Source organism: Panthera tigris, chromosome B1, assembly GCF_018350195.1.
Source record: "Panthera tigris isolate Pti1 chromosome B1, P.tigris_Pti1_mat1.1, whole genome shotgun sequence".
NCBI lineage: Eukaryota > Metazoa > Chordata > Mammalia > Carnivora > Felidae > Panthera > Panthera tigris.
This window is the reverse complement of record NC_056663.1, coordinates 34,436,261-34,507,734: the sequence shown is the minus strand read 5'-3', so window position 1 is coordinate 34,507,734 and position 71,474 is coordinate 34,436,261. Positions and strand designations below refer to the sequence as shown.

The window sequence follows — 71,474 nt, the reverse complement described above, 5'->3', positions numbered from 1 at the left end:
GGCTGAAGGAGCGAGCAGGGACCAGAATGGTCGTGTGGAGAATCAGTGGCCACATCCTGTTCTTCTGCACCCAGGTCGTCCTGGTGCCATGGGGTGGCTTTGTGTTCTTCTAGGGTACTTCCATGTGGATTCTTGCATTAAATTTGTTCTTTGATGTGGCGTTAGGGTGCTTCAGTGAGTTTACCTCTATACGAGGAAAATAAAACACTTTTGAGAATGAGGCGTTCCTTCAGTTCTGTCTCTGACATCTTGTCCTTACTTGTAGGTGGGGTGTTTATAAGCCAATGACATAGACAAGGCTGCTGAGTCAGGGAGGCCCCGGGGAGGCCAGGGAATAGCAGTGAATTAAATTCTTCTCTGAAAACGGCCTGAACTTTGGAATATTCAGTCTTAGCCTTTGAATACTGAGAGAGCGCCAGGCTTTCATCCATCCAGATGCCCCTCCTGGCCACAACCTGGGCGGGCAAATGGTTCAAGCTCTTTTTGAGTGACAACAGGTTCGTATCGAACAAGCCCCTATTACCCTGTTCCCCTTGGAATCAGCGGCCAGGCTGATGGCCAGCGATGGGAAACAGGGAAGCTATGTGAGCTCCATGTGATTGGGCTTGTGACTGTCTATAAGCTGGCAGGCTGGACACAGATCCCTCAGGAGCATCGCGGTCTTAAGCAGTGAAGATTTAGGTGACTTTGACATAGTCAGGGTACTATTCCCTCTTCAAAGAGGTCGGACACATAAGGACTAGTATACATTTATGACTTAGCATGACAGGAGAAACAGAGCACATCAGAGACAGGAAGGTAGTTAGAGATCACCTGTGATCCCTACTGTCCACCCCCCAGGGAGAGGTCGTGTGGCCTCCTGGTTCAGAGCATGGCTTTGGAGCCAATCTGCCTGGCTTCCATTCCTGTGTGTACTCTGTGACCTTGGAGCAAGTTGCTTATCCCCTCTGTGCCTCAGTTTCCTTGTTTGTAAAATGGAGATAGTTGTTGGTATGACTTTTATTACTATAATTATCTTGTGAATAGAGGCTTGGGGGCTCAGAGAAGCCAGCTGACTTGTTGAAGGCCACCGTAGTCCTTAATATCAGGTGTAGGACTAGAACGCAGGACCCTGGGCCCCTGCTCGTCTTGCTAGGGTCACCAATCCCTTCTGTGAACTCCAAGCCCTGTTACCTGGAATCTTGGGAATTTTCCCACGTGTAGGGCAGAAATAATTTAATCCTTTGGGCTGGCCGCAAACTGGATGTTTTGAGTATTTCCTGGGTATATTGGGTCTGAGCCAGGCATGGATTCTCTCATCCCTGCCTCCATCTGCTGGAGAGTTTTCTAGAGAAGGGCAGGAGTGACCAGGGTCAGCTCCTAGGATGAAGGGATGTGGGAATGCGGTGCGCCGCTGCCAGTGGGTGTGAGGTGGCCTTGTGGTGGCCTTGCCTGTGGCCGTGGCTTTGGAGAGAGCGGAGAGAGGCCAGCCTGTGATGAGACCTGGTAGGGAGGGCTTCCGTTGCCTGGGTCTGATCCCTGCTCCGGCTGTGAGAGACCCCATCTGTACTGCTTACTGCGTGCCTCTCCGTAGCTGCCGTCACGTGCAATATGTAACCGTGGAAAACACTTGACTGTAAAGTAAATTCCAAGCTCCTGAGCAAGCCGTTCCCATCGTCCAGTCCCAACCTGCCTTTCTCTCAGCAAACGTTTATTGATTGTCTAGCGCCCAGCCACCCTCCTGAGTCCAGAGCGACCTCTCCACCTGCACCTTACCTCTGCATTTACCCTTGAACATAGCCTTGGGCCATACCTTCCCATTTCCCAGAGCCACCCGCACAGTCGCGTCCCCCGTGGGCAGAATTGTTCACTTCCTCTCCCTGCCCTGTTTGCCTTTTATTTTTCAATCAAAGTAGCACATGCACGAAGTCAAAAAGTCAAATCATAATACAAGGGATCGTAAAGACAGCTCCATTTTTTTTTTTTTTAGCAGTTGAGGTACCGTTCTTCTCTCTAGGTACAGGTCCCATGGCCCCTCTTGGGCCACCCTTTCTGAGTTGGATGTGCTCTGGGGTCTGACTCCTCACTGTGGCCTGTTCTCAGGAGAAGTGCTGTGGCTCCTTCCCTGGAAGGCCAAGGAACTTGGTTTTGGTGGTCTTGGTGGAATTTGTATTTTCTACTGAATACTGAGTCATTTTATCCCTAGAAACAGCAGTGACCCCGAAGCACACCCCTCATGGGCCCTGAAGGTTTCAGGATTTCGTCTGGCGAGTATGAATGAGAGATGTCTCAAACGCTCCGCAGGCCAGGCTCCACACTTTAGAGGCAGTAGGTAACCAGGAACGTTGGCATGTGGCTGTTCTGAAAACGGGCCTCCTGTGGGGCGTCAGCCAAAAGGAAGAGCGGCCGCCTCACTGGTTTGTTGTCTCGTGTGTGTGTGTGTGTGTGTGTGTGTGTGTGTGTGTGTGTGTGAGAGAGAGAGAGAGAGAGAGAGAGAGCGCCTGCTCCCTCCCCGCCTCCCCTGAGCATCGGGGTGTCCTGGAGCTGAGGGGAGTCTGGACCTTCCCATAGGGGCGGCAGGGAAATGGATGCAGACGCGTGTTCCTACCCACTCTCATCTCTCCGCCTCGTCTTGGTACTGCTCTTCTGACCGATGGCACAATGAACTAGCCCTTTTTCTTGCTCTAAAATGCTGGTTCTCACCAGGGGCTTTCGGAATGTATGTGCCTGGAACTCCCCATCACCACACCACCACATGCTTCTTTCTCCTTCCCCCCTTCCCCCCTTTTATCTGGGGGGAAGGGAGAGGGAGGCAAGGACTTCTTTGAAGGAGTCATTTTTCTCCTGCTGGTTCCTAAACTTGAAGAAGATCAAGGGGATGGACGCCTGGGTGGCTCAGTCGGTTGGGCATCCGGCTTCGGCTCAGGTCATGATTTCGTGGTCCGTGGGTTCGAGCCCCGCGTGGGGCTGTGTGCTGACGGCTCAGAACCTGGAACCTGGTTCAGATGCTGTGTCTCCCTCTCTCTGTCTGCCCCTCCCCTGCTCATGCCCTGTCTCTTTCTCTCTCTCAAAAATGAAAAACGTTAAAAAATTTTTTAAGAGGATCAAGCTTTCCTTTTGATTAACAAAAGAGAGAGACAAGGTATATTCTCTTCGTGTGGACACCTTTGCCAGTTTGGGAGATTTAAAAAGACATGATTTGGAATCTTGAACTGGAGAATAAACTTCGATGTGCCTCTGCTTGTCACAAACAGCGTGGTTCTCTGTAAAGCATTTCCCGCAGTGCTCTGTTCCTGGTTAGTGTGTGCGTGGGAATGGTACCGAGTGCGATCCTCATGTCTCATTTTTGTTACGATTTCGACTGTTTTTCAAAGGGCCGGGGCACAATCGTCCGTCTTCTGTGTCAAACATGGAAGGACGACATTCCGAGTTGGGACCCAGATTCTGAGTCGGAACGCCGGCAGTCTTGAACTCAAGAGTGCTGAAGGTTTTACTGTGTGTGCACGGTTCTCCTTGATGTGGTTTGGGTTTCTTCTCTGTTGTGCGTGCCTCCTAAGGATTCTGGCAGGTGAGGATAGGACTCTCTAGGCCCTTGATGAGGTCCGTGGCTTCATTCCGGAAGGCAGTTCTTTCCCGACAAAGCACTGTGCCAAAAAGGCCTCTCTCTCTCCCGGCTGCCCGCAGGGATCTGTGTGTCTGCATGGGAAGAGGCTCCTGGCCTGACACTCTCTGCCCTGTGTGGTTGTGGACGGGAAGCTGGAGTGGCATCAGCGGGCCCCAGTGCAGGGGGTACACAGTGCCATAGATGGGCAGGGGGTGCCAGTGGGAGAGATTTGGGCCTTGGGCCGGAGGGTGAGGCCGTGCACCTGTGGCAGGCTGGCTGTGCGGCTTGGAAGATAGGGAGGGGGCTGCAGTTGGGACCTGCAGTCTGGCCTAGGCATTTCCCTGTGCTTCTACTTAGTGACTGTCCATGCAACTTGGGAACAGTTGGCGCATGGGATAGAGTTAAATTTACGGGTTTGATTGCTGATTCTGCAACAGACACCGGGTGGCAGACGCTATTACTATTTGGCATTTTCCTGGCATTCAGTGGGTGCCTGAACTGAATTTCCTTTCTCTGGGAAAAGTCTGGAACAGAGACCCCTGCGTAGCCTTTTGGGGCGCAGCCCTGGTCTGGGCATTGTGCCCACCCATTGTGCTGTGATGTTCACACCATGAACTTGGGAGCCCCTCACATGCCCGTTGCTGCGGTGTCTCTGCACCTGCCTCAAAGCAGGAGCTTGGCAGACGCTTTTGAATGGATGATGGGTAGATTTCGCATTATCTTCTACTGATCCTGAAAGTGTATGTTTTTCGATGTGGGCGTTTTTTATATTATTACTTCTTTCTTCCTTTCTTCCTTTCTTTTCCTCCCTTCCTTCCTTCCTTCCTTCCTTCCTTTCTTTCTTTCTTTCTTTCTTTCTTTCTTTCTTTCTTTCTTTCTTTCTTGTTAAAGTAAGCTCTGTGCCCAGTGTGGGTCTTGAACCCAGGACCCTGAGATCAAGGGTCACATGCTCTACCGCCTGAGCCCCCCAGGGGCCCCCCACTTGTTCTTTATTGTTGAGAAATACCGAGAAAGGAGGACTTGGAATCCAGGGCAGGTGGGAAGGAGGACTCGGAATCTGGGGCAGGTGGGAAGGAGGACTTGGAATCCAGGGCAGGTGGGAGGACAGTGGCCGAGTGATGCTACAGGTCTTTGGGTTGGGCCGTCCTCTGCAGGAAACCCAGGGAGGGCAGAGGTCTCCCTGCCAGGCCCAGCTTGCCCCCTTCGCTTTTCTTGCTGGGTGCCAGCTTCTTGTCTGAAAAGGCAGGTGCTGAGCTCCGTGTGCCCTCTGCCCAGGGCCCCTGCAGCTCCTGTCATATGATCCTGTGAGTTCACCTAGGGCAGAGCACACATTTTCCGCTCTCTCTCCACCTGCCTCCTCTCAAGAAGAGAACAGGCCAACAAGGCAGGCTCGTCCTGATTTGTCTTATTAGGGGGGTAGTTGGGGCAAGGGGCTTGACTCGCTCCATTCTGGCCTTTCTGGAAGCGTATGGAGCCGGTTTAATGCAAATACAGACTTTGTGTCATTGGTATGGAGTCTGATCTAGAATTGCCCTTCTAGAGCTCCGGGACGCTTGCTCAGGTCACACAGTGAGTGGCAGAACCAGGCCAGAGACCCAGGTCTCCTGATTTCTGGCTGGGGTGCTGGAGTAACAGGCCCAGAGGCTCATCGGACTCTTTTTCCTTGCTGCTCCCCTCTCAGGCCTGTCTTCCACCGTACTCCTGCCAGCCACTCTGGGCCTGGGCCCCCGGGGGTCCTGCCGACCCCCGGATCAGATCTCTGCGCTTCCTGCTTCCAGGGCCCCCGCCAGCTACAGCTGTTTTCTCAACGTGTGTTCCCCAAGATGGAACTGGTTATTCTGCGAGATAAGGTTTCTGTTGCCCAAGACAAACGTTTAAGAAGTGCCTTGCGGAACAGAATCCACTGGCCGCTTTCCTGAAGGACTTCCCAGAGCCTTTAATCTGCTCATATGCATTCTGAACTTCCAAGGGTGTGGAGAATTAAAATGCGCAGGATGGGGATTTATTATAAAGAAAGGGAGAGCCTCGCAGCCAGGCCTGAGCAGGAACTGAAACCCGGGGCAGGAAAGGCAGTTGGTGAAATTCTCCGTCTCCGTCTTCTTGCTTTGTTTTGGTTGCGTTTTTTTAATCTCTGCCCTTTCTCTGTGGATCCTACAGCATTCATTTTCCTTCTCTCCACCCTCACACCCTGACTTAAGACAACATTGCGGTGAAACACATGTGACAGTGAAAGTACCATCCTGACCATTTCTAAGCGTATACAGTTCACTGGCATTAAAGTACATTCGCACAAGCGTGTACATCTTGCAAAAGTGAAACGTTGTGCCCGTTGAACAACCCCCTTCCCCTCCCCCCCCCCGCCCCTGGCAACCACCATTCTACTTTCTGTTTCTATGGTTTTGACAAGTCCAGGTACCTCCTGTTATGTGGAATCATACAGTATTTTGTGTGTGTGTGTGTGTGTGTGTGTGTGTGAGAGAGAGAGAGAGAGAGAGAGAGAGAGAGAGAGAGGCAGGCTTATTTCCCTCAGCATTAATGGAGCCAGTGTCAGGAATGTCCTTCCCTTTTAAGGCTGAGTCCTGTTCCGTTGTCTGTGTGGACCCCTTGTTTATCCATCCATCCATCGAGGGGCACTTGGGTTGTCTCCACTCACCCCCAACTTCTCCTCTGGTCCCCAGGAAGCTAAAACAGTACCTGGCTCTCAGTTGTACATTTTACAAGTAGAGTTACTGAAGAAGAAAGAGAGTCTACACTGGTGGTCGCCCCCACTCTGGCCACTGCCTGGCCACCTTGGCTTCCGTCAGTCTCCCTTGTGAGGGGGCTCCGGAGACCATACTGGTGCACGCTGGCCACTCCTCCCTCTTCCCTGAGCTCCCTTGTGGCACCCGGACGGTCAGTATGGGTCATTCTCCCCTCATCTCCCACGTTCCTAGTTATTTTTTTAAAATTTATTTTCGAGAGGGGTGGGGTGCACACGAGCGGGAGAAGGGGAGAGAGAGAGGGAGACACAGAATCCGAAGCAGGCTCCAGGCTCCGAGCTGTCAGCACAGAGCTCGACGCGGGGCTCAAACCTGCGAACCGTGAGATCGTGACCTGAGCCGAAGTCAGACGTTTAACCGACTGAGCCACCCCCAGGCGTCCCTTGCATTCTTTGTTATTGACTTCCCCATCAGCTTTTCCTCTCTGCATCCTGGTGCCCGTCGAGGGTGGGCTCTCCCTGTGGGCAGGTTGAAGAAATGAAGGTGCCGTAGGACTGAGGTGGCCCTGGCCCGGAACTTGGCCACAGTGAGCCCAGAGAGACCTTGACCGGGTCCTCCGCCATGCTCAGGGGCCACTTGTCTCTGTCCCAAGTATGTGTCATTAAACGTGGCCCTTTTGAGTAGACCCCTGGGCCCCGGGGACAGAGAAGTCTACTGCTTGAGCAGACATACCCAGTTGCCCTTTTCTTTTCCACAGGGGGTGGTGCATTTTGGTTCAGTACTGCTTCCTCAGCTGCCTCGCCCCCTTAAAAAGGGAGAGGGGAGAAATCAACCTCGAATTTCCCTTGTAAGTCTACGAGGGCTGGCCTCTGTGAGTGGCTTTGTAAGGGAGGAACCTTCCCGACATCATCGTGTATGGAAAGGGTGGATGGGAGAAGGGACGGTCACGGTTGCCTGCCAACCTGGGCTGGGTCTTTCCCACAGTTACCTCACCCCGTCTGCCAACAGCTCCCCGGAGGATTATTCCACGCCCCAACATTAAGGAACCCGCTTGAGGTCCCAGAGCTGGAGTTCAGACCAACAACGTCACATTGGCTGGCCCTGAAGCTTCCTGCCTCTGCTCCCCTCCGTACACACTGCCTCCCCAGCCACCCCCTCCTCACTTTTTTTTTTTTTAATTTTTTTTAACGTTTATTTGTTTTTGAGACAGAGAGAGACAGAGCATGAACGGGGGAGGGACAGAGAGAGAGGGAGACACAGAATCGGAAGCAGGCTCCAGGCTCTGAGCCATCAGCCCAAAGCCCGACGCGGGACTCGAACTCACGGACCGTGAGATCGTGACCTGAGCTGAAGTCGGAGGCTTAACCGACCGAGCCACCCAGGCGCCCCGCACCCCCTCCTCACTTAACCCAAGTGCCTGCCTTTCCACCGAGGCGGGACACAGAATGTTTCTAGAAAGTGCTGGGGTTGAGCGGGCCCTTTATTTAGTGGTTCTCCAAACTGAGTGATGATCAGAATCATCTGGGGAGTTAAAAAAAAAAAGTTTTGCATCAGTGTATTGGAGTGGTGCCCAGAAAGACATTTTAAAACATTTCCTGGTGATTCTGGTAATCAGTCACTATTCTGACCCTGTCCTGCATTTTCCAGTTGAGGACACTGAGGACCAGAAGATGAGATGCCATAGCCAAGGCCACTTGGCCCCATTGGAGCCCGTGTCAAACCCAGAATCCAGCCTCTCAGCTCCTCCCTCTGGGTCCTGTGTGTTTCTCACACTGCCACCCCCGCTTATAAGGGGCTACCCACTAGGACCCAAGGAGCTTCACCATAGGCTAGCCTTGCTGCCCAAGGCCAGAAATTAGGAGTGGTGGTGGGGGAAGGGGGAGAATGGACTTCTAGAGTCCATCCCCAAGGACCTCTCCTCTGGGTGTGGGAGTGACAGGAGCCACCCTTTATTGACAGGCCCCTGGGACTGGCTGCTTCTGGTCTGCCTGTGGCTCAACAGATCACACCTGGGCTTGAGAAATGCAGCAAAATGAGGGCTTGTTATCAATAGGGAAAGGATGGGAGCACCTGGGTGGCTCAGTCGGTTGAGTGTCTGACTCTTGATTTTGACTCAGTTCAGGATTTCAGGGTTCATGGGATCGAGCCATGTGTTGGGCTCCACGCTGAGTGTGGCGCTTGCTTGGGATTCATTCTGTCTTTCTCTTTCTCTCTGTCCTCCCTCTGCCCCTCTCCCCAACTTGTGCTGCCCCCCCCATCTAAAATTAAAAAAGGAAAAAAAAAACGGAATAGGGAACGGATGATAGCAGGAAAAGGTAACTCCAGGAAAGCTACTCATGTTTTAGGGGGAAGTGAAATAAGCGACATATCCCGTTGCCCCAGTTTGTACCCTTACTTGCACACATTTGTTTGTTCATCCATTTGTTCAACAAATATTTATTGGGCCCCCAGTGTGAGTTAGACACCAGAATAGGTGTTGTAGTTATCCTGTAAGACAGACGCAGCACCCCCCTCCATGGAGCTTAGACGTCTGCAGGTTATATACTAGAATCGTGTTACGTAGCCTCTTGGTGCCTCCTTTGTTATTAACAGTAATGATGGTCCTAGATCTCTAATTTTCTTAACCATTCTGTCAGAAGAGGAAACTAAAGCTTGGAGAGGTTAACCATCTTGCCCAGGGTCACACGGAAGTGATAGAATCTGAATTCCATCCCTGTTCTCTCTATACCACCTCCTGCATTGTACTCCAGCTTTTTATCAGGGGCAGTGATAAGAAAAAGCCAGGGAGAATGCAAAGCTTTCTTTGCTCTAGAACGTGAGCGATTTCAAGTGTCTTTTAGAATTTAAAAGATAACCTGTGTTGTCCTTGGAGAAGCAGTGCTGCCCCCTCCGGAGTAAACGCTTTGCATATTCCGAGCCAGGTGGAGTATTCACCCCTGCGAGTCAGGTGCCCTCTTGGTTGACAAGTGTGTGTTTCTTCCCCTGCTCTTGTTTGCTTATCATGTATCCTCCATCATTAAGCCTCTTCAGATACTTTTGGGAACATGTCAGAATAGGAAACAAACAGAAAGGCACAGGGACACTGACCCCGTCCATTCCCACCCGGCACTCCCCTGGAGTGTGGGCCCCAGTGTCCAGCAGCGGCTCTGGCTGGGCCAGGGGGTATTTTCACTGGGCTAAAGTGGTGCATTTTTGATAAAGCTAAATTTAATTTAAAGAACAGTTTTATGATTAGAGGTAGTCTTTGTTTTTGTTTCTGTTTTCTTTAAGCATTAAAGATGTCTTTTCTGGTGGAGAATAATCCTAATAGAGGGCAGTGGTGATTGCCACTCACATCATTACTGTTTGATGTCTTTTCTTGGCAAAATGAAAAGTTGCCCACGATGTGCCCATTTTCTTTGTGGTTTTTATTAAGCTGGTGAAATCTGAAAATTACTATGAATTTGAAAAATTTTTCTGTTTTTAAGTTTTAAAATAAAAATTTTATTGATTTATGTTTTAAAATCCAAGTGTAATTAACACACAGTGTTATGTTAGTTTCAGGTGTACCGTATAATGAGTCACCCCTTCCACACGTTACTCAATGCCCAGCACGATAAGTGCACCACTTAATCCCCATCACTTACTTCGCCCATCCCTCCGCCCACCTGCCCTCTGGTGAACACACCAGCTTGTTCTTTATAGTTAAGAGCCTGTTTTTTTGTTTCTCTGGTTTTCTTTTCTTTGTTCCTTCGTTTGTTTCTTAAATACTACATATGAGTGTTAATTTAGATCATTGGTTTTCACGCTGTTCCTCTGAGCCCTTGAGTTGCTGGGTGGGGAGGTAGGGGTGTCTCTGCCTCGGAGTTGAGACATGGGCCCAGGGCCCTTCACCCCATTCTCAGTTAGAGAAATTCTTCAGTTTTACGTGTTAGGTTTGGGTATGATTTTGCTTGGTGTGGTAGAAGGATATCCATGCTAATGACTGGAGACCCTTTCCTCTAGGCTGTGTGTGTGTTGAGGGGAGTGGAGGAAGGCGTGCTGTTTTGTTGCTTTTGCAGGACTCAGGCAGGGTGGGTCTTTCACCTGGGAGATACTGGGTTCTCCAGAGAGACCAAGCCATAAGAGCGATGGTGGGGAGAGTGTGTGTGTATGTGGAAAGAATTGGCTCATGTGATTATGGAGGCTTGGGGAATCGAAATCTGCAAGGCAGGCCAGCTGGAGATTCAGGGAAGAGCTCCAGTCCAGAGACTTTCTGGAGGCAGAATTCTTTCTTCCTTGGGGGACAACAGGTTGTTTTTTCTTCTTCGGGCTTTCAACTGATTAGATGAGGCCCACCATATTACAGAGGGTAATCTGTTTTGCTCAGTCTGATTTAATGGTTTCAATGTTAATCACACCTAAGAAATGCCTCCATAGCGTCGTCTAGAGTACTGTTTGCTATAGTTGGAGCCAGTGTGGGTACTGTGGTCTTGCTACATGGACGTGTAGATTAATTGTCACACCTACGCAAGTGCCCAGGAAATCTGAAGGGATAACAAAAATGGGGGAAAGCCGAGCTTCTGCCTCAAGGAGGCAAGGCTATACACAGGAAGAGATTATGAACAAGACCATTTATATTTAAGTGCTAACTTCAGAAGACAAAATGTGAAGTGCATTTAGAGGAGATGTGGGATGAAGCCCAGAGGGCCCCTGGGAGATTCCTGTTTGGGGCTGAACAGCAGGAGCATTCAGACCATGGAGGTCCCAGATAAGTGAGGACACAGGCTTTAGGACCAGAGTGGGAACCACAGGATAATAATACTTCCATTTGACTAGGTCTCTGAGTTAAGGGTTTCATATACATGATTTCATTTGACGTTAGCCAGAATCCTGTTTTTTGTTTTTTGGTTTTTTTTTTAATTGGGGGTCCCGAGGCCCAGAGAGGTTAAGGGATTCCTCAGGGGTCACACAGCTTGCCATCTGCCTCTTCCCAATCCTGCCACCCCAACCATTTCCCCCCTTTGCTGGGCATAACGAAATCCACGTGTGTATGTGAAGGTGGAAGGAGGGAATAAGTGTGTTCTTCGCCGAGAAATCCTGTGGAACTCTGAAAATGGGCCGTTTTCTCTCACTCTCCCCGCCCCGGGTCTTCTTTTTCCTCTTCACCGTCCTTGTTAACTTCCACCGTTTTGTTTTCTCGCCCTCCCCTAGACACGAATGCAGAGTTTGAATCCAGATCCCAAAGCACAGTACACCAGCGTCTACGGAGCCCTCAAGAAAATCATTCGGACTGAAGGCTTCTGGAGGCCCCTGCGAGGCCTCAACGTGATGGTGATGGGTGCGGGGCCGGCCCACGCCATGTATTTTGCCTGCTACGAAAACATGAAAAGGACTTTAAATGCCGCTTTCCACCACCAAGGAAACAGCCACCTAGCCAACGGTATTTTGAAAGCGTTTGTGTGGAAGTTAGAGAGCTCTCTCCTTCAACAGACCCTTCCCCAGGGCTCTCCTCCCTGTGACCCAGCAGCCTGACGCCTCATCTCCGCCATGCTTGCTTATGAATAAAGAACTCTAGAGTCGTGTGTGCGCACACACCCAAACACATGCACACACGCACACACACATGCACACGCTTTTTCTGTTCCCCTCCTTCGCTTTCTAAAGCCTGGGGGCAGTCGGTGACAGAGGTGTTTCAGTTTTCATTGTTGTGTGGGTTTTTCCATTTTGTTTTGGTTTTTTTTTTTTTTTTTTTTTTTGTTTTGTTTTGTTTTTTTTAAACACGCAAAAGCACTTAATGATCAGATCTAGGAAAAAAAAAACCCTGACTAGAAACAAAACTTTTCAATACTGGATTCCAAAAAAAAAAAAAAAAAGTTATCTGGACAGCTTCTTTGAGACTATTTAAAAAACTGGTTCAACAGGTCTCTACAACGTCAAGATCTAACTAAGCTTTAAAAGGTCAAGAAGTTTTATGGCTGACAAAGGATTTGCGGCAGCACAGGCGACCTTTCCCACCTTAAGCTTCTGGGGATTTGGGAATTTCACCCCCATTCTCTTCCGTTGGTCTCAGTGGCATCTCTGTGGAGGAGGAGTTTTCTTTTTGTTGTTTTGAGGGCAAGAGGCGGGCGGGGGCTCGAGTTGGCACGGGGCTCCTACACAGCCGTGTTTTCCCGGGCCCAGCTCAGCGGCTCTTTTCACCTCTCCTGTGGGTTTGGCTTTTGTCGGGTTTCGTTTGGGTGGGGAAGGGGACTGCGGAGAGCAGCCTAAGGTGTACTTTAACAGAATTCGTGTTTCGACAGTGGACAGGTAGAGTGACCAGCGGCCAACCTTTCCCCTTCTCGTTTTGTTCTACTGAGAGTGCCCCATCAGCAAACCCTGGTAATAACACCCCCCCCCCCCCCCGGCTGGTTTGCAGACATTCGTTTCGCTTTTTAAAAATGGGCCCCTGGTTGCATTTATTAAGACAGGCACTGAGGGCCACACTCTGATGCCGTCCCTGGGTCCGTGGCCTTGGGGTTCGACTTCTGCTGCAACTGCCTTGTGTAATGTTTAGTCCCTTGGTCACTGAGCCCCATGGCGGTGGTTTGATGCAACACAGTTCTGCCCAGCGCTGTTACGGCTTCGCTGCGACGTATGCCGTGGTTGCATTTTGACCTTTCTGGTGGTGATTGTAAGTGTGGGCGGAGGGGGAAGGGGGCTGTGTATGCATTTCTGAAGCGTTATCCCACTATTTCTCATTCCTCCCACCTTTGGGTGCTCGTCTTAATTGGCTGGGCAGTGGCACCTGCCTGGGGAGGAAACCCAGAGCCAAAAGCAAAGTTCCAGGCCCCAATCAGACTTGGGAAGTGCCTGGTTCTTGAAGCCAGGCCAGGTGAGAGCCTCGGATGGGGTCTGTCGTCCCTGAGGCAAGTCCTCGCTTTGCCAACTAACCCTGGAAATCTGCCGCATGCAGATCTTCCTGATGCCTGCTTCCCCTGCCTGTTTTCTTGAAAACACCTGGATTTGATTAAGAATTTTTTTTAAAAAATGTCTTTTCTGACTTCTTCTCCCTTCTTAGCTGTGTACATAATACCATTCCCTTTGATTGCTCCGGCTCAAGGGCAGAGGGAGTTAGTCTGTAGACAAAGGTGAGGGACAGGGGAGAATTAAAATCTGGACAGTTTTCCGCTGGAGAAAGCCACGAAGTGTGGTTTCCGGGTACCATCCAACATCAGCGGGTCTAGCCTTTCCGAGCATTGACTACAGATCTGCAAGATGAAAATGTGGGTACCTGTGCCTGTGTTACCTTCTCCCCATTTCCCCCAACAGTTCGATCGTTACTTTATGTCTTTAAGAGTCTGTGCTCACCTGGGTGGAGCTGGTTGTAGATTTTGCTTCTTAGAAAGCGGTGCAGGGTTCCATCTGATTGTAGGTTCCAGGAACTTCCTCAGAACACCCGGTCCCTGAGGGTAATTTTCTGGAGTTTGTTTTGCAGGGATAGCTGGGAGTATGGCCACCCTGCTCCACGATGCGGTAATGAATCCAGCAGAAGGTAATGCTTCATGGTCCCAGGGAATGGCAGAAGGGGATGTGCAAAGGGGCAGGAAAAAAAGGTGGTGGTGGGGACAGAAGGTCGGGCAAGGGGACTTCCAGCCTCCAGTCAGAATAAGTAGGAGAATTCTTTACCATGTTAGCAAAGGCCTTGAAAAGAGGCAAGCATTTGAGCCTATGGTGTTCCTCTTAAACAGAGCTACTGGGACTGTGATCCGTGGATCATGTTAGGAATGCCAATTCTAGTCCCATCCCAGACCTGCTAAATCGGAATCTCTGGGGGTATAGACAGAGTCTGTTTTTTTAATTTTTTAAGTTAAAAAATTTTGTTTGAGAGAGAGCGACAGAGCATGAGGTGGGGAGGAGGAGAGAGGGGGAGACACAGAATCTGAAGCAGGCTCCAGGCTGCTGCTCTGAGCTGTCAGCACGGAGCCCGACATGGGGCCCAAACCCACAAACCGTGAGATCATGACCTGAGCTGAAGTCAGGCCCTCAACTGACTGAGCCACCCAGGCGCCCCAGAGAATCTGTCTTAACAAGCTCCCTGGGCGATCCTTTTGCACTCCTCTAAAACCTATGTGTACGTGTATGTGTGCACGTGCGCACAGGTGCAAGCGGGCGCACACACACACACACACACACACACCCTCTGGCCCTTGTTAACCTTTATTAACCCTAGGCAAATTTAAGGGGAACCCATCAAAGGTCATCATGCGGGCTTTGGTTCAATTTACTTTTTTAAAAGAGATTTGGAATTATTATGGACACTTTGAAACGTAACACAAGTGTAGAGAGAAGAGTGTTAGGAACGACCACGTGCACATCACTCGTGAATTAACCTTTGGCCATCTTAGCCAACTCCTCCCACATTATCTTTTTTTTTATTTTGAATTTTTGGAGCACTATAAAACTATGAAACAGTTGTCAGCTGTGGAGACTTGAGCCCTTACCGACTCGGGTCCGCACAGCGAGGAGATTTGGGACCTGGTATTGGGCCACTTCTCAGCTGGGCTGTTCTCTGTGTGGCATGTATGAGTCTCTCCACCTTTCCCCCCATCTGAAAATGGTCCCTTGCCAGAAGGGAAAAATCAGAGGTAAAATGTCAGCCTTTCACGTCTTGTGTTCCGAGTTTGTCTGTTTTTGTCTCTTAAGGTTGAAATTTCTTATTTGCTCTCTGCTGCCTCCCATGCCCGGGGCAGACAGGGACTCCTTGTTCTGACCTTCAGGGACTTGATGGGTCAGACTGGGAGGTGGGCTTCTGTTTTTATGTGTTTAAGGCAGTGTGGACAGGGACCTGGTCAGTGACCGGTTAACTAGACCATGTCATCCCGGCAAGAGTTTTCTTTCTACTTTTAAAGGGGGAACAAGTGAGGTTCAGCACCCTCTCTCCTCTTTGACATAATGGTTTAAGGACTTCATTTCTTTCAAAGTAAAGCCAGCACACTGTATGTGTGCATTTGGTGGTGCGTGGGGGGCTATTCAGACCCTTAGGCCTGAGGGACCACAGCTGGCCCTCATTGGCCTCATCCTTTGAACCAGCAGCTGCCCGGGTCTTCACTGGACTTTGTCATTGAATTTGGGCTGACATAATTCCAGTGTGTCTTCCAAGAGCGCTGTGACACACAGAAGCTAGAAACGCTGAGTCCGGACCACATACAGAGAATAAAGGACAGGACGCGGGAGCAGCCGGGAGGGAGGAGGGCGGAGAGGCCGGGGGGCAGGGTTCGGTTTTGTGGTGGGTGTGATGCTGGAGGCCCGCGGGCTCTGGGGGGATCAGATCAGTGAATCTAGTCTGAAGTGGCTGCCTCGTTTGGGGACCACCCTGAACAGGATTCAGGCGGGAGAAACCAGGCGCTGGGGCCTGGGGCCACCTTTGGAAACGGGGAGTGCCCGGAGCTGGCTCTGGGTCCTCAGGCTGGGGGCCGCGTGTGTGCTAGCTCTCCGGGACCTGTTACCAGTGTGTCTAAACTTGCTTGTTTCTCTTTATGGCCTGGCTTCCCATTTCACTGCGACCTGGGGTGGGGCCGATCCCAACCCATTGCCTGCCCGCGGCCCCGACCACAGTCGTGAAGCAGCGCATGCAGATGTACAACTCGCCACACCGGTCGGCCCTCAGCTGCGTCTGGACGGTGTGGAGGACCGAGGGCGTGGGGGCCTTCTACCGGAGCTACACCACTCAGCTGACCATGAACATTCCCTTCCAGTCCATCCACTTCATCACCTACGAGTTCCTGCAGGAGCAGGTCAACCCTCACCGGGGCTACAACCCGCAGTCCCACATCATCTCAGGCGGGCTGGCCGGGGCCCTCGCCGCAGCTGCCACCACCCCCCTGGACGTCTGCAAGACCCTCCTCAACACGCAGGAGAACATGGCCCTCAACCTGGCCAACATCAGCGGCCGGCTGTCGGGCATGGCCAACGCCTTCCGGATGGTGTACCAGCTCAATGGCCTGCCCGGCTACTTCAAGGGCATGCAGGCCCGCGTCATCTACCAGATGCCCTCCACTGCCATTTCCTGGTCCGTCTATGAGTTCTTCAAGTACTTCCTCACCAAGCACAAGCTGGAGAATCGAACTCCATACTAAAGGAATGGGCTGTGGGCAGTGGTTCCAGAATCTTTTATTTTTAAAAGGCTTTCCCTGCCTGCCTCCATTCCCTTGTCCTCGCACCGAGCTGATTTTGGCGGGGTGTTTGCAGGATGGGCCCTCCGCTCCCCTGATGCCTTAGAGGGAGGGGACAGCCGCTTACCGGAAGGCCGTCCGCAGGGACATCCGAGGTGGTAGGTGGGGAAAGACTGGAAGGGAAGCGAGAAATGGCTTTTTGTCTCCCTTCCTCTGGCAAGAATGTAGCTTTTCTGCCTCACTGTAGCAGTCTCCTGCCCTAGGCTTGCAGTTCGCAGGAGAGGGGAGAAAATGTGCAGTGACTGAAAACATTAAAGAAAAAAAAGAGAGAGAGAGTTCTGTATATAAAAGTTCCAGCACACAGTATAAAATAGGTGGATAATGTTTATCCTTTATTTTTCTACGTAGACGTTTTTGGATTTGTGTGTGTGCCTGTGCGTGTGTACAGATAGGTGTTACAGCTGGGACTATGAAGCTGTTTTTAAAAAAAATAGAGGGCTGAAGGCTTCCATCGGGTTAAATTAAAAAGGCACCAAAGTGGTAAATTGCTGAATGCGGCCTAAAATTGTGCGGAGCCCCCCAGATGGAAGTTTCACTTGAATGTAAAATAATAAAGTTTATATTTTGAATTTCTCTTTTCATGGGGGAAAAAGGTACGTGGAAAATGAAATCATGAGCTATTACTTCCAGCTACTTTTTTTTTTTCTCCTTTTGTTCAGTCAGTCACCTTTGTGCTAAAAATTCCAGGACCAAAGATCTGGCCCTGGGGCACTTTGTCTTGCTGTATGCACGCACGCATGCGTATATAATGGTGGCACATATATAATGTGGCACGGTCACACTGGAGGTCCGTGGTCCCCAGTAGGGTTAGGATGACTAGTCTTAACACCTACTGAGACCATTCCCTTCCTTGTGGTGAGTGACGGGAACGCCTCTCTGGGCCAGCACTCGGTAGCTCTTGAAATGCCAACGTTTTACTTGTTGGGCGGGCAGCTGGGATAAATCCTACCCCCTATTCCTGGGACTTCTTTCTGCTTCAGCCTTTAACTGGCACTTCAGATACTCTTGTCTGTGTGTGTGTTGGCTAAATCTGCTTCCTGGTGCCATTTTAGGGATTTTTAAAAACATTGCAAGTATGTCTATGGTATTTGTTCATCCCTCCGCCACCCTTAGTTCACCTGTCACAGAGCCTCTCACCTCACAGTGACAGAGGCCAGGCGCTCGGGCTGAGCCCAGCTGCTGAAGTGAGGCCCGGAATCTAATGCACAAATCAAGATGCCTCTCTAGAACTATCTTCAGCCTCATTTAGTCTGCATCAGCTGAGAACTCGAGGCCTCACTGCCTTGTTTTCTGAAATGGCGCATCTGAGCCAGATTATCACTAAGAAAGTGCAACCTTGTTTCCTGCACCCACGCCCTTTGCCAGCCCTCTCCAAGGGAAGACTGCAATTGCCTTGTAGAGCCCTTTAAAAATGAGCAGGAGGCACGTGTATGTTCAGCCTTCACCCTGTTGCCCCTCACCTTCGTAGTGCATCTCGCTGAGGCTCAGACCGAGGCCCCTTTGGAGGCTCTTATTCCTGCCGAGAAGTCAGGGACAGTTTTCCTCTGGAGACACTGCACACTGCCTCCAGGGGTAATTTTGAGGTCAGGGACAGGGGAGTGCCCTGTCAGGGAGCTCCCACTTGTGCCCCATGAACAGGACTGTGTTCCCAGCCTGGGAGGGCCCCCCTGCTGACCTGTCCACTTTGGAGTTAGCCACCCCCCCTCCCCCACCCCACACCAGTTGGAAACCAGCTGCAGCAAGCCTGTGCCCCACCTGTGGGTGCAAAAAGCCCACGAAGACCACGGTGCTGTGGGAAGTGTTCACATCCTCTACTAAACATGCTGTGTGTTACTGTTAAGTTCTGCCAAAGGAAGAAAACTAGAGAGAATTCTAAATTATCCAACCACTTTTTGTCCATGTAAGATATGCTGCAAAATATTCTTTAATCTCTTGCAGGATTTTGTTTTCGATGTTATTCAGAAAAGAAACTGTTCCCCTCACTAGGAGATCTCCTTGGGATGCAAGGAGAGGCAGGAAGGGAGTTTGAGCGCTCTGGGGGCTGAGCTGGAAAGTCGGCCCGTGGCTGTCCTCACCGTACACGTGGATTGGCTAGGAAATGGTGCCTTCCCCACTGCGTCTTTGTGAGGCTGGATAAGCCATGTTTCTGAGTTTTGAAGGTTGTGAAGCACTAAACAAATATAAGTGGGCTGCATTTTGCGGGAACTGACTTTCCTTCTTGCCCTGGGCTCCAGAGTTTGTATTGTTGCCCCGTGCAGACTGTGACTTTGACATTGAGAAGTAAATAGGAAAAAGTTCTCGCTGCACCCCAGTGACGACCACCTTCAGGTGATCACGGCCTGTGCTTGGACATTGTACTCAGGCAATGCCACTTGAGTACAGTGCTCGATAACTGTGCGTGCACATGGGTGTGAACGCTAAAGCCCAGAACGTGACTTGAGATGCAATCATTTGTAGACCAGAGCGTTATCTTAGAATTAAAAAGTTGATTTTTTTCAGATGCTATAAAGCTTCAATCCAGGACTACGTCTTCTTACCTTTGGATCGAATCTAGCGACTGACTAGCCTGCATCCTTCTGTGTGTTTTATGTTTATGTTTCTGTTTTTTTTTTTTTTTTTTTTTTTTTTTTTAACGATGATGCCTTACTCCAAGCCCTGTCCTCCAACGTCCCCCTAATGCTGCATCTCCAACCCATTGTTACGCTAGGAAGGTTTTATTTAACTTCACTTAAGGATGGTCGTGTCTGTTGCGGGTGAAGGTACTGCTGCTTCTGACCTGTGAGATGCACCATGTGTGAGAGTGAGCAGGTGTCGTTTCCTAAATGCCTGAAGGAGATAGCAGAGTTTCTGCTGCACGTGTTGCCAGCTCCTCGGAGCAGGGACAAATGTACGTTCATGCGTGGGGATATTTCGGGCTTGCTGCTACGGTGGTGACACTGGAGCTAGAGAAAATAAAAGTCTTGACCTTTGAAGTGTTGTGGGCTCTGTGGTGGGAATATTGAAAAAAGAGGAGAATGGATGGAGAGAAGGAGCCTAATCCATGGGGCTGGTGCCTCGTCCAGCCCCGCTCATTAAAAACTGGACCCATGGCTGTGAGAGAAAGTGCCATTTCCGCTCGCTTAGAAATGGAGGCAGATCAGGGTTGCTGGGTGGCTCAGTCGGTTAAACGTCCAACTTCAGCTCAGGTCATCATCTCGCTGCTCGTGGGTTCGAGCCCCACGTCAAGCTCTGTGCTGACAGCTCAGATCCTGAAGCCTGCTTTGGATCTTGGGTTTCTTTCTCAAAAATAAATAAACATTGCAATAGAAGAGAAATGGAAACAGATTACCACGTTGGCTGGCCCAGGGACGGTCACATTATGATGTCGGGGCCAGGGCGAAGAGCTGCCTCTGGCTTTGCTCTCCATGCTGGAGAGGGTGGCAGTTTTCTTTCCTGGTGTGGGAGTGTGAGGGTGACAGGCTGCAAGAACATGGTATGCACCACCTTGGTACCTGGCGTGTGCCTGTTTCTCTCTCTGCCCTTGTACCTGGTATGTGTGTGTCTCTCTTTGTCTCTCTCTCTCAGCCCGGGTACCTGATACATGCACCTCCCCACCTCCCGTCTTCCTGGAAGACCCAAAAGTGACCAGAATCCACACGTAGTTCCTACACATCGTAGGTTAAGCCGGAGAACTAAACCCTTTCTGGAGGTAGGAGAGAGTGGAGAGAGGTGTCAGACCCCTTTGAAAAGCCAGGGACGCGTCTTGACTGTTCACACGGTTTCAAGGTCAGGGAACCTACTCGCAGCCTCACCACCAAAGGCCTTGGCGAGGGACGAGAGTCCCAACTGAGGGCAGGCCTGAGAACCAGCCATGGCCAAGGGTGCAGGAGCTGGGAAGAGGGGCCACAGGGCGCAGAAGGTGTGAGATAAACTTGCAGCTGTGTAATCTTACCGAAGGCCAACTCGAAGTTCACCCGTGGCTGGTGGGTGATTGCACTCCGCTGGGATAGGGGGCAGGTACGGCCGGTATGCGTTTGCAGCTCATGCGGATCCATTCGGCAGACAATCCTCTCCCTGCCCCACGACGTCCATCTGCCGCCCAGTCTGCAGTGTGTCCCTCGAGCAGGGCACTGTGCCTGGTGCTGTGGGGAAAATAGCCAAGCGTGAGATGCGGCTTCCGCCCTCTCCGGCCTGAACTCATAGAGTATAAGGGAAGACGTGGAAGTAAAACAGAAACGAGATGCCGTTAGACCAGACTCCACGACCGCGGCTTACTTGAGCCTCTTACTCACGGCTGTGTCCCCACCAGTGATGTACAGTGCGTTTCTTCCCAGCTTCGCCTTCGGTACTGTCACGTTGCTAGCTTGAAATCGGCAATGGTAGGAATGTTTAGCCACAGAAATAGGCAAATGCTATGAATCAGGGCTTTTTCTTCCCAGCCCACCACGGCTGGCACGCAGCTCTTGGCACGTGGCAGGTGTTTTAGTAAACGTGTGCCGAGAGAAGGGAAGGAGATAAACTTGTCATGCTCAGCCTGCGTGCCTTCTAGTGCTGGCCCCTCGGTTCCTCCTGTGGCAGAGGCCGTCTTCACCACTCAGGAGTCCTCTCCAGCACCTCCACACTCCTCACACTCCAGCCCAAGAAAAGCCATGAAGGGAAGGGGGTTCCCTTTCCTGCTGGGCCTACGTCTCCTTTCCGTCTGAGTTCCCGTGGCCTCCAGTTGGTCAGCTGCCCCTTCCGGGAGAGACGCCAGTACTACCCACAAGAGGGACCTTAATGAACAAACAGAGAAGAATGTCGCAAGCCCAGAGTTGTACAAGAGAGAGACACGACCTCCGGGAGCAGGGAGTGCTAGTACTGCTCTCAGGGAAATGAAGAGTTGTCTTCGGTCGATTGCAGAATGCGGTGAGTGGCTTAAGAATCATGAGGACAAGTAGGGAAAGCAGCTGAGTTTGCAGCCATCTGAGCATTGTGCAGGGTGCCCTAGTGGTAAATTGCAAATAGGAGCTTTGACTGCCGTCAGCTTTGACCTTTCGTCAGTAGGTAACGGGGAGCCACGAAGGGTCTTGGAGCAGAGGACACCATGAGCTCGGCTTTAGGAAGAGTCATCTGGAGGAAGTGGAGAGGATGGAGTGGAGAAGGAATACTGGGGAGGCCAGGAGACGGTCGCTTTGGTGCCACCGTGAAATTGCCCAGAAGAGGGATAGTGAAGGGAAAAGGCAAGGGCGACTGGGACAGAGTGTGCGCAGCTGATGAGAGGGTAAGTGTGGAATCAGCGGGGCTTGGGAGGTGCATGACTGTAGGGCAAGATGAGAACGAGGACTTGCTGTCTGAGAGCAGGGGTGGTGTCGAGAGGGAGAACTGGCTGGGAGAAATATCAGGTGGTGGCCGAGCTGGTGCCTTGTCTCGACATCCATCCGGCTCTCCTAGTCCTGGTTCTCCTTGGGCATGCGCGACACCGGAGCTCCGAGCTCTTGGCTAACAGCTGCTTCTTTAGCTTCCCTCTCTTGGCTTCTGTTTCCCTGCCTTCCTCCCGGCCACCCACCTTTACTAGCATCTCTGGCTCCCCTTACCAGCTTCAGTTCCTTTCTAGGCCACCTAGGGATGGCTACTCGGGAAGCTTCTGCCTTTGGGCCTCCTGTCTCTCCATCCCTGTTTGGTGCTGGCCTGCTTTCACGGCTTCAGCTGGGCCCTCTGGAAAGATGACTCCCAGATATGGGATATAGCACCCCGACTTCTCTCCTGAACTCCAGATCCCAATGTCCAGCTGCCTACTGGAGATCTCTCAGATCTTAGTACTTGTTCCCCAGCCCCAAGAGACTCCTTTCTCCTGCTGCCAGAGGCTTACCATGCTACTCACTTGCTCAAAACCTTTGAGGGTTCCCTGTGGCCTGTTGAACTTAAGAATAGGCTCCCCAACATATGCCAGTGTCCGATTTAGCTTCCTGTGTAAAGGAGTAAAGAGAAACGGGATAGGAGAGCAGGATGGATGTTTGAGATCCTAGGTCTCAATCTCCTGAACAGGTCAGTGTTTCCAGAACTTTGTTCTCATTGGAGTGTCCTCCTCCCTCTCCTGCTTCTTCCCCACTTCCCTTCTCTGCCCATCCAAGTCCTATCTTTAAGGTGCCCTGAAGATGGCACTTACTACCCCATTGAGGTCCATCCTGATTCTTGTATCAAGTGTGATCTCTCTCTTTCTCATCAGCACCTGGCCTAGAGCGCTGGGGCCTACCTCACTTTGCACTTTTGTTACCGTCTGTCCGGAATGGGTGCCCCATGAGAACTGAGACTGCTGTTCATTCACTCTTGTCTCCGTAGCCCCCCAAACTAACATTTCCCCCATTCTGCATAAGAGCAGCCATCATTGTTAATTGTATTTAGCAAGCTTCTGAAGTCCTGTTGAGTTTGGAAGGCCTGTGGGACATCGGAGGTGGAGATACCTACTCAGAATTAATTACAGTGCTCAGGAGAAAAATTGGAACCGGGGCTAAGGATTCGACCATTACCTGAAGGGGTATGATGGCTGAAGAAGCCATGCACACAGATGAGAGCCCGGAGAGAGAACAAGAACATTGTGGAATGCTCATATTTAATGATGAGAGAAATAGGGGCACCTGGGTGGCTCCATTGGTTGAGCGTCCGACTTTGGTTCAGGTCATGATCTCACGGTTTGGGAGTTCCAGCCCCACATCACGCTCACTGCTGTCAGCACGGAGCCCACTTTAGATCCTCTGTCCCTCCCCCGTCTCTGCCCCTCCCCGGCTTGCACTCTTTTTCTCAAAAATAAAACATTAAAAAAAATAAATGTAATCATGAGAGAAATAGGAACTGGGAGACACTGGAGTGGTCAGAACATGATGAAGGTTGCCAAGAGGTGAGGCTTCCAAGAAGGGGGAGGGGTCATCGGTTCTACCTGCTTCTTTGTAATGTGAAAATAGCTAAAACCATTTTTAAAAATTCCCAGATTTTTCTCCTTGCTCTTGTTCTCTTTGTCCTTGGTTTGTTTTCCCCTCCTTACTTTTGCCTTTTCTGGTTCCCTTCTAAACCCCACCTTTGCAGTTCAGCTGCTTTCCCTCCCACCGCCGTTCCTAATGTATCTGCCATAATATTCCAGTAGCCATGGGGCACCTGGGTGGCTCAGTCAGCTGAGCATCCGACTTCAGCTCCAGTCATGATCTCATATCATGAGTTCGAGCCTCGAGTCAGTTCTGTACTGACAGCTCAGAGCCTGGAGGCTGCATCGGATTCTGTGTCTCCCTCTCTTTCTGCCCCTCCCCAACTCATGCTTTGTCTCCGTCTCTCAAAAATGAGTAAATGTAAAAAAAAAAAAAATTCCAGTAGCCTCCCAAGGTGATAAGCAGAGAAGGACACTAAAATGCACTTCCCAGGATTATTCATGAAAGTCAAAAGCTGGAAACAAATTGGATATCTATCAAGAAGTTAAATGATTTGCAGAACATTCGGGCTATCCTAGTAGTTTAGTGGGAAGGAAGGAAAATTCATGAAGGGTCTCCAGCCAGACACTTAAAATTCGGACCCCCCAGTATGTGTATACAATTTGAGAATAATTCCAAGCTTACTTTTCTAGCCTTGCCTCCTAAAAGTAATATTATTTGGGAGAACATGTGTGCTTTCTTTGGTGAACATGTGGATATGAGGTGACACTTGAGAATTCCAGGTTTCTGTTGACAAAGCTTCGTAAGGAAGCTCTTTGCTTATGTTCTTATTTACCCGTGGCAGTCATGACCTTGCGTTTTCCATTGTTGGTGGGGAAACTGGGGGGAACCATGGGCTAAGAGAACACATGTGCCATAGTAGGAGGGACAGCCCAGCCTGTGTTCACTGTTTACTGAAACTCCTCTATGAGAAGAAAAAATATAAATCCAGATGATACTGGCAGTGTTTTTTGTCCTTGACCCATGGCCATTGAAGCCTGTCATTGCTTTCGAGTCCTCATTAATTTCTCTTGTTGTGAAGGACTCACTGCTGAAAGCTCTTCCTGAATGAAGCAGAACGTAGCTGAAGCTTCATGAGGCCCAGAGCCACAGAGGGAGGCACCGTGGATATCTGGGTTCCTCATTATTGTCATACTGGCCCTTGTGGTGGCTGCCTTTAGGGAAGAGGTAGCTTAAGAAGAAGAAATGAAGAGTAATACTGTGAACATATGCTCTCATCTGTCTATGGATTTGTGGAAGTGGATTCCGGCTTTCTGCTGAATAGTGAGAATATTTTCTTGGTGGATGCCTTTAGCTTAGGTTGACAGGGGACAAATATTATCCCAAGATTCATATTCTGAGCTTAATGTAACCACATGAGTGAAATATTTCAGCAAATTCTCTCCCTTTCCCTAATTGTAATATTACAAATGTAATATTTGTAATAAAATAATGTACAAACTTTACTGAAAAACCCATAATGCCCTAATTTTGTGTAGCACTGGGCTTCACGAGGTTTTAAGGAGTACCGCTTTATGGTATGTACTTCCAATCATGAGAGTCCCAGGCAACAAAAATACCCAAGGATTGAAGGCAATGTCCTTTTTGTTCAGTTGCCTTGGGCCCAAGACTGAAAAAACATCACCAGCCTAGAAGCTGGTAAGACCCAAGTGCCAACAGCTTCCTTTGGTTCTTGCTTATTTTCTAGCATTTCCAATGATCCTATTCATGGTTTAGTTTACGTCCATAATAGTGAAACTTTATGGTCAATTCACAATCTTCAGGCACTTGTATGTGTATGACTTCATCTCTTAATCTGGTTAAATTATACATTAAGGGGTTCATGGTTCATGGTATTGAAACAGCAATCATACTGAGAGGAGCAGCCAGGAAAAAAGAATATTCTAGATGGAAAGACTATACCAGACCCTAAGCCCATTATTCGCATGGGAGAAAAACTTCCTTCACACAGAATGGAACCTGAGGTTCTAAGCCTCATGGTGGTGTTCCAATGAGGGAGGGTTGCCAAGAGCACTCATATGCAAATGTTCTTAGAGTCTTACTGTCATGCTTCATCTGATCCAGCTTCCTATTTTGAAGAGATTACTTTTTGCTGGTATGACTTAGATCAAAACCTTTGTGTTTATGAAGCTGTCTTGAGTTTCCACCTTGGCCTCTAGAACTCTTTTGTTTTTAAGATCAGCAAGTTAAAAAAAACATATGTGAAAAGCATACAATTATCTTCTAGTGAATGCTAATACGCGGTTAATTTTATTTGTTGCTATAATGAGGTAATTTATTTGGTCTGGTGCATTTTAACCATTGTGCACACAGTAGATGGGTCAGCATGTGTAAAGGCCTGGACACCAGTCCTGCAGGTCGCTGACTGGTTGGGCAATCTTGAGGGGCTTTGGGCAAATCATTTAATCTCTCCGGTCTACAGTTTCCTCATCTGCAAAATGAAAGGGTTGGGCCAGATGTCCTGTAATAGTTCCTTAAGCTGCAACAGCTTATATTCATATAATATAGGCTCTAAGCAGTCTCTAAGTCTGTAATTAAAGTATGATTACATGCTTTTTATATGAGATTGGAAAGAGGATCTTCACCGACCTTTTAGCCCACCTGCCATAAAGAATCATTCATTATCATTTTTCTTTACCACCATTTGCTTCTCATTTCCTGTACAAATAAAATACAGAAATCCAGGAACTTGGTGTCGGAAAAGGATGGATGTCAGTGTACTTCGCATCCTTCTCTTTCATATGCTTTCAATGGCTACATCTCTGGACAACTGGAATTAAATAATTTAATTGCGTATATGTCTACCTAAATTCTGAGGACTGTTGCTGTGTGTTGAACTCTAGGCTCAGCACAATGCTTGAAACAAAATAGGTCATAATGTATCAAGTGCCTGCAGCTTGGGGAATGTGATAGTAGTCATACCCTTGTTTTCACCTAGTGTATGACTAGGAAGGCACCATGTGGGTTTTCTGTGGCTTCTTTTTTATTGCAGAGGCTATACGTTTAAACTTACAATTTTATGTATCTATATACTTAATTTTTTAGAATAGTTTTAGGTTCACAGTAAAATTGTGAGGAAGGGACAGAGTTTCATCTACCACCTGCCCCTGCCCATGCACAGCCTCCCTCATTATTAACATCCCACCAGAGTGGTGCATTTGTTACAACTGATGAACCTACACTGACACATCAATATCTCCCAAAGACTTCAGTTTATTTACATCAGGGTTCGTGTTTGGTGTTGCGCATGGGTTTGGACAGACATAATGACGTGTGTCCATTGTTATAGTATCATGTGGGGTAGTTTTGTTGGTCTAAAATCTGGTGTGCTCTGCCTGTTTATCCCTCCCTTCCCCTAACCCCTGGCAACTACTGATCTATTTACTGTTCCCATAGTTTGCCGTTTTTTACAATGTCCTATACTTGGAGTCAAGTGTGTAGCCTTTTCAGAGAGGCTTCTTTCACTTAGTTCATATACATGTAAGTTTCCTCCATTTATTTGCATGGCTTTGATGTCTCATTCTTTTTAATGCTGAATAATACTCCATTGTCTGGAGTGCCCCAGTTTATGTATCCATTCACCAACTGAAAGACATCTTGGCTGATTCAAATAAAGCCGCTATAAACATCGTGTGCAGTTTTCTGTGTAGAAATAACTTCACGGGCACCTGATTGGCTCAGTCGGTTAAGCGTCTGATTCTTGGTTTCAGCTCAGGTCATGATCTCACTGTGCTGGCACCATGGAGCCTGCTTGGGATTCTCTCTCCCCCCCCTAGTTTCTCTCTCTGCCCCTCCCCCACTCGCGCTTTCTCTCTCAAAATAAATAAATAAACTGAAAAAATAAAAGAAATAGTTTTTCACTCTTTTGGTTTGAAAAGAACGTGACTGCTGGATTGTTTGGTAAGAGTATGTTTCGTTTTGTGAGGAACCACCCAGCTGTCCTCCAAAGCAGCTGTACCATTTTGCATTCCCACCACTGAAGGAGAGTTGCTGCTGCTTTACATCCTTGTCAGTGTTCTGGATCTTGGCCATTTTAATGGGTGTGTATTTGTACCTCTTCTTAATTTGCACTTCTCTGATGGCATGATCTGGAGCGTCTCTTCATACACTTGTTTGCTATCTGTATATCTTTTTTTTTTTGGTGAGCTGTTAAGGTCTGAGGGCTATTTCTTAACTGGGCTGTTTATTTTCTCATTGTTGAATTGTGTGGGCTCTTTGTATATTTTGAATAACAGTCATTTGTCAGATATGTCTTTTGAAATATTTTCTCCCAGTCAATGACTAGTCTTTTCATTCTCTTCAAAGCATCCTTCTCAGAGCAGAAATTTTTAATTTTAATAAAGTCCAGTTTATTGACGATTTCATGGATTGTGCCTTTGGTGTCACATCTGAAAAGTCATCATCAAACCCAGTGTCATCTAGGTTTTCTCCTATGTAACCTTGGAGGAGTTTTCCAAGTTTTGCATTTTATATTTAGGCCTATGATCCATTTTGAGTTAATTTTTGTGAAGGGTGGGGTGTATAGTCTGTGTCTAGATAACTTTTGGGGCATATGGATGTCCAGTTGTTCTAGTACCATTTTGAACAGACTGTCTTTTTTTTTTTCCATTGTACTGCCTTTGTGCTTTTGCCAAAGATCAGTTGACTATATTTAAATGGTTTTGTTTCTGGGCTCCCTATTCCATTTCATTGATCTACTTGCGTATTCTTTCATCAATACTACATTGTCTTGATTACTGTAGCTTTATAGTAAATCTTGTCATGTCAATCATTTGGCTTTGTTCTTTCTTCTTGAATACTGAATTGGCTATTCTGGGGTTTTGCCTGTCTCTATGAACTTCAGAATTAGTATGTTGATATCACAAAATAACTTCTTGGGATTTTGATTGAAATTGCATTGAATCTATAGATCACATTGGGAAAAGCTGACATCTTAACAGTATTGAATCCTCCTATCCATGAATATAGAATATCCTTCCACTTATTCAATTCTCTGATTTCTTTCATCAGAGTTTTGTAGTTTAACTCAGATAGGTCTTGTACATATTTTGTTAGATTTAGGCCTAAGTATTTCATTTTGGGGGTTGCTAATGTAAATGATATTGTGTTTTGAATTTCAGATTCCTTTTTTTTCATTGCTGGTATATAGGGAGGTGATGGACTTTTGTATATTAACCATGTATCCCTGCAACCTTTCTCTCACTTATTAGTTCCAGGAGTTTTAAAAAATCAATTCTTTCAGATTTCTTGCACAAGCAGTAACATCATCTGTGAACATAGACACTTTTATTCCTTCCTTCCCAATCAGTGTAGCTTTTATTTCTTTTTCTTCTCTTATTGCATTAGCTAGGACTTCCAGCACAATATTATAAAGGAGTGGTGGTAGGAGACATCTTTGCCTTGATCCTGATCTTATTGGGAAAGCTTCAGGTTTCTCACCATTAATTATGAGATTAGCTGGAGGGTTTTTGTAGATATTCTTCATTAAGTGGAGGAAGTTCCCCTCTATTCCTTGTTGACTGAGAGTTTTTATTACAAATGAATGTTGGATTTTTTCAAATGCTTTTTCTGCATCTATTGATATGATCAGTGGGATTTTTCTTTTTTAGCCTGGTAATATGATATATTACATTAATTGATTTTCACATGTTGAACCAGCTTGGTCATGGTTTATAATTATTTTTATACATTATTGGATTTTATTTTCTAAACTTTTGTTGAGGATTTTTGCATCTATGTTCATGAGAGACATTAATCTGTAGTTTCCTTTCTTGTGATATCTTTGTCTGGTTTTAGTATTAGGGTACTATTGGCATCATAGAATGAATTAGGAAGAATTCCCTCTGCTTCTTTTTTTTTTTAAATTTTTTTTTAACGTTTTTTATTTATTTTTGAGACAGGGAGAGACAGAGCATGAACGGGGGAGGGTCAGAGAGAGAGGGAGACACAGAATCTGAAACAGGCTCCAGGCTCTGAGCTGTCAGCACAGAGCCCGACGCGGGGCTCAAACTCACGGACAGTGAGATCATGACCTGAGCCGAAGTCGGATGCTTAACCGACTGAGCCACCCAGGCGCCCCAAATTCCCTCTGCTTCTATCTTCTAGGAGAGATGGTAGAGAACTGGTTTAATTTATTCCTTAAATGTTTGGTTAAATTCACTAGCAATCCCACCTGGATCTGGTATTTTTTGTTTTGGAAAGTTATTAATTATTGATTTAATTTCTTTGGTAGATTTGGTCTATTCAAATAGTCTATTTCTTCTTGTGTGGGTTTTGGTAGATTGTGTCTTTCAAGGAAATGGCCCATTTTATCTAGGTTATCAAATTTATGGAGATGCAGTTTTTCATAGTAATGCTTTATTATTCTTTTAATGTCCATGGGATCTGTAGTGATGTTCCTCTTTCTTTTACGATATTAGTAATCTATGCCCTCTCTCTTTTTCTTAGTTGACCTGGTTAGAGACTTAATTTCCAAAGAACTAGCTTTTAGTTTCATCTATTCTTATTTATTGATTTGTTTATTTCATTGAATTATACTTTAATTTTTATTATTTCTTTTTTTCTGCTTACTTTGGATTTAATTTGCTCTTATTTTTTTAGTTTCCTAAGGTAGAAACTTAGATGATTGGTTTTAGAAGTTTCTTTATTTCTAATAGATGCATCCAGTGCTATAAATTTCCCCCTAGACACTGCTTTTGCTGCATCCCATTACTTTTTTTCACCTTAAATATATACAATTTTTATTTGCTGAACATACCTCAATAAAGCTGGGGAAAAGGGAGGAAAATGTGATGCAATGGGAAATTAGGAGTTTCAAGTTTGGAATACTTCTTAAGCACTCAGTAATGATTTAGTGTTATCAGAGGCTCAGCGGTTGTGATGAGAACTTTTGCATCATAGGTAGTGAGTAGTGCCTGACTGGGGTGTGGTGGTCATTGTAGAAGTCTTTGGGAAGCACATTGCCTTTGTGGAGTTTCTGTCCTGCATCAGAGAGGTCCATGGTGTGGTGTGTCCTGTTTCTATCTGTTCTGCTCCCGCTCTCTGGTCTGCAGAGCCCCTTGGAAAAGCCCCAGCATCATCCTGCTCATGATGCCCTTTGTGAGAATCAGCCACCTTGTGAAGGGTGCCAACTCCTGCTATAGCTAAGATCTGGCAGGCAGGGCCTCCCAGAGCCACGAGGAAGATAAATTTCTTCTAACTTTCTTTCAGCTCTATCTGAATGGAAACTTTTATCAGATGTTGTATAATAAGATCTCTTGTAACTCCATCTCACAAATTTTGATAAATTGTTTTAATTAATCTTCATTTAGTTCAAAATATTTTAAAATTTCTCTTGCGTTTCTTCTTTGGCCCATGTGTTATTTAGAAATGTGTTGTCTAACCTCCAAGTATTTTCCAGCTATCTTTCTGTAATTGATTTCTAAGGTAATTCCACTATGGTCTGAGAGCAGACATTGTGTGATTTCTGTTCTTACAGTTCTGTGAAAATGTGCTTTATGGCCCAGGATGTGTTCTACTTTAGGTAAATGTTCTATGTGAGCTTGAGAAGAATGTGCATTCTGTTGTTGTTGGCTGAACTAGTCTATAGATGTACATTATATCCAGTTGATGGTGTTGTTGAGTTCAACTATGTCCTTACTGATTTTCTGCTTGCTAGATCTATTTCTGGTAGAGGGGTACTGAAGCCGCGAACTGTAGTAGGGGATTTATCTATCTCTCCTGTCGTTTTCAGTTTTTGCCTTATGTACTTTGATGCTCTGTTGTTAGGTACATATACATTAAGGATTGTTTTCTCTTCTTGGAAGACTGATCCTTTAATCATTTTGTAATGCCCCTCTTTATGACTGATAACTTTCCTTGCTCTGAAGTCCTGGCTGCCTGAAGTTAATATAGCTATTTCTTTATTCTTTTGATTAATTTTGCACAGTATATCTTTCTCCATCTGTTTACTTTTAATCTCTATGTGTATATGTAAAGTGGGTTGCTTGTAGACAACACACAATTGAGTCTTGTTTTTGATCTACTCTGACAGTCTCTGACAGTGTAATTGGTGCATTTCTTTTTCAATTTTTTAAATGTTTCTTTATTTTTGAGAGAGAGAGACAGACAGACAGGGAAACAGAGACACAGTGTGAGTGGGAAAGGGGCAGAGGGAGAGGGAGACACAGAATCCGAAGCAGGCTCCAGGCTCTGAGCTGTTAGCACTGAGCCCAACATGAGGCTCAAACTCACGAACTAGGAGCTTATGACCTGAGGCGAAGTCGGACGCTTAACTGACTGAGCCACTCAGGTGCCCCTGTAATTGACACATTTCTAAACTTAAAAAAGTCATCCAAATGATATTTGCAACAAGGCATGATTATCTTATATTGATTTTTTCTATAGAATAATTCTTAGTTTAGAGAAATTCTGAACTTTGCAATGCTGTCACAATCAGTCACTTATAGGTGGCTAAAGACCATCACAAACGATCAATTTTACAAAAGAAAAATAATTTAAAATAATGTCACAAAATGTACATATTTAATTTATAAAGCATCACAAAAAATAAATATTATAAATTATAAAACATTTAAAAATTGCTTCCTATGTAGACAACTTTTAGCAAAGCGTTCGTTCCCTTGTTACTAAAATTTTATTTGCTCACAAAATTGTCTTTCACCTAATATCCTTGAAAATATCTTCTGTGTCATCTTTACTCCTCAGATCCCAGAATTTCCCTGAGAGTTTTTCAGGGGTTAATCAACACTGGAGTTTGGGTGAGGTGACAGCCAGCTCGATTAAAAAAATAATGATAATAATAGAAAATAAATAACAGCCCAGCAGGAGGGCTTTAGGAGGCTTGCAGTTGTCAGATGTGTATGGTTAAGCACTGTGGCTGTAAGACATCATAGATTAGAGCAAAGAAGTGCTTTGAGGGTTAATGTGGGAACACACTAGCCCTACTGGGACAGAGCAGATTTCTTGGAGAATGCAATTCTGTATTTGATTCCCAGAGCAATCCGTTCTTTTGCCCAACGGAATTCTTGAATTTTTATTTCTGGCCACAAGGTGGCATCTGATTTTCATTAATGCAGGAATCCCACATCTCCTCTCACCCCTCACACTGGAAACCCGCCTCTGGCTCAGCTTCTGGAAGCTTATTGTACCAGAACATTTTTCAAATGGCAGCATCTCTAAAGGAAATTGCATTAACTTATGTTTGTCTAGGGGCCTCGAAGCAAACCTTTTTTTTATCTGGTAAGTCGTATCTGAATCAAGGTGTGCTCCTGCATTTAAAAGTTGTGCAATTGATCATTGGGTTGAGTACCTATCGTAGATTGGGAACTTTCCCCATGTCTTTCTTTGCCTTTCAGCCAAGAGAGGAGGCACGAAGTATTTTGACATATGTGCCACACACATACCGTTTTGCTTATGAGAAGGAGGGTATGAAAAAGGCCTACTCAAATCTACCTTTCAAGCTACATGCAAGAAATAACCGTAAAGGAAAAACTCACAAGACCAACTGTCTACGTTCCAGACCATTATTATGAGTAAGGTCTCTGGATCCACGAGGGGAGGGATCAAGCCTGATAGGTTCACCATTGCTCCCCCTTTACCTCTCACAGTACTAACGCCTAGTAGGTGCTCAAAACCAACCAACCAACCAAAAACAACAACAAAACTTATGGAATGCTTGGGCGAAGAAGCCCGAAAAGTGTTTCATGGAAGAGTTGGAGTGAAGCTGACTCTAAACTATGAGCATAGGTCGGATGGAGAAAGTCAAGGTGGGGATGTGTGTTGCGACTTGGGGAGTCAGCACGACCACTGGGGCCCTGCTGAGGGCTGTGCCTTCTCCAGGGGGATGTTGAGAACCATTTTTAATGGACTATCGAAATGCAAAGTACGCAGCGGGACATGGAGAGGACACCGAGAAAGACCCCTGGTGCCTATGTACATAACAATACCAGGCAATATGGGACACCTGGCCTTACTTAGGTGGTATAGAGCCTGACTGGGTCTTTCAGAGCAGGAAGCCACCCACCTGGCTGATCACACCAGGGTCCCTTAGTAAGGCCTGCTCCAATCATGCCCGATATTTGAATAGCCTTTTCCAGTTTACCAAGCGTCTTTTCAAACACCAGCACGTTTAATACTGACAATATCCCTGTGATGTCAGCGCAGTTAGTATCTCTGCTTTACAGATGGGGAAGTTGAGGCTCAGAGAGGTGAAATGACTTGCCCAAGGTCACTTGGCCCTCTGCTCTGACCCTGCGTATTGAAGGAGGGGCAAAGTGAGAGTTAGCAAGAATCTGATAGACCAAAGTAAGATTTCCCCACTTCTCTTTCTGTCTTATTACAGCCCAAAGGCAGTAATAGACACATGCATGATGTTTTTGCCCTGATGTTTTTGCCATACATGGTCCAAGGGTTTTATTTTTTCAATGAGAGCATAGGCGTAAAAAACTGGTAAAATGCCATCAAGTTAAAACAACAAAGAGGAAACGATCTCAAAGTTTTTTAGTCAAGATCATGTTAATTTACAGTCAGAACCATTTACATCATTTTTATTCCCCTTTTAGGACCTTTGCGCTCAAGGAGCTTGCAGTCTAGTTGCATAGGGAAAGCACACTCATGCTCATTGTGGCAGATCTTATGACCTGGGATGCATGGTACCAAAAAAGAGGCAACCCTTAGCTACCTCGGGGCTTTCTCTGAAGCTGAAGACGCTCACTCGGCTGTGACAGGTATGGCCTGGAGGACCAAGGTGGGGGAGTTGAAGCCTCCAAGGAGACAGGACTCCTTGGCCACAGGCCCCAGCCTCTCCTCTTTATTAGGACAACGCTCGGCACGCACTCCATGGTTCCTCAGAGGGTCCCCGTGGGTGTGAGGTTTATAATGCGTCCTTGGCTGCTTTTCTTTCTTCCACTGTCCACTGGGGGGCACACTGGCTTTGAGGGGGACGGGTCAAGGGAAGGCCATTCTAGGAGACCTGGGACCATGGTGAGCTGGAGCTGCAGGTTTGGAAAAGAGCCAAAAGAGGGCTGCTTGGCTGGAGTAGAAGGTAGACTAGGGCAAGGAGATGGGTTTTATTTATTTTATTTATATATTTTTCAGGTTTTTTTAATGTTTATTTATTTTTGAGAGAGACAGAGACAGAACGCAAGTGCGCTAGGGGCAGAGAGAGAGGGAGACACAGAATCCGAAGCAGCTCCAGGCTCCAAACCGTCAGCACAGAGTCCGACGTGGGGCTTGAACCCACAGAGCTGTGAGATCATGACCCGAGCCGAAGTCAGACGCTCAACCGACTGAGCCACCCAAAGAGATGGGTTTTAGACTGGGGGGCAGACTGGGGTGTGGCTGTGTTGGGCCTTGAGCCCAGGTGGCTTTCTTTGCTCGCGATTCTATTACAGGTGGTGACAATGCTTTTATTTGGAGTCAGGCTGCGGAGGGACTTCTTTTTCCATTGCAAACATTTTCCTGGTGAATTTTTTTTTTTCTCGTGTGTCAGTACTTTTAATATTGTGTGCATCAAATCATAGTAACAAGATGACTATAAACAAGGGGTGCCGTCCCTCTATTTTCATGCACAGCCCAACAGGTTACAGTAAACCCAGTTTAGATTCCACCATCAAGTGTGGCTCTCCCATTAGTTCACCTTGTGACGGGTCATGAAGAATATCTTCAAATCCGACAGTCTCATCATTACCCCTCAAAATATCCAGTGAAAGGTGTGAGCTTGGAGGAAATGGAAGACGCTGAACCTGCTGCATTGCCTGGAATTCCGTTTGTAATTCGAGCAGAGCAAACAGACCCTGGATGATCCTCAGGGTGGAAAAATTCATTTTATCTTGGTTGAGCTGGAAATTTCTTTTCCTGATCACTCAAGAGGATGACGAGGCAAAAGTTCACTTTTCACACAAGGAAGACCTTTTCGAAGATGATCATGACTTTCCAAAGGTCCACTTGCTGAGAGTTCAGTGACTGGAATACTGTCCTTTAGCAGAGATCCAAATCCTCTGGCATTTATCTTCAACTTGCTCTGTGAACAGCCTCTCAGCCCGGCCCCACTGCTCACTTTTTCCTGGTGAATTGTTAAGCCCAGATTTACTAGTTGGAGAATCTGATTTTTCCCTTCCTGTCCCTTCCTTCTGGCCGAGGAGCCTCCTTCCCTGTCAGGTCCCCTGTCTCAATTTCCTCCAATTTTCATCGTGCGTTAGTCCTTTCTTCATTCAGACAATGTGGGGCTTTCAGAAAGGATTCGGCAAAATGCCCTCTTAGTGTATTGGCATCTGTGTTTGCACCTGTGATGCCTTCTTAAGGTAAGCGCTGAGGGCAAGGTGCCTGAGTGTTGGCAATACCTCTCAGAACATTCTAGGTGCTTGGCAATCAGACAGTACCATTCAGGGGTTGAGTTCCAATCTCATTTCTTGGGAGGGCCAGGAGGCTCACAAGGGTCTCACAAGGGTGCAACCGCCTGACATTTTTTCCTTGCTCTCCTGGGACCCAATTACTGACCTGGCTGTTGCATCATAGCTGACTCACCTGCTGTGATCTTGGGAAGCCCAGCACAGTAGTAGTCAAATTGTTACAGTCTATGAACTTTCTCAGTTTGGCAAACGACCCCAGGAACCTGCTTTTCCTATCAGTGTCAGTCAGCAATACTTTTGGCTAATCACCCACCCTGCATGCGTGCATAGTACTTTCTAGATTGCAAAGCACTTACATATGCATCGGCTTGCTTTCTCATCTTTAGCTAAGCAGGGTAACTATTGTTTCCGTGTTATAAATAGACTTGGAAGTTGGGTGACTTTCCTAAGGTGACATAACTGGTTAGCTTTGCAGAGGGAATTGGAAACCAGGGCTAACTTACCACTAGACCCCCTGCTAAGGGAGACAGCAAGAAACATAAGACCCCTGGGGTCCAAGTGACAAATGAGTTCAACAGATGGTGTGTGATGTAAGCATCCAGTGGAGAAATTCCTCATAAGAGGTAAGGCTGAGAGAAGAGAAGGTGATTGGAATCCAGCCCCTTAAAACAAAACAAAACAAAACAAAACAAAACAAAACAAAACAAAAACAAACAACACTTGTATTAGGAGTACCTTTTAGAGCATAACAAAGTCATTTTGGACAAAAAGATAAAGACAGGAAAAAGATGAATGACTTAGCTTTTAAACAATGTAAGCAGACCTCCGAAGGACAGAGTATTAAGTACTCATTAAAATTGGCAACACTTCTCTAACTTTAAATGTCAGGAAGGACAAGCTGTGACTTTCTGCAGGAGATGGGACTCAGTTAGAAACTGGATTTGGGGGCCATGCGCCCTGGGTTCAAAAGTCTGCTCTGTGGCCTTGGGACCTTGGACAAGTCACTAAGGACTTTTGGGCTTTATTTTCCCTCTCTTTACAGGAGGATGATAATTCTAAACACAAAAGAGTGTTGTGAAAAACGGAATAGATCATATAAATTAAACTGACGGCCAGTAGGTATTAGAAATCTGATGTCTTCCTCATTTCAAACATTTTGGCCCATGGTTGGTGAAGACATCTTGAGCTGGACATACCACATATTTGGCCCAGCACTGCCATTTCTGTGTTCCTCTGTGCAAGGCCATTGTCTGCATTAAACACACTGCGTTCAGAGGACCAGCTTTGTAGGGCACAGTGGGAATGTTTGGAACCCAAAAAGAAATGTGTTCGTTTCAAACTGTGAACAGAAAAACACCAACTCAAAAGTGGCTGCTTCATTAAATGTCTATAAAACATTATATCAATGAGTTAACTGCTTCTAGCTCTTGTGTGACCATGTGGAAGTCCTATATAGTGTGGGACGTGGGTAAATTTAAAATGTTCGATTCGATGTAGGATGAGGACACAGGAAGTCCGGCCTATAAAGGTGTTCAAGCCGGTCTGCTCCTACGGCTGGTGCAGTCACGGGGTCTTTAAGGATGAGCCTGGCTCGGCAGCCAGATGAAGCAGGGTCTGCGGATGTTAATGAGCCCTCCTGACCTGTTACCCCCCTTCAATGGGTAGATCAGATAGCATAGGGTGAGCCCGGAACAAGATGAGGAATGGGTTGGACCTTCCTTTGTAGCGGATACTCTTTGGCTTGTCAATGATAAGGTGATTAACGAATTAAATTGGACTTACACTGGACTTTATTTTAACGTTTTAGCTGTGTTCACTTACCCCTTCCAGTTGGAGTGAGAGCCCCAGAAAAAGAAAATAAACTCTAGTTGTGTTTTGGTTCCATGAGAGGGCATTTATATTACAATCGGTGTCTTCTTATTTACTACCTGCACGCTTTACTTAGTATGCCCTCCTTCGTTATGCCACTACCTTCTTCTGTGGAAGTGGGTGCTGCTGGACGGGGCCAGGAGACCAGCAGCAGCAGCTGTGTGCTGCAGAGAGAAGAAGAAATACTTCCGCCAGGAGCTTGGAGCTCCCGGGAGTGGTTTTCATATCCAGCAGTTCAATTCAGGCTTATGCCTCCCAGAATCACTGTATTAAATCATAGGTAAGTTTAAGAAGCCAGGAGAGTGACCATGAGACTCCCCACCAGATAAAAACCCCACTTGGTGCCAGTAAGGATTTAGTAGCTAGAGAAATTGGGGTGTGTGTGTGTGTGTGTGTGTGTGTGTAGAGGGGTGGATTCGCTCCTTTACAAAAGGAGACTTCAATTTGTAGAAGGAGCCACACTGGGCTTGCTCTATAGGGAACTCCCCTAGGCATTTCTCGTGCTCCATGATTGGTAACAATGAGATTTGCATCCATTGTTTTTTCAGGAAGTTGTTGAACCAAGTGAGGAACACTTTCCAAGTGGGGGCAAAGGCAGAGTTGTCCGAGTTTTTTGGAAGACCACTGAACCTGAAACACAGCTTGGGAAAGTGAGACCCGAGCAAATGTGACCAGGATGTGCAATGGGAGGGCAGAGCACCTGAGCTAACTGTGAGGCTCGAAGGCAGCCAGAACAAGGTGCGCAAAGTTTACCTGGTTTGTTGAACAGGTGTCATCTCTGACATACATCACTAACCACCAAGCTGAGACAAAGGGGACTTCCTCCTTCTCATGGTGTTGCTGTTTGCACTTGATATCTGGGCGTTCTGAAGCTGGCACAGTGAGAGCAGGGATGTGGCCGTGATCCGGCTCAATGGGGCTCAGGCCCCAGTGACCTTTGGCTGCAAGCACCGTTTGACAAAGGACGAGTCCTGGCCCCCTGGGCCCCCCGGGCCCCTCCTTCTGGTGTCCTCTTTCGTAAGTTAGACAGCATGGGTTTCTCCAGTGGCAGGTCCTGGGGGACTATGAACTGCCTGAGTGCGCTCTGACTCTTTCTTCCAGTCGTGACATTGGGAAAGGCTATGAGAATAACTCACCCAACCCACTCTTGGTCAGAACTATAGAGAAAGAAAGAAGATCCTGAAAAATATTGGTGTTACATATTTCTTAAAAACTTATTTATTTTTTTAATTTACATCCAAGTTAGTTAGTATATAGTGCCACAATGATTTCAGGAGTAGATTCCTTAGTGCCCCTTACCCATTTAGCCCATCCCCCCTCCCACAACTCTCCAGCCACCCTCAGTTTGTTCTCCATATTTATGAGGCTCTTCTGTTTTGTCCCCCTCCCTGCTTTTGTATTATTTTTGCTTCCCTTCCCTTATGTTCATCCGTATTGTATCTTAAAGTCCTCATATGACTGAAGTCATAGGATATTTGTCTTTCTCTGACTGACTAATTTTGCTTAGCAGAATACCCTCCAGTTCCATCCATGTAGTTGCAAATGGCAAGATTTCATTCTTTTTGATTGCTGAGTAATACTCCATTGGATGTATATACCACATCTTCTTTATCCATTCATCTGTTGATGGACTTGGTGTTACACACTTACCTCCCTTTAATCAGATGATGAAACTCAGAACTTTGGTTCCCATAGATAATACTGAGTATCAGATTACCAAGTTTACTTTGCAGAAGATTTCACACTAAGATTCTTATTGAAAGGGAGCTCCCTTAGTGAATTTTTAAATATTTAAATTTACAAGAGTCCAATCTGCATTCAGCTTTTAGAAATATGTATGTTGACTTAAGGGAGAGACATTAGAAATAGAAGGCATTAACAGACTGCTAAATTTTTTTTAATGTATTTACAACTTTACATAAAGGATGATGAAATGTCTTGGTGTTCCGTTCCGAGTTTTGAGAAATGCATAGAGTCCTGTAATCACCATCATGATCAAGCTACAGAAGAGTTCCATCGCTCCCCCAAATTCCCTTGTGCTGCCCTTTTGTCATTCGACTTCTCCCTCCACCCCTAACCCTTGACACACTTCTTCATCTCTCCAGTTTTGCGTTTTCCAGAATGTCATATAAATTGTAGACTATTGTCTACCGTATGGCTGTACTGTGCTTCCTGTATCCACTTGCCAATTGAAGGACATTTGGATTGCTTTTAGTTTTTGGTGATTAGAAATAAAACCACTCAACACATTATTTTTACATACTCAACAGTTTTCATTTCCCTAGGGTAAATATTTTGGAACAGGATTGCTGGGGTTTGTGGTACACATATGGTTGACTTTCGAAGAAACTGTTGGATGGTTCTCTCAAAGAGCTGCATCATTTCTATCCCCACCAATTCCGGTTGCACTGAACAATATGAAATGGTTTTTGCTGTCAGTGATCATACATATTTTTAAGAACTGAAGACAAGAAAAATAGTCTGTTTATCTAGATTTTTAGAATTTCTGTGGCTCTTCATCTTTTTTTCATTTCCAAAGTTCTAGGTTTCCCTTTAATATCATTTCCCTTCACAGTCATTTTTTTCGATGTTTATTTATGTTTTGAAAGAGAGAGACAGAGAAGACAGAGTGTGAGTGGGGGACGGGCAGAGAGAGAGGGAGACACAGAACCCGAAACAGGCTCCAGGGTCCGAGCTGTCAGCACAGAGCCCGACGCGGGGCTCGAACTCACGGACCGCAAGATCATGACCTGAGCCAAAGTTGGAAGCTCAACTGACGGAGCCACCCAAGCGCCCCACTATCATTTCCCTTCAGTTGGAAGAACTTCCTTTAGCATTTCTTGTGGAGCAGATCCTCTGGTGACAAATTCTTAGTTTTCCTTCATTTGAAAATGTCTCTATTTTGCTTTGAGGGATATATTCAATGTACATAAAGCCTGGTTGACAATTCTTCTCTTTGAACATTTCTCTGTTCCCTTGTCTTCTGGCCTCCGTGGTTCCTAGTGAGATATCTGCAGTCATTGACTCGTGTCTCATATACACAATATGCCATTTTCTCTGGCTGTTTTCAAGATTTTTTTTTTTTTTTGGTATTTTGTTTTTGTCCATTTGATTATGATTTGTTGGTTTTCATCGAGTTCGTCTTCGTCTTGCTTGGGATTCACTGATTTTTTTTTTAAGAAATTTTTTAATGTTTATTTTTGAGAGAGAGAGAGAGAGAGAAAGAGAGAGAGAGAGAGAAACAGATCATGAGTTGGGGAGGGGCAGAGAGAGGGAGACACAGAATCCAAAGCAGGCTCCAGGCCCTGAGCTGTCAGCACAGAGCCCGAAGCGGGGCTCGAACTCACAAACTGTGAGATCATGACCTGAGCCAAAGTCGGACGCTTAGCCGACTGAGACACCCAGGCACCCCCACTGATGTTTTTGAATGTGTAAATATATATCTTTCACAAAATCTAGAAATTTTTCACCCTTATTTCTTCAAATATTGTTTCTGCATTGATCTCCCCTCATTCTGAGATTCCAATGATTTACATGTAGAACTTTTAATATCCCATAAGTACCTAAAGCTCAATTTGTTTGTTTTAAAATGTTTTCTGTTAAGATCAGAAAATTACTATTGATTTATTTTCATGTTTACTCACTTTTTCCTTTGTCATCTTTATTCTGCTATTGAGCCCATCCAGTGAATTCTTTGTTTCAGATATTATTTTCTTTTAGTCCTACACTAAAACTTTCCGGCTTTTAAAAAAGTGGGTTTTTTCCTCTGACAGAATGTCTATCTTATGTTCTTTTCAAACCTGTATACCTGTATCTCATGAAGTATAGTTATGAGACTGCTTTCAAGTTTTTGTCTGATCATTCTAACATTTCAATCATTTGAGGATTGGCATCCATTAATTATATTTTCTTAAGAATTTGCCATATTTTCCTGATTGTTGGCATGTTGGGTAATTTCAGATTGTATTCTGAACACTTTAAATGTTACATTGTGAGACTCTGAGTCCTATTAAAATCCCCTGAAGAACATTTATTTTGTTTCAACGGGTAACCAACCTGATTATGTTCAGACCGTAAGTTCACTTTCAACTACTTCAGGTGATGGGTCCAACGTTAGTTTGCTATTCAAAGCCTTTGCTGTGCTGTGTGACTCTTCCCCATGCATATGCTCCTCAGAGTTTAGTCTGGTACTTAGTGTCTATGTCATAGTTCAGTTCTAAAAGCTTTTTCATTTCTTTTGGTCTGTTCCAGACATGTGTAGCTCAGAAATATAGGTGTCTCTAAGAGTTTTAGTATACCCCTTCCCAGTGCGTCTGTGCTGGCTCACAGTTCTATGTCATGGGGCCACCGTAAGGGAAACGTGGCAAGAGAAAAGAGAGGAGATAATAGTAGGGATTGTTCCTACTTTTTTTGGTCCCAATCTTAGGATCAGAAAAGCTTCTTTCTCCAGTTTTCTTGTCCATACCAGTCCTGTCTCTGCAATGAGGGTAGGAAAGAGAGGGAAAGAAGAAAGTGAAAGCAATGAGAGTTTCTTCCACCCTTTCTGGGCCACGGGGCCCTTTTACCTGGTCTGATGGCCAGAAAAAGGGGATTTCTCTCAGAACTTCTGCTAACTGTACCTGCTGTGCAGCTTAAGCAACTCTGACTACCCTCAGGTCAAAGCCAGGGGACGAAGGAGAAAACAAAACAGAGCAAACAAAAACCCGGTAAAGTCACTGTCATTTAAGTCTGGACTTCCCTCCCCAATCTGCCCGATACGATTTCCTTTTCAGAGCCCTCAGGTATTTGCTTTTTCTATTTTGTCTAGAATTTTTGTTGTAATCAGTAGAGTAGAAAGACTGTAGTGAGCACACTGCATTTTGGCCAGCCCTGGAAGTCCTTGGGTTGCTGAATTTTAACACACAAAGAGGGACTTATCGCTTGCGAGCCTCCTGGATGGGGACCCCCTTAGAAGAATAACCAATTCCTGTTGCGGCAACCCCTCTCCAGCTCCACACTTGCCTGTACACCTTGGGACTCTGACCTTGCTCCTTTTGGAAACTTTGCACCAACTAACATGTCCATGTCTCATAGCCCTGTCATCCTTGGCCGGGTCCCAGTTGGAGACTTCCCTGACCACTTACCCTCTCCGATGCTCTCATGCCCATAGTGGTGGGAGCCTCTTTTCCATGCCCCAAACTTCTACGGCATCTCTCACTCCTAAAGATTTCTACAGTGCCCGTTTAGAACACATGCTCTTATGTCCCGTCTCTTCTCACTTCGTTGCTTCTATCATGTCATCTTTAACTAAAACCTGGCTCTTAACCTGAGAACACTTATGCCCCTGCCATCCTCCCCAGAACGTTCAATCATCCTCTTCCTTTACCTCACCGTCCACACTCTCTAAGAAGACAGTCTTGCCTCCCACTCCACAGAGATATGAACCATCATAGGAGAAGGGCTTCAACTCCCTGCTTTCTCATTTGCTACTTCTCTGAACCTATTTGTCCTTCCTTGTTGCCCCCAAGGAAAGGGGCCTTCTTTCCTTCTGAGGTGAAGCCCCGGTGTTTGTACACTTGATTCCATGTTTTTTCTACCTTCTCATTTCTGGCCAATGGAATAAAACAAGGGATGAAAGTAAGAGCAATAAATACTCTTTCTTTTCTTTTTTTTTAATGTTTATTTATTTTTGAGACAGAGAGAGAGTATGAATGGGGGAAGGTCAGAGAGAGAGGGAGACACAGAATCCGTAACAGGCTCCAGGCTCTTGAGCGGTTAGCACAGAGCCCGACGCAGGGCTCGAACTCACGGACCGCGAGATCATGACCTGAGCTGAAGTCGGATGCCCAACCGACTGAGCCACCCAGGTGCCCCTCTTTCTTTCTTTTTAAATATTTTATTTTTTTAAGTAATCTCTACACCCAACATGGGGCTCAAACTTACAGCCCCAAGATCAAGAGTTGCATGGTCCACTGACTGAGCCAGCCAGGCACCACAACAAATATTCTTTAAAAAGGAGACAAAATTACCACTATTAAGAAACACAAAGCAAACATAATGGCTTCCCTAGGAACCCAAGAATATCAGCTAAAAACACCAATAAAAAAAATTGTTAATTAAAGTATCAAATTGTCCCCAAAGTACCAATGCTAAAAAGCAGATCAGTGTAACAGAATAGAAAGTCCACAAATAAACTCAAGTATGAATAAACATTTCACATATAATAAAAGCGGAATTGCATACCAAGATTAAGGGAAGAATTAGCCAATGAAAGATGCTAGGATATTTGGAAATACTCATAAAAAAGGAAAAATTAAATTCTTAAATAGTGAGGTATCACTCTCCATATCTTATACCAAAATAAATTCAGATGAATTAAAGAATTCAGTGTAAAAGAGGCAACTGAAAAATAAGTCAACAAGATAGTTTTTTTTTTCCTGCAAAAGTTGGTACAACAAGCCAAAGATGGATAGAGTTGATACATAAAAAATTTTCAATGTCTGTATGTAAAAAATATGGAGTATTGTTAGGAACAGGGGAACTCTGTTATCTTTGTAACTTCTCTAGAAATCTAAAGTGATTCCAAAATAAAAAGTCGCCACAGACACACAATATCCATCAGAATTACAAATCTACTTCTGAGAATTTGCTTTTCAGATCTACATGCAGAATGACCATTGTGACAAGCTTCTCCTGGACTCATTCTTGCCCAGTTATTATTTTTTAATTTTTTTAAGTTTATTTATTTATTTTGAGAGAGATGGGATGTGAACAGGGGAGGGGCAGAAAGAGAGGGAGAGAGAGAACCCCAAGCAGGCTCCACACTGACAGCACAGAGCCCGATGCGGGGCTTGAACTCACGAACTGTGAGATCATGACCTGAGCTGAGATCAAGAGTTGGTTGCTTAACCGACTGTACCGCCCAGGTGCCCTGCAAGTTATTTGTAACAGCAAGATATTTTATACAACCTAAATGACAATTATAGGAAACTGTTTTAAAAATCGTGGTACATTCATACAATGGAATATCATCTAGCTGTTTGATAATAGGGAAACTTCTAATACGGAAGTGGGTCAGACACCCATTTTTAAGAAAAAAGATGTTTTAATTTAAAAAACCACACTGATAAACAAAAATAAAAGAAAACAAAGTGCTACAATATGTTACTTTTGAGTATAGGAGGGAGGTGAGAATGCACATTTATATCGCTTGTTTGTGTGAAAAGAGAAGGTAGAAGGATACACAGAATATGAGGGACAGCGGTGGCATGAACCAACAACAACTGGGGTGGGGTGCGGAGTCGGGGGAGGGAGGGAGACTTTCATGTGTATCAATTAAGAGGTTACATCTATAGTCTCCCAGCCATGCGGATGCAATACCTATTAGAAACAACCTCCACCCAGAAAAATACTCTAAAATGTCACAAACAGCATTGAAGACCCATAAAGCGTGGCTGTAACGGCAGGATTTCAGACCCCAGATACCTCTGTCAGGGGCATACATGAAAGAAATGTTTCTAAATCCTGGGATGCTCCCTTAGAACTCGGAACCTCCGATCACGTCAACACCCATTTACTCTGCCTTCCTGAAGGTTCTCATTTCACTTCTGCATCAAGCTGGGTATTCTTCTGGATGTCATCAGGACCAGAACCCCCAGGATGTGAAACTTCCTCCATCGGTAAAACTTCTCTCCAAATGTAGCTGATGAGTGTTCCCATGATGAGCAAGCTGTCTACGTCTCTCTCCACTGTCTAAAAAACACTCAAGATGTAAGCAGTCAGGAGTGAGATTTCCAGCTGTCCAGATGTGAATGTGTCCTCCTTATAAACTCAGTAAATCCAGTCATATACACACACACCAGTGTTTCCCAAGAATGACCAGCTGGTGTTGGGGGTGTCCAGCAGAGGCATCATATTTGCAACAAACCAATATTTCTTTAACTTAATCTCCTCCTCAAAACTTTGGGTATTCTCTTTTTAATTTTTTTTAACATGTATTTATTTTTGAGACACACAGAGAGACAGAGCATAAGTGGGGGAGGAGCAGAGAGAGAGGGAAACACGGAATCCGAAGCAGGCTCCAGGGTCTGCACTGTCAGCACAGAGCCCGATGTGGGGCTCGAACCCATGAACTGTAAGATCATGACCTGAGCCAAAGTTGGACGCTTAACCGACTGAGCCACCCAGGCGCCCCAAAACTTTGGGTATTCTAACCCCTCACGCCTTCCTTTGGTCCTTCAGAATTCCTAGGATTTTAAATGGTTCAAGAATGGCCATCTGGATTTGCTCATCTTATCCTCCTTGTCAGTAGCCCTGACCTCATAGAGCAGCTTTCATCCTCTCTGCCAGAATACCTACCCCAAAGTCCTGTGGTGATGCTGGGTCCCCAGATCTCGAGGGGCTACCAACGGTCTCTGCATTCTCGTGGCCTTGCTGCACTTTCATTCAGTGCCCCAACAGGTGAATGCAAGCGTGGAACCCACCTTCTACCGTTACAACCTTGAGCTTGATGGGACTGCGAAGCTCTCTGCTCCATGTGAATACCCAGACTGATGACCCTAGGCCCCCAGCGTCAACCCCTAGAGACTGGTCAAGAGAACAGTTCCAACACATGCCCTGCTGTACTTAAAGTTGTCCTTTCCCCAGAACCAGCCACTTCCCCCAGAGAGTGCTGTGATCCTTGCCTCACCATGCCGCTGCCCTGATGATTTTCTTCTTTATCCATTGCCTTCCAGGTGAGTCAAAGGGCCGTTCTTGTTACAGGAGGTTTAAGAATCTTTGTCCGGAGGGCTGCAATCAGACTCAGGACAAAGACTGGAGATCACTGGACTTACAGTGGCAGCAAGACTTTGGCCTTCCCACTGTGTGTCTAACACACGTGCATGCAGGCGCGCGCGCACACACACACACACACAAGAATTCAACAGTTATACACTCACTTATGTATTCACAAAAGTGCAGTTTCCAATAGTGTTTATATGCATTAATGCATGACATATCACTAACGTCTAAAATAACTTTCTCATTTTTTCCTCCTTTTTTTTTCCTGCTTATCTTTAGATTTAGCACTGGATTGAGACATGTGGGCATCCAAAGCAGGCCAGTAAATGGACATCCCTTTAAACCATTATTCTTTAAGTGTTTAGCATGTAGTTAGAGTCTGAAATTCACATTCGGAAACCTCACATGTGCTCTGTCTTCAGCAGATCAGGAAAGCCTCATGTTAAGTCTGGGATGCACTGGGAATTAAGTATATTTTATGCAGTGGAATATCTTAGTATTATACCTATTATCACTATAATAATCTTCAAAATGTGTCTACTCTCTGCCTTGTCCAATCACATTCATCCCTTGCGTCCCAAAAAAGTGCACTTAAAATAAATAATACCGGGTATCTCCTATGTGGCACTGGCTGGGCCCTGGGGAAGGGCATCCTGGAGAGAGGTGCCATTCCTGACCTTGAACCTAGGGATAGGGAGGGAAAGGACATATATACGTAGGTAAATAGTTAGAATACAAAGTTTTAGAATATAAAAATTATATATGTGGAGTGACCACACCATGTAGTGTCCTAATCTGGGCATTTTTGAGAACAAAAAGAGAGGATTATTAACAAATAATGAGGAACATCAGACATAACCCAGGACTGTCCCAAGCCAACTGGAATGTAGGGTCATCCTTGTCATTCACGAAGTGACACATGAACTTGGAAAACAGCGTACAAATTCAGATTGAGAAGATGGCAGAAAACCTAACTAAAGAACTGCAGCTTTTCGGCTGGAATTGGAATAGATATGCTCATGGCAGCAAGTGTGGGCCTTTCCTGGGAAGCGGACACAGCAGGGACATTTAGGGTGAATCCCAGGAATACATAGATGGAATATTCCAAAAAGACCTGAATGCAAGGTGTGAGGTAGGGATGGGACAGGTGGCTCAGGAGAGCCGGGTCAGATTCTGGTGGTGTAGTGTCCTGAAGGTTACGAGGTGTTTGGATTTAAAACTTTCAAGAGAGGGGACCTGCCAGAGACTAGTGAGCATGAGCGGGAATGGATCAATAAGGCTGGGGAGGGAATAAATTAGACAAGTTGAAGGCTGCCGTCCGCGAAGCCGGTTGGACTAGAGGTCCAAGCAGGGAATGCGAAGAGTGCAGAGTTCTGGCCTAGAAGTCTTGGCTCAGTTGACTATGAGGAAAGAGGGGAGAGATCTCTGGCCTGGTGGATGACCTTAGCGCTGCCGTTGGTTGAAGCGATGAGCATTGGAGGATCGGGTCGTTTCAGCTGACGGAGGGATGAGCTAGCACTCCGTGTTAGGAATGCTGAACTTGGTGGTGCCGGTGGTGTCTTCTGTGCAGAGACAGAGACAAGCCGCCCCACTGCCATCCCGGGGTTTGGGGGGGTGAGGGTGGGAGGGGCCCTTTGGGAGCTACCCTCTGGTGGCATGCTAAGAGAGAGCAGTGCAGCCCAGTCCCGGGGCCTTCGGTGGTTCTAGAAACCACTGGCATGAGGATGCATGGAAGGACCATCGGGAGAACGCGCCCTGTCGCTAGGAGTTGCTGCTGGCCCCGGCACTGCGTCTGCGCACAGCGTCACAGGGAGGTGGCCGAACACCTGGGAAGGGCTGCAGCTGACAGAGCTCCGTGCAGAACAGCCACCAGGGACTACTGAGGAACGTCACCCTCCATCCACCCAGTCTGGGCTCCCTCTGTCACCATGACACAGCCACCAAGGTCTTCATCGTCAAGGGCGGATTGCTGCATTTCCCTTATGCTCTATGCTGAGGAGCAAGCGGACCTGGTGGGTTGGAGGCCTGGGCGCTGTGTAGGTCTGAGCCTGGCCTGATAGCCCAGAGATGCCCTGGCCGCCTAGGTGCCTAGCTGGGGAGCTAGTCCCTAAAATGATCAAAGGTGAGACCTCTGTGTTCCCAAGGACAGAGCAGAGGCCTTGGTATTTATTGTTTAGACTGGCTGCCACTGGCCTGGTCCAAGGGCTACCGGGCAGGCTAAAGTAACATAACTAGTGTCAAGGGCACAGTCCAGAGGTGGTACAGGGGGTGCCTTATTTCCTGAGATACAGAGCCAGGCCGGTCCCCGTCCTTCTGAGAGAGACAGCACATTCCTAGCCTGTTTGCTCCAGATGCTGACGTCTCCTTCGCATCTACAAGAAAGGGAATTGTGGTCCCCGGAAAACTACCAACTGAGAACCCAAACCTGGTGTGGAGACCTTGCGTCTTAGTTCAGGCTGCCATAACCAAATGCCATCAGCCGGGTGGCTTAAACAGTAAACATCTATTTTCCCACAGTTCTGGAGGGTGGGAAGTCCAAGATGAAGGTGGTGGCAAATTCAGTTCCTGGTGTGGCCCACTTCCTGGATTGCAGATGGCTGCCTTCCCTCTGTGTCCTCATGGTGCAGAGAGAGAGAGAGAGAGAGAGAGAGTGAGCGAGAGCGCACATGTGCACACAGAAGAGCGCACTGGCATAGGATTGCCTGCGGGCCCCTTACGCTTCTTACAAGGGCACTAATCCCATCATGGAGGCCCCACCCTCATGACCTCATCTAACCCTCATTACTTCCCTTGGGTCCCGCTTCCAAACACCATCACATTGGCGGCTAGGGCTTCAGCATATGACTTTCGGGGGACACAAACATTCAGTCCGTAACACTGTGACCTCCTTTTAAGCCTTATACTGTCACTTCCTCCAAGAGCAAGGCGGCAGGGGCGATGGTGCTGGGGAGTGTCACAGTTCCTCTCTCTTTAAAAAAGAACCCTAAACAGTACCATCAAGATTAATCCCTATCTTAAGTGTGTCTCTTAATTGCACCAGAACACGCTTTAAAATGGGCAAGTCTTATCCCTGGAATGTACGTTTAGGATTAGGATCAATTTTAGACATGTCATTTCTTTAGCTAAAGTAAAGGGAAAACAAATTTTACTTGATCTTCCATAAGATCTTTCCTCGGCGTCTTTTACTTCTTCTCCTGCCATCAAATTCTTACCTTGATTGAAAAGCCATGTTCAATGCAAGGCAAACTCTTTACCTCTTTGCACAGAGATTAGCGATCTCTGGGCGATGGGAGCGTTAGGTGATCTATGGGCTCACTGGAGGTGAGACCCTAGAAAAGTTGCTACACTTTCTGTTCCTTCACCTCTACAATTACAGGTCATCTCCGTTACTGATGGCTACAGAGTCTACTTGAAAAGTTCCCAATCAAAGAGTGGCAGGAACTAGGTCGCTAAGCATCAAACTAAAACTCTTAAAAATAAGTTTATCTTGTTTTGTTTCTTTTTTTTTCTTTTTATAATTTTTAAAATATTTATGTTTGAGAGAGAGAGAGAGACACACAGAGAGTGAGCAGGGGAGGGGCAGAGAGAGAGGGAGACACAGAATCCAAAGCAGGCTCCAGGCTCTGAGCTGTGGGCTCAGAGCCCGATGTGGGGCTCGAACTCACGGAATGTGAGGTCATGACCCGAGCCGAAGTTGGACGCTCAACTGACTGAGCCACCCAGGCGCCCCAAGTTCATCTTATTTTGTACATAAAACATGTATTTAAATGAAAACAGTGTTTTATTCTTAGCATGAACAAAGAATGACAGAGTATTCATTCTCTCTTGGAGTGAGTTTTTCTGAAAGATGGGTATGCTGGCAGAATTCAATGGCCTCCACTTCCTGTTTGAGTCTCATCCTACAATTATAAAGAGGAACGCTTTTGAGAAAATATTCAAGAATGTTATTAATTTTCTCAGGATCTTCTCTCAATTCAAGGATACTCAGACCATTCTTTTTCGGAGTAGCTTTTGTCATCATTCTATTTTCTCTTCTTCCATTAACCATTGTATTTCTAACAGCACTTCATTGATCGACAGCTTTGGGTGTGGCTCAGCAGTGCTCCAACATAAACTTGATTTATTTTATGAATTCTTTCGGGAAGAGATCCAATTTTATTTTGCAACCAATTGGCATTGTGTTGGCCAGTCAGACAAAGACTGACCAACAAAAATGGTAACCCAAAGGATGAAGGTAAACACCGTGCTGAGTGAGAAGGGATGTTTGAGTGGGCACTAATTTTTAAGTGGAAATTCATTTAGTGAACATTTTCTTTTTTTTTTTAAAGTTTATTTATTTTTGAGAGAGAGAGAGAGAGAGAGAGAGAGAGAATCCCAAGCAGGCTCCACACTGTCAGCGCAGAATCTGCCACAGGGTTCGAACCCATGAGCTGTGAGATCGTGACCTGAGTTGAAAACAAGAGTTGGATGCTTGACCGACTGAGCCACCCAAGTGCCCCCCAAACTTCCTTTTAAAGCCGCTTTTGCTTCCTTATGCAGCATCAGAGCTCAGACACCTGGATAATTCACATTGGGATAATGAGGATCCTCTTTAGTTCCTAGGATCTGAAGTGCATTACTGCCATCCTCCATAAGTTAAGATGGTTAAGAAAGATCTTTTTTTTTAAACCAAAGAAAAGTATTAAATATAAATATTTTTCTAAGATCCAACTATAAGCAATCTTGAATGTACATGTGAATGTAAACTCCTTAAGAATTGTTTCCATCTCGATAAATCCAGAGGCAAGAACATGCAAGTTCTTAGCATAGACAAGACATTCAACAAAGTTTCATCGAATGTTCACTAAGGTAGAAGCCTGCCTGGGGATTCTTCCACTAATTAGCTATGACTTTTTCTTGATAATCTTCTGATCTCTCAAAATCTCCACTGTAAAATGAAGAAATGGGACTTTATAATCCCCAGTACTTATGTAGAGCTCTAATATTCTATGATTCTATTCTCTCCAAGGTAATAGTTAGAGAAAATCACTTTTTACCAAATTTTCTGGGATCCCAGGGTAAGTCATAACTTTTGTTATTTGAAATCTTAGAAATATTAGCAGGCCAATGAATTAGTAACATTAGAGTGAACATTTATTAATGCGTTTATTGTTTTTTAAACTTGATTTGAGAGAAGCAAATAATATTTAAACTGCATGGAATTTTATTTTCTTTTAAAAAAATGTATATATATTTTTTTCTTTTAGAGAGAGAGTGTGGGTCGGGGAAAGAGGCAGAGGGAGAGAGAGAGAATCCCAAGCAGGCTCCGTGTTCAGTGCTGTGCCCAGTGTGGAGCTCGATCCCGCAACCCTTAGATCGTGACCTGAGCCAAAGTCAAGAGTCAGATCCTCAACGGACTGAGCCACCAAGGTGTCCTGGAATTTGATTTTTAAAACCAGAAACTGCAGGTACAAATTGGAGGATCCTAACTAATTGCAAATTCTTGTGCCTAGAGTGAAAACAGATCTCACACCAGTTCTTGAAAAGAGAATGCTGCCCAACATCAAGGTGGCTGTGCTTTTCACTGAGTAGGAAAATTTGGCACATATCCTGCACATATAAATGCACGTTTTTGTTTTTTTCTTTTTAGAGAGAGAGAGGGAGGGAGGGAGAATCCCAAGCAGGCTCCACGCTCAACGCAGACCCTGATGTGGGGCTCCATCCATGACCTGAGATGAAATCAAGAGCCAGATGCTCAACCAACTGAGCCACCCAGGTGCCCCTATAAGTGCACATTTTAAGAATTTTCCAGCAGAGGATGTGGAGAAACGGGAACACTCTTGCACTGTCAGTGGGAATGCAAACTGGTGCAGCCGCTCTGGAAAACAGTGTGGAGGTTCCTCAAAAAATTAAAAATAGACCTACCCTATGACCCAGCAATAGCACTGCTAGGAATTTACCCAAGGGATACAGGAGTGCTGATGCATAGGGGCACTTGTACCCCAATGTTTGTAGCAACACTTACAACGATAGCCAAATTATGGAAGGAGTCTAAATGTCCATCAACTGATGAACGGATAAAGAAATGGTGGTTTATATACACAATGGAATACTAAGTGGCAATGAGAAAGAATGAAATGTGGCCTTTTGTAGCAACGTAGATGGAACTGGAGAGTGTTATGCTAAGTGAAATAAGTCATACAGAGAAAGACAGATACCATATGTTTTCACTCTTGTGTGGATCCTGAGAAACTTAACAGAAGACCATGGGGGAGGGGAAGGAAAAAAAAAGTTAGAGAGGGAGGGAGGCAAATCGGAAGAGACTCTTAAAAACTGAGAACAAATTGAGGGTTGATGGGGGGTGGGAGGGAGGGGAGGGTGGGTGCTTGGCATTGCGAAGGGCACCTGTTGGGATGAGCACTGGGTGTTGTATGGAAACCAATTCGACAATAAATTTCATATTAAAAAAAAAGAATTTTTCAGCATAAATACGCATGACTGCTTGCTTATCTCTGGCTGTCGTTTGTTCTGGGAGAATGGCAGATTTAACATTCTCCAGCTGCAGTGTGTTTTAGTATCTGCCCAAATGTTCAGGCCTAACTTTGAGTTTGTTTCAGCCGTGACTCTACAGAGGTGTTAAGCTATATCCAAGCAAGGATGTAATAGGAACAAAGCTTTGAAAAATCTCTCATAACCCCACTTATTTGGTGGTGTGGTTGTGTCACAGTGGATGGGCTAAGAATCCTTATCTCCCACCTGCTTGGTGGGTGTTATTGGTGCCAGGAACATTCCCTCAATGCTTGTTATTCAACCAGTGGGTCCCTGGAAGAGACGGTTTTGGGTTTTGGATATTTTCTCATACTTTGGGTACCTTGAAGCACTTTTGGAGGGAAGAATTCTATAGGCCCTATTTTTTGTTCCTTGGCAAATACTCCATTTAGTACTTGGAAACTACACATGGTTTCACCTCGTTTGAAACTCCATCAACTGGGTAGCTCTTGTCTCTTACCACCGAGATCTACAACTCCTCCAGGGCAAGAAATGGGTTTTCTACATAGGTACTGTACTCACAGCATTTCTAAAGTTGATACACATAGTCTTGTATGAGGTATTTTTTTCTTGCATTTGTCAAGGTTAAAATGTGTTTTATTGTCACATGTATACAAAGACAAATATATGAAATACCCAAGTTGGATTATTCTGTCGGGTTCTATCACTTTGGTATCCTCTCCCTCACACAGCCCTACATTAGCTTTATAAGAGACACACAACAGACTTGTTGACCTGTTCCAGAATTTTACAGAAGAGTCAATCATAAATTAATACTCTTTTTTGATTCTAAAATATTTTGTTTTCAGAAAGCATCCAATGAAAATATTGTTTTGGAGGTGCTTGGATCCTCGACCCCCTAATTCCTATTTCTTAAGCAATTTTTAAGCACCTAATTGGCTACAGGAAACTGTAAAAAGTCATTACAAAGGTATGTTTCAACAGGACACTAAAAACATGTAATATAAGACAACCATATGATGGGAACATAGAAAGAGAAAAGAGAAAATAAAATATAGATCTTAAACCCAATCTATAAACTATTCCCATCAAATATGAGTCAGAGATCAGAGAAATTCTGAGTTTTTTCCCCAGAGCAAGGACATTTTGAGAAGAGCATAGGATCAAAGGCCATGGGAGTTTGTGATCCACTCCTCATGGGATTGAAGAGAAACCATCAGACCTTTTCAGGAAAATCTTTGGAAATTTGTGGGATTTCAGATATTATTTGTGTAGGGAAGATTGGTAAATTTTTTAGAGACAAAGGATGGCACTCCCGGGCATGTAATGCAGCTTTGAAGAAAGCACAGGGATCCCTAAATCAATAGTAATTCAAGTACTTCTGGAACCACACCACACACTAACGTCATTCATTCCGCCAACATTAATCGAAGACCAGCTATGTGCCAGGCTCTGTCTAGACATTTGGGTCCCTCCCCTAAATGACACCCATGTGAAGGTGGTGTCACCGGTCTCACCATATAGATGAAGATGATTGTATGGGAGGCACAGAGACATATATGACCTGGTCTTCCCCTCAGGTAGCTTTGGTACAGTTAAGAACACAACATTTACACGTATGAAGCAGCTGCTAAATGAAATATACTATAGTAAACATCAACTTTCCAAAACTGTCCAAGGTTGAGTCATTCTGGAGAAATCCATCCAGTTTTCTGGACGTGTGGGAGGTTGTCTCTTAAAACATAAGACAGTAGCATTAATGAGATTAGCAATCATACTTCGCTCCAAAATACCAGTAGTTCCCTGGGGACCTATTGGAAGTATGTGTGGGACGGTTTACTTTCTACAATAAAATCCTTTGTATTTTATTGTACCTGTATTTTATGGTTTTTCTACCCCTTCCCTTGTAATTGGCTTGTCAGTACCTTTTAATTTGCTGATTATCTAGCATGGGCTTGAGAACAAATTAATCAATCTTACTAGGTTTGGATATAAAGTACCCGATGAGTTAACCCTAAGTAAACATTTGGATTTCTTCTTTTAGAAAAATTCTCCAGTCTTTGAATAGACTGCTCAGAGCCCCTGTCCGTCTCCCTATTTCAGAGCTTTTTATCTGATCCTTGATTTTATTCTGGAGAATTGAGAAATAATAAGCTCTGAGTGCTAGATGGATGAGGTATTATTGTATATTAAGGCTACTAAACTGAGTATAATTGAGCATTAAAATATTACAGACATGATTTTTGAAGTGATGAATAGAAGGCAGATGACCAGTTCTAAGTAATGGTGTAAAAAGGGGTAGTAAATGTGTAGAAGTCTTGCCTCTGGAAAGTAATGACTCAGATTTTACTGGAAACACTTTAAGAATTATCAATCTTTACTTTTTTGAAGGATGATATTATAGCCAATGATGGTAAGCAATTTGTTCCCTTCTTCAAGCTCACACAGAACCAGTTCTAAAATCTGGTCATTTGACTCCTAAGTCCAGTCCTTGACATATTTAATGTCACTGGATAAATGAATGCTTCCAATTGAACCAAAGAGAGTCTATCAAGAGTTCCAGCCTCAAGCCTTCACTCACTTGACAGAAGAAGGAGAGGAAAGAAAAGCCTGGAAGTCCATGCTTTGCCTTTTCTTGGACACTCTCCATTGAGAGAACCCATGACTGCCATTTCTGGTGGTGGCAGGGCATTGGGACCAATCATTCAGAGATGACGTGTGCTAAGGTATTACTAGGGCTAAACAAGGAAGGGAAAGAGGAGACCTGGAGAAATTGAGATGGTCATAGAAGCTGATCTGGGCCAAAAAAAAATGTTTATATCAGCTTTTTTGAGGTATAATTTACATTAAATGAAACCCCTCCATTAAAATTTTTTTAACATTTGATTATTATTGAGAGACAGAGCATGAGCATGGGAGGGGCAGAGAGAGGAGGAGACACAGAATCCAAAGCAGGGTCCAGGCTCTGAGCTGTCAGCACGGAGCCTGACGCAGGGCTCAAACCCACAAACCGCGAGATCATGACCTGAGTCAAAGCGGACGCCTAACTGAGCCACCCAGGTGTCCCGAACCCCCTCCATTCTAAATGTACAGTTTGAAGAATTTTGGCAATGTCACATAATGACTTCCATTATTAGGGAATTTCACATTTCTCCCATCACTATTTTGTACGCCAGCAACTAATATAACGTCAAGTGTTAATTATACTTCAATTAAAAAAAAAAGAAATGTAACATTTCCATTATACCCCCTTGTGCCCGTTTGCAGTCCATCCCCTCCTTCCATCGCAATCCCAGACAATCACTGATCTGCTTCCTGCCATTCCAATTTTGTGTTTTCTAGAATTTCATATAAATGGAATCATATGATACAGAGTCTTACATTAATGTGTTAATGTGGTGAATTATATGGATTGATTTTTCAAATGTTAGACTGACATCACATTCCTGGGATAAACAATACTTGCTTATCATTTATTATTATCCTTACTGACTGATGGATTTGACTTGTTAATATTTTGCTGAGCATTTTGTATCTCTGTTCATGAGGGATATTGGTCTACAGTGTCCTTGTCATGTCTGTAATGTAATGTAATATAATGTAATGTAATGTGATGTAATGTCTTGTAATGTTCTTGCCTTATCTTGATAGCAGGGTGATGTTGGCCTCATAGCATTTTGAATTCTATTTTTTATTTTTTTATTTTAATTTAAAAAAAAATTTTTTTTTTAACGTTTATTTATTTTTGAGACAGGGAGAGACAGAGCATGAACGGGGGAGGGTCAGAGAGAGAGGGAGACACAGAATCTGAAACAGGCTCCAGGCTCTGAGCTGTCAGCACAGAGCCCGATGCGGGGCTCAAACTCATGGACCGCGAGATCATGACCTGAGCCGAAGTCGGACGCTAAACCGACTGAGCCACCCAGGCGCCCCTTGAATTCTATTTTTTAGAAAAGTTTGTATAGACTTGGTTTTATTTCCTCCTTAACTGTTTCATAGAATTCAGTGAAATCCTTTGGGCCTGGAGTTTTCTTTGTGAAAGTGCTTTTGATAATGAATTAAATTTATTTAATGGATGTAGGCTATTCATATTATTATGAATGTTATGTTAAGAGCTGGATTTTGTTTTAATACTTTCAAGAGTGTCTGACCTTAACTGAGGTTACATTAATGTGAAGTTACTTGTAGGTCTGCTTGATCCTTTTGAGGTTTGCCTGTTTTTGTTTTTGTTTTTGTTTTTGTTTTTGTCTTTGTTTCTTCCTAGGGTAGATTTTTCCTAGGACAAATTTACTAAACTACTAAAGCACGGTTCTTTCTAAAGACCCTACTCCGGGTTCAGTGATGTGCTGGTGAATATTTACCAACTGGTTCTCTAAGAAAAATAAAAACCCAATTGACGGTGTTTGTTTACTTCCTATTACAGCCAGCTTCAATCTGCCAATGTGACACCAAACAGCTCTCAAAATCCCTGAGATGTAACAATCAGCTGTCTCAAGTTTGTACAAGCCCAGGGTAGCACAGCACTGCTGATGCTCGCGTATTAGGAGGTCTCTCCCCGCCCCGGACTGGTCAAAGCAGGGACGATCTCTAGCTTTGCCTACGCTCTAGAAATTGTTTCTGTCAGCTGCTTTCTGGCGATTCTTTTCCCATCCACGTGGCATCACGGTTCACTCACGTGCAGCTAGGTATTCAGCCAACGACTCAGGGAAACTCCTCTGGGTATCCCAGAGCTTTCTTCACTCTCTCTCTTTGTTCAGCTCCCTTCCAGTTATTGGAGATGCAGATATGACTAGTAGACGGTTCCTACAATTTAGATTCAAACGTAGACCTATAAACAGATAGTATTGGTATGATGTGGCAAGTGATATGATAGAAGAACGCAGAGGCTGTCTTGGGAACTCAGTGAACAAAGAGACAGACACCTGGCTCAGCTCGGGGGGCGGACAGGAAAGTGTTCTGGTCTTCAATGATGAGGACACTGTCTGCACCTTCAATGCTGCATCCAAAATGCAAAGATATTGGTGCTTTGCAGTTTGCCTTTATCATCCTGAGGAAGTTTCTCCTTGTCTTCAGGAAAAACCTGAATCTAGGGGAGATTCCTCCCAGATTTTCGTATTAGAGTGTTACTAAGTGTCCATTTTCATTTTTAGTTTTCTGAATCTCTTTGCATATGTTAATGGGAAATTGACAGAATTAGATACTGTGTCCGATTACTAAGTCACTATCATTGTACTAGGATTATGCTTCTAAGGACTGGGTTTTCTGATTTTATGATTTTGGATGCTGTGTCAACACAATATAAACAAAATAGTCTTTAAAAAAAAAAACCCAAGGGTTGCTGGAGGGGTTGTGGGAGGGGGTATGGGCTAAATGGGTAAGGGGCATTAAGGAATCTACTCCTGAAATCATTGTTTCACTATATGCTAATTTGGATGTAAATTAAAAAAAAAAAAAACCTAAACACAGTGATTTCCAATATTTTTTTTACCACCAATGACCCCTTTTATTTTTTCTCCCTTGTATAAACCAGGTGTTAAGAGACATCTCAGAAATAAGGGGTGCCTGAGTGGCTCAGTCGGTTAGGTGTCCAACTTCGGCTCAGGTCATGATCTCACGGTCTGTGAGTTCAAGCCCCACGTCGGGCTTTGTACTGACAGCTCTGAGCCTGGAGCCTGCTTCCGATTCTGTGTCTCCCTCTCTCTCTGCCCCTCCCCTGCTCATGCTCTGTCTCTCTCTGTCTCTCAATAATAAATAAACATTTAAAAAAAAAGACATCTCAGAAATAAACTATTTAATAATGACTAAAAATTAGGTTGAGACACATACCATTGCCAAGTAGAATTTCCAATTAGTGTAAAATATTTTATTGGACTTCATATAATTTAGCTAAAAGCAAGAAATCATAAGAAGCACTCACTGAGCGTTTACCGTATGCCAGACCCTGCCCTAAAGGCCTACCCTGCAGCAACTCGGGTAAGCCTCACAGCAGTCCTAGGAGGTACGTACTGCTGTCATCCTTATTTTCCTGATGAAGAAACCGAGGTTCAGAAAGGTTGAATAAATTGGACAAGGTTTCAGAGCAAGCATGCCGAATTGCAGGCAGTCTGGCTCCAGACTATAAAATCTTAATCTTCAGGATGCATAGGTGATGCTTGAATTAGACCATTGGTTGCTTGAGTTTAAACGGATGATTTCTGTTAGATTTTATGAAACCAGGCAAGCAGCACATAGACATCTATTACTAACTCTGGGGACATGGAAGCAAAAGCCGCTGCTCTAAGCTTAGAACACTGGTCAGTATCCTGAACTTTGCATTAAATAAATGTTGCCCAGTCCACCTCACCCTTAGAGAGCCCAAAGGATGCCAAGACGTGGTCAGACACAACCACGATAGGTAACCCGGTAACACACAGAAATGAGGGCAGCCTTCCCCAGTGTGCTTGTAACCTAACCAGAGTCTCCTTTTTAAAAACTGGGCTTATTTAAAAGAGGAACATCTCATCCAATGGTCTGTTCTCCTGCAAATATGTATTCAGGGACATTTGAAGTTATTCTATTTACCGAATCGTTACTAATGGCTACTTTGGACCTATGACAGCCGCACGTGTAAATATGGCTCTTAGATCTTTCTCAAGGTAGGATACTGGTCCAGCAGACCGTAGCAGCTTCTTCAGAGAACAGGATTTCCTTGAAGCAAAATCTGTTGAGTACCAGACCGTGCTCCGAGTGCTTTAGGGCTTTCTTATTGCGGCTCTCATGCTGCTTTCCTTAGAGCTGAATGTCAAGATTTATCAGGAAATTTGGGTACCGCTAAGATCTGCGTATCAATCAACATGAAAGCCAAACACTGATTTTTTAAAAATGAAAACAGGGTCAGCGTGACTCTTCATGGACAATAAATAGATAAAGGGCAAGGAGAAGTATTTAAAAGAGGGTTTGTGCAGCCAAGCCCAATACATTGGGTAGCAAAGTTCTGATAATACGGATTACTAGATAGTAAAATAGAACTTGCTGATCTTATCCAGGCGGAACACAGATAGTATTCCAGTATATGACAGCATGTTGAGAAATGATTAACTTGACCGGTAAACACTCCTCTGTGATCCGATGTCATACAAAGAATCTCCTGCTCGTCTGCTTTGCCTGTGGCAATTCAGCACAGCTTACGAGACCCTGTTCAGCTCCTGTTTTAGTTTCCAAGGGCTGCTTGAACAAAGCGCCCACACTGGGTGGATTAAGACAATAGAAATCGGCCTCATGGTTCCGGAGGCCAGAGCTCTAAGATTAAGGTGTCGGCTGGCTATGCTCCCTGTGAAATCTGTGGGGGAAGACCCTTCCTTGCCTCTTCCTAGCTTCATGGTTGCCAGCAGTCTTCCTCATCTCATGGTATTTCTGTTCGTGTGTGTGTGTGTGTGTGTGTGTGTGTGTGTGTTGTCTTCAAGTAGCATTCTCCCTGTGTTTCTCTCTGCCCTTCTTTGTAAAAAAAATTTTTTTAAGTTTATTTATTTATTTTGAGAGAGAGAGAGAGACAGAGCACAAGTGGGATAGGGGCAGAGACAGAAGGAGGAAGAATTCCAGGCAGGCTCCACACTCTCAGTGCAGAACCTACCTGGGGCTCAAACTCATGAACCGTGAGATCATGACCTGAGCTGAGACCAAGAGTTGGCCACTGAGCCACCCAGGCGCCCCTCTCTCTGCCCTCCTTATGAGGATAGTGATCACAGTGGGTTAAAAGGGCCCACCCTTACCCAGTGTGACCTTATTTTAACTAATTACCTCTGCAAAGGCTCTCTTTCCAGATCAGATCACATGTGATGCCTTTTGGGTAGGACTTCAATGTATCTTTTTGGGGGACAGAATTCAACCCCTAATAGCTCCCATCTCTTCAAGGGGACTTCCTAAGTCACTCTTTGGTCTGTGTTTTTTTGTTTTTGTTTTTGTTTCTTTTTACAACTTGTAGGTCTCTAGCTACTCATTTGTACTGTACCAAATCTCTGTTCCTTACTCCATGCTGTCTCGTATTATCAGCTTTTATTGACTGCTCTATATCTTACCTCCCTGATTGTATTTGTAAACTCTTTGGTAAAGAATTCATCCCCAACCTTATATCCACAGAGCACCGAAGCGGTGAGTTGAGGTTAACAGCTCCTTCTACTCCTCGAGCAATTTTATACTTCTCAAAATTCTTTCACACACATAGAAAATATCCCTGTGCAACGGATTGGATCACTGGCATTATCTTAATTTTATGTCCAATAGAATTCAGGGTCAGAGAGGTGAAGCAACAGATCCAATTAATGAGATCTGTGGCTTGGAATGTCTCCTCTGTCTCCTCATTCCCCATAACGTGATTGTCAGTGAGTTGAGACTCCTCTGGAAAAACGCCCTCCTTGCTGGGAAGGCCAAGCAAGTGAGAGGAGAGAGAGAAGAAAACGCATATGAGTCTAAATCCTCCTCTTCACCAGCACCAGCAGGCTGTAAGAAAGTCACGGGGCCACCCAAGCATCCTTCTGTGTCCTCGATCGGTGGTCACACAAAAATGTAAAGTCTCCACTTTCCTTACGCTTCTGACCCCACTCCCTATTCTCTCAGGCCAAGACCGCTGCTCCTTCCCTGGCTTTTGTCCTAATAGAAAGTTTCGGGTGGAAACTCCTTCCCCGTCTTTCTGCCCACCTGACAAACGGCTAGAAGTGGGGAGGGAAGAAAGGGCGGTCTGTGAGCAGGGACAGAAATCAATGGCTTCCTGAGCAAGGAGGCGCAGCTGCTGGAGAGACGGCAGCCTCTGTGTGCCCAAGTGTCAGGGTCCCCGGGCTCCAGCCCCTGGAACGGAGGGACGGAGGGGTGTAGATGGAGGAACCCCTGATTGGGAATGGGCTCTCACACTGGGAAAGCCTGCTGTGGACACCTGTTTCCACTGTCTTCCTTTCTTTCCCGGGACTCACAAAGGAGAGCTTGGGAAGTCATAATCGGCTTACAGAAAATGAAAGAGGTCCCCTCTGGTGGGAAGGGGAGGGGAGAGAAAGAGAGGGAAAGGAGAGAGTGGGCAGGGGAGAAGGGAGAGGAGAAAGAGGTCAGAAAGAAAGCGATAATGAGAAAACCTAAGGAGAAAAACAGAACAGCTTTTCTCTGAGAAGCGGCTAGCAGACAGGTTAACCGTGAGATGATGCTTGCTACTTCAAATGGATGCATTATAACCAGAATTTTACAGATGCATTGATTTTTACAGCACATCTGAATTAAAAAAAAAAAAAATTCTGGATCCCTCCTCAATACTTCTGGCTCAAGACTTCCTCTCTGTTCCTGGAGGCTAGACGTCACCTCGAAGTACTAGTAAGGTGACTTAATCTGAAAGAGAGGGAAAGAGAGAAATAGAAAGTAATTGAGAGAAATGATACCAACGATAACGGAACAGCTTCAGTTGAAAGACCTTCCATGGTACAATCTGTCTGCAGGGACCAGGAGTGCAAAGAACAGTTAAGTTCTTGGGGACTGTGTGACAGGCCAAGTGGGTGGCCGAGGCCCTTAGAAGAGTACTAAAACCCTAAGTAAAAAGATAAGTAAAGGAGCACCTGGGTGGCTCAGCTGAGTGTCTGACTTCAGCTCAGATCATGATCTCGCGGTTTGGGAGTTCGAGCCCTGCGTTAGGCTCACTGCTGTCAGCCTGTCAGCGCAGAGCCCGCTTCGGATCCTCTGTCGCTGTCTTTCCGCCCCTAGCCCTGCTTGTGCTCTCCTAAAGTAATAATAATAATAACAAGACAAGTAAAGAAAAAAGTCTAGTAGAAGAGCACGATGTATGTGCATGCCGTGTGACTCTGTCTGCCCTGGAGACCCCCCCCCGCCCCGCCCTGTCCTCACGCTCTTAGACCTGGGTGCCAGCTAGAATCCAGGAAGGATCTCTCAGCAGGACCAGGGCCGGAGCCTCCACTGCTCTGGGTCAGACATCATCTGAGGATCCCCATTCCGAAGTGAACAGGGAGTCTTGGAAAAAAAAAAAGATGTGGCAAGTCTTGAGGATTCCAGGAGGCTTAGAACTCTAAAAGTAATGAGGGACTCAGGCCATGTGTCCCTGCGCTGTGCTACGATGATCAAACAGATCAGAGTTAATAAAAGGTTACTGGAAAAGCCAGTAGAGGGCTGGAGCTCAGGAGGCCTGAGTGCGACCCCGCCTCTTCTCTAAACACAACACTTTCCTGTGTATCTGTTTCCCCTGCTGCAAAGTGAAACATATTCTCTTGTGCTTTAAAGGCAGTGCTTCTCAGACTAACGAGTCAACCTGGAATTTCGTTAATGGGAAGGTTCTGATCGAGTGGTTGGGGTGGGGCGAGGGCTTGAGATTCTGCGTTTGTAATAAGATCTCAGGCTGCCAGGGGACTTTGTGACAACCTCTGCCTGAATTAGGAAAAGGTGCTCCCAGATGCAGCCCTGAAGTTGCCTTTGCAAAAAGAATCCTTTCCTGCACCCAGTAGTGATAGGCGGGCTGGATTTCAGCCTGTGTACTCTTTCAGATGGTGCCTTTGAGGAGTGCACAAGCTGTCCAGCTGTACAGGGCACTCCTGACCGGGCAGGCAGTTTTCTCTTGGTCGGCCCTGCGTGTGATCCATCAGAGACGGTCTGCTACTCTCTCTCCCTCATGGCACAACTCAGCCCAGCCCATTCTCTCATTCTCACCTAGGAATCCCTGTTTTTCTTCAGAGACTGCCAGAATGACATGTGGGCATGAACTGATTTCTGCTCTACTTAAAAAGAGAGCTTGGCGTCTGGTTCCTCATCCTCCAACGTATCCTTACTGAGCCTGGAGCGCTAAGTAGGGGCTGTCTTGTTCCCTAGCCACTGCTTCTGCTGGAATCCTTACATTTGGACTTTTATTAATCCAGGATCTAAACAATGAAGCTCCTGTATCTACTCTCAGTACGTGATTATTACCTGGTTTGCTCAAATCTTTTGTTTCTCGTCAAATATTACATCCTTTTATAGGGGATCAGACATAAAGGCAAAGAGCCAAGGGCCTGAAACTTCACTCGGCTGTATGTTTACCTTGGATCACGGGGTACAGCGCAGTGCTGGCTCTGAGGTTTTCCTGGCCACACCTCCCCCCGGGCTGCCTTGTTCTGTGTTTCTATCACCGAAGGGAAACCCAAAAGATGTGTTTGTCTACCCAGAGTTGCTGAACTCTTTACAGAAGCTTAAGGTCAAGGCTGGGAGAGCCGGGGAAGCAGTTAGGAGACTTGCCCCAGCAAAATCGAGCTCAGCTGTCCCGGGCTTTCTTCAAAGGGTTTGGAGCTGGCTAGTCACATATCTTTTGAAAAGAAACTTTCAGCCAAGGACAGAAAATTCTGGTTTCTCTAAATAGCAGATTAAAGAGGAGCAACAAAATAGAATACAAAGATCCCTGGACTAGTAATCTGGAGGTTTTTCTGTTAACTAATTCTATTAACTAAGGCTGCTTGCCTTGATTTCTCTCAGTTAAACCTATACAAAGAACCAATAGAGCTAAATAATGTGCAAGATTCTTTCTAGTCTTCACGTGATGAGTTTAGTGGCTTTAGCAGTGTATTTTCTTGTCTGCTGAGCTAAATTTATGAAGTTAAAAAAATGCTGTGAACGGTGGAGTTGACTTGTCCTCTAAATACAATTACATTGTATTTTAATTCAGAGATAGTGACCTGTGGGCTTTTACCAGTTTTGATTCCATTGTTTTTCAGCCCCCACCCCAATTTAGATATTGCCTCCTTATCTGTAATAAAAGACAAACAGTCCAATGGGGGGGGGGCGGCGGGGGGGACAGGAAAGGATACAAACGGGCTGCTGACAGAAAGGAAAATACAAAAGTCTCTTAAATACATGAAAAGATGTTTGATTTCACTCACAATGAGATAATTGCACCTAAAACTACTCTGAGTTATCATTTATCACCTATCTGATTGGCAGAGATCAGAAAGTTTGACCATATAACCTAAATTATCTATCATAAGGGACCGTGTAAATAAATTATGGTACATCAGCACTATGCGAAGTGAGGGAGGCCGTGTTCACAGTGTGGAAGGCTCTGGTGTGCTGCACAAGGTGTCCGTGCCTCTCCAAAGGAGCCCCCTCTCCTCTCCTTCCACTTTCCCTCCGCGTCTGCCACGGTGGTATAGACTGGAGCGCTTTTAAACACGCACCTGCTGCATGTTCTTTAGTCTCTCCCAGTCACACTGAGAAGCCCCCAGTGCAGCTAATGTAGCTTGCTGTGTTAAGACTGCCCCTATATCTTGAGTGAGTGTGGGGATAGGAAAAACTTAAGTGGTCCTGTTATTCCAGAAAGAGCTCCAGAGCTCAATTTGTTAATCAGAGGGGAACAGAGATTTAATAAGAAGAATACATCTCATTGATAGAAATACTGGGAACTGGGGGAGCCCGGGTGGCTCAGTCTGTTACTTCGGCTCAGGTCATGATCTCACAGTTCGTTGGTTTGAGCCCCGAGTCGGGCTCTGTGCTGATAGCTTACAGCCTGGAGCCTACTTTGGATTCTGTGTGTGTGTGTGTGTGTCTGTGTGTGTGTGTGTGTGTGTGTGTGTGTGTCTCCCCCTCTCCTGTTTTATGCTTTCTCTTTCTGTGTCTCAAAAATAAATAAACGTGACAGAAAGAAAGGAAGGAAGGAAGGAAGGAAAGAAAGAAGGAAGGAAGAAAGAAAAAGAAAGAAAGAAAGAGAAAGAAAGAAAGAAAGAAAGAAAGAAAGAAAGACTGGGCATATATTACAAGGAAACTGTGAGCCAGAATGTAGAAATTTTTGGGTCAGCTGAAATGGAGAAGAGAGTTAATTCCCTTTCATTATGAACCCCGATAAGTGCCCCATGGCTGGCCATTGCTCTGCCCAGGTGCCCCAAGCCTGGTGGTTCTCTGAGATGCTCTTGGAACGGCTTGCTTTTGCTTCCAGTGGTTTGGCCTGCGACTTCTTTGCTTTGCTTTTTCTGATCACACAATCTCATTTAAAACAAAATTATTTCCAGCGCTATTATTTCTATTCAATAGTCTCCCCCCTGCTCACCAATTTTTCTGACCTTTCAAAGAGCTGTGGGAGGGAAGAGGGTTATCACTGAAAGAAGTTTTTCCGGCATAATTGTGCATCTTCGGAGTTCACCATACAGGTGGCCAGAGGGACAGGACGCTGAGGTGCTGCCTTTCCCGGCTCCCTCTCTGCCAGGCGGCTGCATCCCTCTCTGGAAGGCATCGCCCTGTTTGCAGACCTCTCCATTAAGCTGCCAGCACCCGCTCCCTCCACTTTCCCTTTAGGCGCTGCCTAGTGAGGGCCACCCTCTGGGCTCCTGCTCCCTGCGGGTGAGTCCTTCTGGCTTTCCTGAATCCCCCTCACTCCCTCGTAAACAGTTCTTTACCAAACTCTCAAATTACCCCTCTTGAGAGTGCCTCATGCTTCCTGCCAAGCCCCCTGCTTGATACAGACTCTACGTAGAAGGCAAAGAATTATAAGATTGAAACATTCGTAAGATTTTTGGTGCAAGCGGTTTTCTTTAAAGCAAAGTCAATTATATTACCCAGACTGCACAGGGTTGGAGGAAATATTTTATTTCTGTCTGGAAACCACGAGGTAGAGGTTAAAGAGATTCAAGGCCATTCATTCACACATTTGTTGTGCAAAGCACTTCCTTGGCCCCTGTCATGCTATGAGCTCTGATTAGATCTCTGGGTATATAAAAGGAGTAACATGCAAGGTGTCTGCCCACCATGTGTTTCCAAACTATTGGTGTAATCAAGGCAGAAAGAAAGAAAACAAGGCAATGTATGAGCTCATCTACAGATGAGATCCCCGTGGTGAACTAGTCCAGGCTGTCCGTGTATTATGCCATGAGGTTTATCTAAGGCAGGGCTATGGCTGATTGAAACTTTTCATAAATATACAAGAACTCATCGGCATTTGAATCATAAAAGCTTTCTGTGTTATTTTAACCAAACAGCAGCCACAGTTACTCTGTAATCACAGGTGTGATGTACAACGTAACGGGAGGGTCGGGAGCCACAAAGAGGGGGTTGACCTCCCACACGCTGGAGAATCCCGCTGCAGTAGCTCCTGGCGTGGGGCAGCTCTTTTTCTGGCTCCAGTGGGGCACCTGGTGGCACGGCCTCTTAGAACTACACCTCCCTGTGGGGATGCATCACTGAGGGGACCTTCCTGTCCCCCTCGGGGCTTCAGAAATATATGTGTCTCTCGAGACCAGTCTAAGAGCAAGAGAACAGAAGCAAGGACAAATGCCTTCCTGAAGGTCACAGTCGTGGCCAAACACCCACGCTCCTTTGTGGCGGTCTTTCTAATTAGAATCCTGCTTATGGATGCCTGGGTGGCTCGGTCAGTTAAGTGTCTGACTTCGGCTCAAGTCATGATCTCGCGGTTTGTGAGTTCGAGCCCGGCGGCCGCCTCACCGCTGTCAGCACAGAGCCCGCTTCAGATCCTCTGTCTTCCCTCTCTCTCTGCCCCTCCATCGCTTGCAGTCTCTCTCTTTCAAAACTAAACAAATTAATTAAAACATTAAAATTAAAAAAAGAAGAATCCTGTTTGTTTTCTTCTGAGAGCTCTTCTCAAGACTGCAGAGAACTCCTGTCATTTCCTCAGAGACTTTCTGAAGACTGTTGGCCTTTCAGATGTAACAACAACATCCAGGAGGAAAGTGGCATTCAGAGATCCCACAAATGGCTCCAGATGTGACTGACACCAGCCGAGTGGATGACAGTCAGTTCTTAGAGAACCTTCTCTGCCCGTACGTATGTCCCTGAATCCATGTGTGACAGCTTTGGGCATTCTCCATGACCTCAACAGGGCCCCTCACAGCTTGGCTCACAAGATCTAACTGGGAGACAGAGTATCAAAAAATATTTACTGGGTGCCTCTGAAAGAGGGGTTATGTCTTCCTCCCATACATAAAATTGTAGGGTTTTAGAGCAATACCATTATACAGGGACTGAAACTTCATTTCGCAGAAAGTTTAGGCTCAGAGAGGATAAGTCAGTGCTGACCAATTTTTTTTTTTTTAATGTTTATTTATTTTTGAAGGAGAGAGGGAGACAGAGAGTGAGCAGGGGAGGGGCAGAGAGAGAGAGGGAGACACAGAATCCGAAGCAGGCTCCAGGCTCCGAGCCGACAGCACAGAGCCCGACGCGGGGCTTGAACTCACCAACCCCGAGATCACGACCTGAGCCGAAGTCAAACGCTTAACCGACTGAGCCACCCAGGGGCCCCAGTGCTGACCAAATTTTAATGTGCACACCACTCACCTGCAGATTTGTTAAAATGCAGGATCTGATTCATTGAGTCTGTGTCAACGCCTGAGATTCTTCATTTCTAACAAGTCCCCAGATAACGGCCAGGCTGATGGTCAAGAGCCACGGTTGGATTAGCAAGGGGTTGCATTTCCTGCCTAAGGGAAAGAAGTGGACAGAAGTAGGACCACATTTCCTGACTCTCACTCTACATGGTCTTTCCCTCAAGGGGCAAGAGCTGGAGTTCTCCCCCTCACCCCCCACAAACAGGACCATGAACATTAAAATGGGGGGTGGGTGGAAAGAAAGAGAAGGTACAGCTGCCTTCGCAGTAACAGGCATGGCAGATAAGAACTCTCTAGAAAAGAGATCTGAATAGGGAGGGAGAAGAGAATATGAAGAGATGAGTATGGAATTATTGAGGCTATTCTGGATTCAGCACCCACCCAGCCCATTTAGCTTACTTTTGTTATGGCCCAGAAAATGATGCCTCCAAGTTAGCTGGTTGACATTGTACAATGCTGTCCTCAAACAGGAGGATAAAAATAAATTCCCATCTCATTTTTTGAAAAAAGAAATTGCTGCTTTAAAATTTAAAATATTGGAGCGTCAGTAAAGCATCCGACTTTGGCTTAGGTCATGATCTCACAGTTCATGGGTTCAAGCCCTGCATCAGGGTCTATGCTGACAGCTCAGAGCCTGGAGTCTGCTTCGGGTTCTGTCTCTCCTTCTGCCCCTTCCCTGTTCGTGCTCTGTCTCTGTCTCTCAAAAATAAATAAACGTTAAAAATTTTTAACTTAGAATATATATCTTATTTTTTAAAAATTATTTTTAAGTAATCTCCACGTCCAAAGTGGGGCTTGAATTCATGACCCTGAGATCAAGAGTCATGTGCTCTATGACTGAGCTGGTCAGGTACCCCTAGAATATGTATCTTATAGGAGTAAACCTTACAATTAGCTGTTTCTCTATTGGTCACAAATATGCACTATAAAGTCCCACAAAAATATACATAAAATAGAAACTGATGTAGGGGCGCCTGGGTGGCTCAGTTGGTTAAGCATCTGACTTTGGCTCAGGTCATGATCTTGTGGTTCGTGAGTTCGAGCCCCATATCTGGCTCTCTGCTGTCAGCGCAGCGCCTGCTTCAGATCCTCTGTCTCCTTCTCTCTCAGCCCCTCGTCCTGCCTCTCTCTCTCTCAAAAATAAATAACAAACATTTTTAAAAGAGAAATTGTTGTAAACACTTCTATGTCAAGTAGAATCTTTGCAGTATCACTAATTAAATCATGATGCATACCAATAAAATAAGGGCATAGAATGTGCCACGAAAAATGAAAAAATTGGAAAAAGAACATGCTCTTGGGAACTAAAAAAATGTGGTTTCAGAAATTAAAATATCAGTGAAAAGAGATGGAAAAAAAGGGGATCAAGTAAGAATGTTCAACATCAGATTAATAGGAATTTAGTCAAAGTATTTAAAGAAGAAAAATTTCCAGAGGAGAAATGAAGTATGAGCCTTCCAAATGCAAGAGTGTGCCCAGAGCTGAATAGGACATATGACTAGAGACCTCACTTGATGCATCACTGGGCAATTTCACAGCACACAGATGGTAATGAACCGCTATTGAGAAAAAAAAAAAGCTGAAAAATCAGATCAGTATCAGAATTTTTATCTGCAACTTCTTGCTAGCAGTAATCAATGTTAGAAAACAGTGGGTCCAAGTATCCAAAGCTCAGGGGGAAAATATATTTGTTGTTAGAATTTTATACCTAGTCAAACTATCAGTAAATGCAGGAGCAAAATTAAAATCGCTTTCAGACAGAAGAGGAGTTTCTGAGATAATTTCTGTCCAGAAGACAATATGGAATCCAAGAAATGGTGTCTCTCACTCAGGAGCTCAATAAAGAGATCCGAGGATGATTTTTGTGCAGCAGTATAAAATTAAACCTGTCAAATTAGAATCAAAGTCAGTGAGCTTTAAAAAGAAAGTCTTCAGGAAGAATGGAATCCAAGCAATAGATAAGAGCAGAGGTCAGCAAACTTCCTCTGTAAGGACAAGATTGTAAGTACTTTAGGTGGAACTGGGACTAGGGTGAGGCAGGCACCTTCTTTGGGTACAAAATTTGCCAAAAATCTCAGTCATCTAGATAAGTAATATTTATGCAATATTTTGTAAAAATCTGCATTAACGCAAAAAAAAACTATGATGAGCAAAATATTAAGATTTTTATTTTTATTTTTTTATTTTTAGAGAGAGAGAGAGAGAGTGTGTGTGGAAGAAAGGCAGAGGGAAAGAGAGAGAGCCTCTTAACCAGGCCCCATGCTCAGTGCAGAGCCTGAGGTGTGGCTCAATCCCATGACCCGGGATCATGACCTGAGCTGAAATTAAGAGTCAGACGCTCAACTAGGTGCCCTAAAATATTAAAATTTTAAATAAAGACAGGATCCAACCCTGCCTTTGCATGAGCCTGTCTCATTCTAATCCTGACCCTGGTCCAATAAAACTTTACAAAAACATGCCATAATTTGCCAATTTTATTTTTTATGTATTGTGTTAAAAAAAAATAGCACAGAGCTTTTTCGCTTCTTTAAATTTTGTACCCCAAATGAGTACCTCATCTGTTTCACCCTGTATAGCCTCTACCCCTTTCCCTCCTCCTTCTACAACCCTTTAAAAATGTAAAAGCCACCATTAGCTCTTAGGTGCTGCAAAAAACGAGTTACAGGCTGAAGTTGGACTGTGGGTTGACCCCTGGGTAAGCGTATGAAACTGGAAAATGCTAGAGACGAAGTGACAAAGGTGTGAGTTTGCTCTCCCAACCAAGAAACAGAAAGAGATTTTAAAACATTAGAAAAACAAGACAAAACCCAAAACAAAACTATCCAAAGTGGTTGTGGTCTACCTGTGAAACAGACTAAACTGAGGCATGACTTTGAACCTTTGGTGAGTGTAAAAGAGCACAACCCATGTAAACAGGCCACCAGGAAGAGTCTTGTGTGTAACACAGGGATAGTATAGGATGCTTTAAAGATAGTAGAGGGAACCACGGCATCCTGTCTGCACTTACTATTTTACATAAGAAGTAGTGATAAGGATTTTACAGAATTACGAAAAACACGTCTACTTAGACCAAGGAGATATAATGAGTCTTGAGAGGGATAAAATAAATCCTCACAAAAACATACTGTAGTAAAGGTACGGATCAAGGCTGATAGAGATAACATCTTAAAAGCATCAAGAGAAAAAGACATGTCTTGATCTCAGGGTCGTGAGTTTGAGCCCAATGTTGGGTGTAGAGATTACTTAAATAAAAATTTTCAGGATGCCTGGGGGGCTCAGTTAATTAAGCATCCAACTCTTGAT

The 71,474-nt window shown here is 45.4% G+C and overlaps 2 protein-coding genes across 15 annotated transcripts in view; one reads left to right on the top strand and one right to left on the bottom strand.

Annotated features, from left to right (window-relative positions):
* Positions 1 to 17,023, top strand: part of SLC25A37 (solute carrier family 25 member 37) — a 39,756-nt gene extending 22,733 nt beyond the window's left edge. For 5 of the 14 annotated variants that reach the window (XM_042983218.1, XM_042983225.1, XM_042983223.1 and 2 more), the window contains 3 exons: positions 11,455 to 11,683; positions 13,718 to 13,774; positions 15,838 to 17,023. In XM_042983218.1, the coding sequence (XP_042839152.1) occupies positions 11,455 to 11,683; positions 13,718 to 13,774; positions 15,838 to 16,358 (807 nt within the window). In that variant the 3' untranslated portion in view covers positions 16,359 to 17,023. The other 9 variants (XM_042983222.1, XM_042983220.1, XM_042983229.1 and 6 more) reach the window with 9 other exon arrangements.
* A 17,772-nt stretch (positions 17,024 to 34,795) lies between these two features.
* LOC102950328 (proteasome maturation protein-like) lies at positions 34,796 to 38,117 on the bottom strand. The gene is given in 4 exon segments (XM_042984736.1): positions 34,796 to 35,250; positions 35,253 to 35,541; positions 37,711 to 37,772; positions 38,037 to 38,117. Coding segments are annotated over 4 exon segments (711 nt in total). The 3' UTR covers positions 34,796 to 34,971.
* Between the last annotated feature and the right edge of the window lie 33,357 nt (positions 38,118 to 71,474).